The sequence below is a fragment of the Carassius gibelio genome, chromosome A13 (assembly GCF_023724105.1).
Source record: "Carassius gibelio isolate Cgi1373 ecotype wild population from Czech Republic chromosome A13, carGib1.2-hapl.c, whole genome shotgun sequence".
NCBI lineage: Eukaryota > Metazoa > Chordata > Actinopteri > Cypriniformes > Cyprinidae > Carassius > Carassius gibelio.
In genome coordinates, this window is record NC_068383.1 from 5,487,378 (window position 1) to 5,539,680 (window position 52,303).

Sequence of the window (52,303 nt, forward strand, 5' to 3'; positions counted from 1 at the left end):
TCTCAATTAAATATTACAATGTAACTCTTAATTGTGACAGTCAGAATCTATAAAAAGAGTTGCAGAAGCTGACCTTAATGCTGTGGTTGCATATCTATCATCTTTCAAAACCACCACGAGAGATTCTAGTTATAAAAAATATCCTGGATGGCTTTATGCAAGAGAGCCTTTATCTAAAGTATCTATCAGCCTTCTATTCATGCCACAGGCGTCTGATGCTCAGATAGCTGTTGATCTTTATATAGCACTTGAATACAGTCTCAGCATGTGTGTCTTTGAATAACATGTCGTGACTCTGAAGATGGCGATTAATCTGGCAGTTTTGGCCTGATCAGAATGAGGTGTTGGTTGGATGACAACTATCATTCAATCTCATGTGAAGCAGTACTTTCCTTTGCTTTGGGTTGGTACGTGTGTTTATAGGCTGAGCAAATGCAGGTTAGTTTGGAACAATGCAGTGTTTTCATGAAAAGAAGCACGTCTGTGAAACTGCACGTAGCAATTGTAGCCATGCATGCAGGCTCCACCTCGCATGCCTTCATGTCACCGTACTATGTTTAAATTTGGAGGTACAGGCCGGGCTCATAGGTGACTGCATGTTTTTCCACAAATAGCCCATGTTACATAAAGAAATAAAATCTGAAATAGAACTGTGTTTGCACCCTAGATTGATTTCAGTTGGGAAACATGCATAAAAGATCACACAAAATGTAAAATTCTGTCATGATCTAATCACTCTCATGTCATATTGAACCCATAAGTTTTATATTTTAAGACACAAAAGGAGGAATTTTTATGCAGCTTTTCCAACTTCTCCACCTTACAAATGCTGCAAATCATATTTTGTGAGAAAATTTGACATGCTAGAGCAAAACAGTGATTTTTGTAAACAGAACCCCAAAATTAGTTTGAAACAATCATTGGATTTCAATCCACAAACATGATGCAGGTGGGTGTTATGAGTAAAAGGTTTATGGGTGAAAATGATACTCTTGCTTGTCTACAAAAAAAAAAAAAAAAACCTTTACAGAGCATTCCTGATTAGGAAAAGAAATCTTTCTGAGAACTGGCTGATTAAAATCAGTCACATTTAGAAATGGATTTTTATCATGCTTTTAAAACTGCTGTAGTTGAAGGTGCTCTATGATCATGAAGAACAGAGACAAAATTGTAGCAATGATATTGAACTATATCATAAATATAAGCAAAAGACAAATAAATATAGCCTAAGTAAAATAAATGGTAAAAGTAAAATTGGCACTGGCAAAATCTCTAATTATCTTTGCATAAAAAAAACAAAAACAAAATTGCATAACTGTTACTGTACATGGGTCTTCTCACCTGAAGCAAGTCTGATCAAGCAGTACAGATCATGGAAAGATCCTTTACTGTACATAAAAGAGCTTTTATATGTGCAACGATTCGTTTCATATTCAACCAGTCTGGGAAGCCAGCTGTCATCAGGGAGAGGCGTTTTTCACTGCTAAGGGTTTGGTCATCAGGATTTCAGAGGTGCCACAAAAATAGTCCATATGAGACAGACAAGTACAATAAGTGCAAAGTTGATTCAGTTTCTTTAAAGGCAAAACTGCAAATCTTTTCTTCCGAACTCTCTAACTCTTGGCAATCCTGTTGTCATCCATGCTCCTAGAATAAGACTGAGGGTGTGGGATGCAAGTTTCAAAAGGTGACCTCATCCCCAAAGATTTCCTCGGCTTCAGCATCTGCTTAAAACATTATAAATGTTACAAGGTGACATTGTATGTGGTTTCATTTTTTTTTTTTTTTTTTTTTTTTTGCAGTTTTGTGGGCATGGAGGTCAGTGGAGAATGGCCAGCATCTCACAGGAGCTGAAAGTGCACATTACAGCAAAGCATAGATGGGAATGGATAGGCTACAGCAGCAAATAACTAAGAGTATATAGTGAAAATATGCATAAAAAAAACTAGAATGTTAAAAATCGTGAAAATATTGCATGGTCTGACCAAGGGGTCAAAGTTTCATTACCCATGAGACGCCTGCTGGTAGATGCTGTTACTACACCATCTGGGTGCAAAAGCATCTTAAGAATATCAGTAAACCTTGTTTGTATAGAAAAAAAAAAAAAAAAAAAAAACTCATGGTTTCTTTAGAACAAGGATGCCCTTTCTTGCATGGCGTCCATTATAGTGAACAGACATGTGGAAGTCATCTTACATTTACATTATATGAAAAAAAAAGAAAATATTAAATGTGTGAAAGATGGAATGACGTAGGGGTGAGTAAATTTGCAATTGAGGCCTAATGGTTAGAGAGTTAGTCTTGTAACCCAAAGGTCAGTGGGTTCCAGTCTCAGTACTGACAGTAATTGTAGGTGGGAGGAGTGAATGTAGTGTTCTTCTGTCTTCAATGGTGAGCGTTATTTCTCCAAGTTCCTGGTGAACATGGTCCGAACAACATTCCAATCAACCAATCAGAATTGAGATATAACTTTTCAGGTAATATCTGTTTTAGGCTTATAATCAGGGTTAGGTGTTTCTACACCCTTGCTGCTCAGCTATTATTTCCCACTGATTTTAGGAATAAATTATGGGAAGGGTTAGGTTTGGGGTAGGGATTGTGTTAAGACTATATTTAGGACAATAATGTTGATCCAGGATCATCAAAAGATCCAGGAACATGTCTTACTTAGCAAAAAAAAAAAAAAAACTTACTTGGCCCTTATGACATTGAACCCCAAACTGTTCCCCTGGTGCTGCAATAATGTCTACTGTGTTATTACTCAGCGCTGTGTGTGCGCTGGTTGGATTAAATGCAGAGCACAAATTCATAGTATGGGACCCCATACTTGTAAATATTATATGTCATAAAATGATGACAGAACTTTCACTTTTGGGTGGACAGTCCCTTTAACATTTATTGAAATATAATCAAGAACAGAAATACACATACAAATTATTTTCAAAATTATGAATCTTCTCAAGAATGTTTATAAAATAACAAGGCTAATAGACATACAGTGAATTGTATACTTTATTTAAGTGAAGTGTCATTAAGTCTAGACAAAGATGTTGATAGACTAGAGAAAAGCATACCAAAGCACTGAGTATACTCATCAGTAGACTAGTTCATTCATCCACCACATTTTACTAAATAGTAATGTCTAAATTCTACTCAGTATTAAACATCATTCTTGTTTTTACAAATGGTTTTGAGCGTAAGCTTAAACAGAAGTGTATTGTAGCCCTGTATGGTTGGGTTATCAGGTCGGAACCTTCAGTATCAAGCACTGGAGCGATGCGGACTGTTTTTGCAGACGCACCTTCGCTCAGGAGAGTTTGAACAGGTAAAAGCTGCTATTTTTTCAGAATGTCACCGATTTATGAGATTGTTTTATGTTTTTACTGACGGGGCCGGCTCTGATGCTGTTTGAAGTACACATGTATTCCCCGCTACATGTGCGTATATAGGCATATAGCATAATTCTGTAATGCCCTTGACAACAGATTGGTATCTTTCTTTTATTTTCTTTCCACTGCTGCGGTTTAAAATGTTTTCTGAAGGTGAAGGTGAATTGAGAGCTTGTGATATAATATTTATATCCGTTTATTATTATTGCTGGTTTTCTTGCTGATCTTGTGACAATAAAGTGCCAATTTTATTAATGTATTTCTAATTAATATTCATTTTCATTCATATTCCAAAATATGGGTATATTTTTGCTATGTAAAACCTTGCAAACCTCATGGCTGTGTTGTAATCTACGACCTTATTATATCCTAATATTATTATTATTAATATTATTATTATTAATAGTTTGAACCTAAAGTTTTGATTTACTATATAGATTTTTGATGTGGCATTAACATTAGCATAACAATTCTGTGCGTTTGCTGTGAAGTGTTTAATCAGAGTATTCTTTCGCTCTTGTCTCTGCAGTTTAGGATGGCTCAAGCAGACAGCAGGGCTCTGGCTTTGGGAGTTCTGGCAGGAGCTGCTGGGATCACCTTGGCGATTGTCTGCTTCCGTAAAATAGGAGCGGGCAGTGGCAGAGTCCTACACCTGAGCAGAAGCGCAGGCAGTCTGGATCTGCAGATGAGGCAGGCGGAGGTGCTGGATCAGCTGGGTGCTCTGATACACTGTGTGTCTGAGCTCAGAGAGGAGGTAAAAGCCTTGAAGGATGCACTTCCACAGCTGCAGGACAGTGTCAGAGATCAACTGAGGGGCAGGAGGGGGGACGATATCAGTGCTCACAAAGCACGTCCCCTTCATCAAACTCCCAGTAGGAGAAAAAGAGCAGGAGGAGGAGGTAGAAGTGAAGGACAAAGCTCAGAAGAAGCAGAGAGTGAAGGAGGGTGAGTTCACTGAGATGCCTACTTGGCAGGTGTTTCTATTTTAATTTATAGAATGCAGAAAATGCTTCTTCCTGACAGATATTGATTAATTATATGTCACAAAATATCATATTTGTTTCTGTGACAGCCAGCTAGATTCTTTGTTTAGCTAATACACCTTCTGCCTGTCAATCATTTTGAACATCCATTATTTGGAAGCAGAATGAAGTGGAGAGAGTTTGGAAACCAGTTTTAAATCCACTTTCTGGATTTATTTATTTTTTAATTTTTTTAAAGAAGTCTCTTATGCTCACTAAGGCAGTATTTACTTGATCGAAAATGAAGTAAAAACAGTAATTCTTTGAAATATTAGAGTTTATAATAACTGTTGTATTTGAATGCATTTTAAAATGTAATATGTAATATATTTTACAAAGCTCAGTGTTCAGCAGCCGTTCCTGCAGTCTTTAGTGTCGCATCCTTCAGAAGGCATCGGTCAAATCAAGTTAAAGCATGAATATGATACAAATAATAAGATTATGAATGAAGTAATTGAAAATGATCATAAACATAACCAGAACTGTTCGTTTTCCTTCCTTATAATATGTAAGTATTAGAAATCAAATAATTATTTTTATTTTGATGCTTTTATTTATTTAATTTTTTTTTTTTTTTTTTTTTTACTGATAGCTATTCAGCAACTAAACTAATTCTGGTTATTGCTATAAAATAACAAAAATCAAGGTTTCAAATTGTCCCCTTAACTAATGTCATAGAAACCCAATTTTTATTTATTTCATTTTTGACGTCTCCTACTCTGGGCAAGTGTAACATAATTGAGTGTTTTAGAAGGATTAGAAGAGTGTGCATAGCTGAGGAGTGATTCAGCGAGAGAGCCGAGAGCGTTCCAAATCATGTGTCGTCTGAACTCTACTGCCTCCAGTCATTCATTTGAACAACTGCTCACTAAATTCAGCACTAAGCACTTTACAAGTCCATTCCAGTCTTAATAAATTCTCCTTCCAAAACCATTCAGAAATAATCTGCTTTGTTTTCCATAGCATTAAACTTTAGTTCTTGTTATGTTTGAGACATTATGTTCTTCAGCACCTTAAATGTCCAAAATGATTTGTTATTTTAAGCCACTTGGTCTGTGCATCTTCGCCTCCTAATATTCCAAGTGTAAAAATAAAGGAAACACTCGAGGCGTTCAAGTTTTCATAAGTTGTTTTTATATGTCTCTTTGGAGCGTTTCTAGACCATGACTGGCTTTTGTGTTGCTTGGTTTTTATGGTTTTACTTTGAGCAGGCAGGATGTGTTTTGACACAATATTCTAGCAAAGGACGTTGATTCAAGAGAGTGTGTGTAGTTTGATCCTGGAGCCTCTTGGGTTTCAAAGGACTGTTCATCTGTCAAAAACCGTTTCCTCCTTTCCGTCTCTCTTTAAAGCACCGGCTGATCAATCTGAATGAGTGACTGCTACGTTATCACAGCCTCATTTTTACTTTCTCATGCAGGAACTTGTAATTTCTGTCACCGTTCCTACATTGCTTGAGTACAGTCACGTCACAGCTTGCCTTAGTTGCTAAAGAATGTAAATACATGAACATTTAAAATGATATCATTTATTATGTTTGATTGCTGTAGATTTAGAAAAAAAGTTGTTGTTTACATAGAAGCAGACAGGTCAGATCACAGATGCGTAAGGACGGAATGAGTCTATAAAGGATGCATTTCTTTAATCAAAATAATAACAGTAAAAAAAGCAGTACTGTGCTTTTTTTTTTTTTTTACAATTATATACATTTTTACAATATAAAATAGTTCTCCATTGTAAATTATAAAAAAATGTAATTCAAAGCTGAATGTTTTGCATCATTACTCCAGTCTTCATAACTCATTCCAATATGATTTGCTGCTCAAGAAACATTTCTTATTATTGGCAATGTTGAAAACATTTGTATTGCTTAATACTTTTGCGGAATCCATGATACATTTTTTTTTTAATTCAAGATTGTTTGATGATTAGAAAGTTGTCTTGTCACTTTTGATTAATTTAATGTATCTTTGCTGAATAAAAGTATTAATTTCTTTGATTCTTTCTGTCTGACCCCAACTTGTAGCTTTTTGTCCAAAGGTCTTTGTGTCCAAACTCAAGGGGCTACGTCTCAATGTGTGCAAAGCCATTTACTGGTGGGATGGTAACCTTGTTCCCCCTGAACAGCTCTCCTTTACAAAGTGTTTGTGCTTTGCTTTGCATATTATAGGCTTGAGACATGAGAGTTTTATTCAGTTCTCTTTGGACATTTAAGGTGTATTAACCATAACAAGAACACAAACCTTCACTCTTTCACTGTAGGGTCTATAAAAACCATTTTTAAAGGCCTAGTGTAATTTTGTGCACACTAACACACTTAGTGTCAGATTTATTTATTTATCTTTTTAAGGGGTGATATAAGTCCCTGGAGAATTTGTGGAACATTTGTTAACTTTTATAATAGATTTTTTTTAACTGTAAATATTGTGTGCCATCCAAAACTACTACTGCTACTATTAATATTGTGTAACTATAACTACTACAAAACTATTGTGAAAAATGATTATAATTTACAAGAACTGTTTTCCATTTCAAAATTAGAATTAAATGTAAACAATCAAAAACACACAGGCAGAGTACTGAATAAAGATTAGAACGAAGCTCAATCCCTGGCGTTCATATCACCAAGCGTTTCTTTGATTCCTGGGCTGTGGGTTATTTCCTTTGACTGTCACGAGCGGCCGTCTTGTATGTAACTTTGAAGTGCCCTGAGAGGTTCCAGCTCCAGCACATCCCTGCAGAACTATCGCTCGAAGTCTCAAATGTTCTCATGAACCGCCAATGACGCAAATGCTTTAGGTGCCGGCTCTTAATGGAAGCCTTTTATGTTTTCACTTTTTCTCAGGTCTTTCATTTGTCCATGAACCTGTAATTAATGTTTTTACACTCATCTCGGCTGCTGAGAGTGTAAGTGAACGCCTACAGTCATTGAAAAGGGACGTTTTTCTAAGGCTGTGTAAGGTCCAGACACTCGGCCCAAGGAAGGTATCCGGTGCTGGATGAAGGTTTCCTGCGTGTTCGGTCTTTCAGCGCGTAGAGTTATTCATTTTAGGTTAAACTCAAATCTGACTCCATTTTATTATTTAATCTGACTCCATTTTAGTATGACCTCGAATTTAGGTTGAAATGCAAATTGGTTGTATGCCTTTTTAATTAATATTCTTCTGACATTTGATTATTCTAGTTAACTCTATTTTTATATTAACTCATTCATTCGGGTGCTCATGTTGCTAACAAGGATACAATGTAATCTACTAGTCAATAATTACAGAGTAAGACAGAATAGAATCAAAATGTAACAATTTATTTACAGTCAGGTAGATATGTATTTTGCCAATTACATATCCAATTGAAACACATCAAATCATATCAATATAAAACATCAAATTCTCAAAGATGAATCTACAAGTAAAATATGCATACCTGACCTTAGAAAATACATAGTATGAAGTGAAGAGACACACAACACACTATGGGCTTTCTGGCTACAGAAATCCCCTGATCCTTTTGCTGCAATCCTTTAAATACCTCAGACCAAGACAAACATCCCCCGAGATGAAGACAGAAACTAACAATTGGAATTTGCATTACCTCAGGTCCCAAGCCTGGCTGATTTTACACCTCAATGGGAATAGCGGGTAATTTACATGGAGGGCCCTAGGTAAGGGCGCTCCCATCACAGTAATCAAGATATCTCTTGACTCTTCAGATCTGTATTATCTTCTAATCTACTTTTGTAAGAGTGAGACCATTGTACCAGTTGCACTGAGACATTTCCAATGATACTAGACATGAGTGTTAGTTCACTTGCATTGACATTTTCATGTAATCATTTTGAGCAGACTGAGTAGAAGGAAGAATGGGTGAAGGGATTTAAAATGAAACAAATGGCCAGAAGGGGAGGAGGTCTCCTGCTCCTCCACTCTGTGGGGTGTCTCGAAGATGCTCGTGTATGTTTGTATTGTCTGTTTCTCAGGAAATCAAAGTATCTCAGGTTCTTTCGTCCTTACAGTTCCTCCGTTTGACCCCCAATGGGTCACATTCAGATGAATCCAATGGGGTCACCGTTAGATGATTGTTTATCTTCGAGATGTTATCTCAAAATTGTCTTTGTGATGTAAGCAGCTTTAGAAACCTTCTGAGGGCTGTAAACATCTGCAGAACACTCAGTCTCAGCATGTGTGTGTCGCTTGAGTTTGGCAGGTGGATGAATGTCTCCAGGGTTTCTACCTGTGGTTGAGCTCAGCATGTGAGCACAGTTCAGTGGGTCAATCTGAGCCTTTACGACTTGTTCAGTTTACGTGTCATTCCTTTGTGGAGAAACCTCTGCTCCTTATGGCATCTTCTCTAGGACGGTAGTCTGACCCATCTTCGTGAATCCTCTCACCTCCAGCGGTGTAGTTTTTTTTAAGCAGACTTCAGTAGGTGAAGGTGTTCTCCTTGCTTACACACTGATTTGTGTGGGACACCTGAAAAGCATCTTAGTGGCCATTCAATGACTGAATTCTGATCAGCTTAATGTCATCACCCATGGAGTAAGAAAGAAAAGTCATAAGTTAACATAAGAGCAATAAAACAAAAAAGAAACCTGATGAATTCATGTCAGCTAGTGCAAGTGGTACATCTGATGTTAAAAGTGGTCCCATGTAAACATACATTTTGGTATGAATGTCTCAAAGGAAATGCAGCAAGAGGTCAGTATAATTTGAGCATTAATTTAGAGGTATGCAAACAATAAACAAGTCATATAATGAAAATAAGAACATTCAATCACAATTATGAAGGTATATACAATAATCACACTGTTAATTCAGGAATTTTCTATTGAAAGTCACTTTAGAAGATGTAAGGTTTTTAAGAAGTGACTTAGAAACTCGATTAAAACATTTTTCTACAATGTAAATCCTAAATTCCTTGTAACGTGTGTGTGTGTGTGTGTGTGTGTGTGTGTGTGTGTGTGTGAGAGAGAGAGAGAGAATGGGTATCTGATATAAAGGTTAAGTCACAGTTGATGGTTTGGTAAAGTTTAAAATTTTATGATTGATTGATAGAGAGTCCAGGCACTTCATATTTGATCATTTTAATAATGCTTATTGTCATTAGTGATGTGTTGGGAAACCAGGGGCCCTCTGGCTTGTCAACCATCCTAATAACAATCAGAAAGATTCAATATTTTAAATTGTAAAGGCTTGTTTGCCTCTGTGTTCAAAAATTTTGCACCATCAATCTGTGACTTGTTGTGCAAATGTGTGTTACAGTGTTGTTCCATGCGTTTTTTTTAGACAGTTGCAGATAGTAGATATGTTGTATCTTTTGGGAATGTAATCAATTCTATTGTCCTGTGTGTGTGAGGCTATCTGGTTCTGTCAGTGTGATGATGGACAATAGATATTTAGTGGAGTACCACGTTTGTGATCTAAGCCATCATTGTCTTCTGATTGTAGTGTACAGACTGGATAGTCTAGATGAGGTGATGATGCAATGGGTGAAATGTGTGTGCTATGGTCATGTCTGGGAGATGAATGGAGTCTAATCTATAGCAATCCGTGTTGCAAAAATTTAGTTCCGGTTCTAATCCGGGAGGCCATGTAGATATTTGTGTGGTGATGTTCTCCTGTGAGGTGTGAATGGCCCCTTCAAGTGTCTTCACATTCATCTCCCACATTTCAGGTTATGTAACAATTCTGTTGTCCTGGCTTGGTGCAGAGGGGACAAGACACCCTCCTGGTATCTGTCCTCTAAAGAATTGCAGTGGTCAACCTGAGACAAAAACAGATACAAAGATAACCACAGTTAATTTTGAACTTGTCATCAGTTTCATGTGGCATGTGGAATTATTTTAACTACATTCATCCTCATGTACTGCAGTTTTAATCCAGATGTCACATGAAACGGAGTTCGGTTGGTCAGATGTGAATCACTGCTCCTGTTTCAGTGCAGTCTGAGTGTGTAACACCTGATGCTGCTCTTGCAGTAGAGCCCTCACAGTCTGCTGTGTCATGAGCATTAGAGACCCCAGTTCTACTGGGGACATTTTCTAGATTAATTGGTGTTTTTATCACCCATGTCATCATGAATTCCAATGGACCAGTGTCCATGACTTTAGTTGCTGTTGCTCTCATTACAGTCAGATCTGTGGGCAGAAATGTGTTCACCTGTTTTGGTGTTGTCTGTTTGACAATTGTTGTTTTATGGTGTTGTTCACACATGCAGATCTCTGTGGCACATAAAAACTTCTTGTATTTTACACCCCCCTCTCATTATTTTTCAAGTCAATTTAAAAGATTAAAAGATCAAATGGTGTTTTGTGGCTGTATACGACTGTGGCTTTGTGTAAATGCTGTCATGCTCCAAACAAAGGAAAGGAAGTTTTACAATTGTTATGTAAATTTGGTCCTGTTGCTGTAACAGGTAATAGCCTCTAAGAGCGAGTGTGAGGTGAGATCTGGCTCAAAATACTTCCATAAAATGTTTTTATTATTGCAAGATTAGTAACAAAATCAGAGTTTCCATTTCCAAATAATGTTAGCCATTCTCTCTGATCAGATCAAATTTTTAGTTGGTGCTCCTCAGTGAAGGATGACTTGGTTTGCTATCGCTTGTGCCACACTATTGAAATGAAATCACACTTCCTCCCTTTTGGCACTGTGAAGCAAATCAATCTGCCACACGGTTTAAGTTCTCACATGTCACACTGTGGCCACATGGCTATTCTATGCTCCTCTACATGGTTTAACTGCAGCTATACAGAAAATAGCAGAGTGTACCACTCAGGAGACAAACAAATTCAACACAGACACACATGCAACTTGAAATTGCGATGCAATTCCAGTATTAAAGTTATTCCAATTTTACACAAGACACATGGTCTAGAATGCATGTAGCATCTACAACCTTAAACCTAAGTGTTTACACACTTACAGTAAAGCAGTCATGTGTTTTTTTAAGAATAAACTAAACTAAGCTATGTGTACATTTAGTAGCACCAACAACCATAATGTGTTTTCTATGCTCACAATGTTCAGCACAATTATAAATTTGAAAATGCAAGCAGGATTATTGAAATTTGGATGTTTCCATATTAAACTCATTGCTATTAAACTGCTAACCCACTAGTAAGTGAAGTCAGTAGCTGAAGGCCTTGCATAATTAATGCAGTCAACTCACTAATAGTGTTACCAGAGGTAGACTTGTTACATGTCAACCCCTGATCTTTTCCTTTAGAAAGTGATATCTTACTTTTCAGAAAATAAGGTGGAGGTCTACCCCTTCCCAGTGACCAGCATTTTTCCTCTGTATGGCCTATTTTCTGACAGGAAGAACAAAACCTGCTATCTTTGCCACAGGTTTGTTTGCTGTGTTCTCCTGAAGTTTGAGGATTTTTATGAATCTCTAATGCTTTTTTTACACCTTGCGCACTGGTCCACGACTCTACGCTATTATGGTGCTGCATCTCCTTAAGAACTGAAATCGGCACACTATCTTGACCAGTGGCACAGGCTTCCTCTGAACTAAAAGTTCTAGATTCATCACAGCAAGTCACCTCCTCTAAGAAGTGGACATGCTTTTCAGCCCCATTGCTTTTAGAATAATTCCCTTCTGTCATCCACTGTGCAGATGCAATACTGTGGGGCTTTGATTTCCATCTGTTTTCTATCCTTGAACCCCAATCTACAATCGCTCTGAATGTGTTTTCGGCTGAATCTGCTCCGTTTAACAATGCATTTTGGACTGGAGTGCCAGCATTGTTCTTTATGAGTTGTAACAATGGTTCGTGATCACGGCTTGCATTTTCTAGACCGGAATATTCTTTGTATGTCGTCCACAGACGTTCGGCGAATGTTTCAAACGGTTCATTGCTTTCCTGCTTAATTTGTAGTATCCTGCTCCAATCTGCGCTTGTTGGACCCCTTATATCTAGCAATGCCTGTTTTAATCGTTCAAAGATACTTTCATCAGTTTCGTTATTGTTTCGCTTGATTATGTCTCCAGATTTCATTTGAGGGGTTAATTTAGATCGGAGTTCTTCAGGAATGGTTAAGAGTGCGATTTGCCATACATCTCTAGTTTCCAATTTATACACTGTGGCTTGTAGCATCAGTGTTTCCCAATAGGGTTGGAATGGCCCTCTTCTGGGCATCATTCCCACGATCTGTTTGTGTGTTGTACACTCTTCGCATGTTAATGGGCGGCTAATCGTGGTTATTTCATCGTTTGTATTTGTTATGGTTTTGAGTACAGCAATTTTAACTGATTTGGAGGGTTTTTCGCTGGATTTTGCTCTGGTTTTAATCGGACTTCGCTGATTTTGTTCTCCGTGTCTCTGAACGGGATCTCGGTTTCTCTGAGAATCTAATGCGGCAACATCATCATCGTCACTATCGCTGTTTCTATCATAATCAAAGGTTTCATGCAGTGCCGCTTGCTTAACTGCAGCCACTGGGAAGCCTGCATTATTACAGCAGTCTTCAAGAGCTGATATATAATTATTGCCGGTTTGGAGTTTCTTTTGAAGCTCTTCGAGTTTTCTTGACATCATCTCACTCTGTCTTGCCCAACCTTGTCTTTCGAATGTAAATGCCTCTATCTGTGCTCTTAGTTTTTGCAATTCTTCAGAGCGCCCTTTTTCAATTTCTTTGATGCTTGTTATTGTTCGTTTGTTTTCAGCTATTGTCTCGAGGTCATTTTTACGAAGCAGGTAGACGATAGCAGTTGGGATATTCTTATATTTAGATTTAGATGCCAATTTTTTGCCCTCGGCCAAAAACCAAGCTACAATTTCGTTGTTTTTCCATTTAAGATTGAATCCTTTATCGTTTAAACTAAGAAGTGTGTCTTTTATTTGTAATGCCTGAATTTCCATGATCTCCTGATCTACACTGTCACTGTATTGTCCCTGAAAAGCCATGTTTCCCGGTTAATTCTCCCCCCACCGGATTTCTACGGTCTCCGGTCTAACAATGGGTATGTCGACCCGTTCTAAAAATGTGTCTATATGTGAAATGCAAAAAGCTTTCCCTCAACACTTCTAATAAGAAAAAGGAATGAACTTACCGCAGCAGTTGTAGACAGGGAAGAAGCTCAAACCTCATATTCTCTGTGAGAATCAATCTGAATTTCGCGCTGGAAAGACGTCACTCGCCTAAGTAGGGAGATCACGGAGGCTGGTCACCACTGTAAGGTCCAGACACTCGGCCCAAGGAAGGTATCCGGTGCTGGATGAAGGTTTCCTGCGTGTTCGGTCTTTCAGCGCGTAGAGTTATTCATTTTAGGTTAAACTCAAATCTGACTCCATTTTATTATTTAATCTGACTCCATTTTAGTATGACCTCGAATTTAGGTTGAAATGCAAATTGGTTGTATGCCTTTTTAATTAATATTCTTCTGACATTTGATTATTCTAGTTAACTCTATTTTTATATTAACTCATTCATTCGGGTGCTCATGTTGCTAACAAGGATACAATGTAATCTACTAGTCAATAATTACAGAGTAAGACAGAATAGAATCAAAATGTAACAATTTATTTACAGTCAGGTAGATATGTATTTTGCCAATTACATATCCAATTGAAACACATCAAATCATATCAATATAAAACATCAAATTCTCAAAGATGAATCTACAAGTAAAATATGCATACCTGACCTTAGAAAATACATAGTATGAAGTGAAGAGACACACAACACACTATGGGCTTTCTGGCTACAGAAATCCCCTGATCCTTTTGCTGCAATCCTTTAAATACCTCAGACCAAGACAAACATCCCCCGAGATGAAGACAGAAACTAACAATTGGAATTTGCATTACCTCAGGTCCCAAGCCTGGCTGATTTTACACCTCAATGGGAATAGCGGGTAATTTACATGGAGGGCCCTAGGTAAGGGCGCTCCCATCACAGTAATCAAGATATCTCTTGACTCTTCAGATCTGTATTATCTTCTAATCTACTTTTGTAAGAGTGAGACCATTGTACCAGTTGCACTGAGACATTTCCAATGATACTAGACATGAGTGTTAGTTCACTTGCATTGACATTTTCATGTAATCATTTTGAGCAGACTGAGTAGAAGGAAGAATGGGTGAAGGGATTTAAAATGAAACAAATGGCCAGAAGGGGAGGAGGTCTCCTGCTCCTCCACTCTGTGGGGTGTCTCGAAGATGCTCGTGTATGTTTGTATTGTCTGTTTCTCAGGAAATCAAAGTATCTCAGGTTCTTTCGTCCTTACAGCTGTAAAAGTTAGGCAGGTATTGCCATTGCGTGCCTTGTAAGGAAAGTAAACAACCCTCACAAGTGTTTTTACATGAAAGCCTTCAGGTGTCAGTCTGAAACAGGCAATCCCAATAAACAATTAATTCGCTTGCTACACATGCGCACAGATTCTGTGGATATTTTGCCTGTAAGCACTTTATGAATGCATATCCATTACTGACTGCACAAGTGACAATTTTTGAAAACACCCATAGGTTTGTACATTCATTACCAAATTTGTGCTCTGCCTCCAAAGGGAATTCCTTCATCTTCTGTCTCTTGTGTGTGAAAAAAAAAATCACTCATTTTATGCAGGTTATTTTGGCCTGAGCTTCCAGATAGGTATCGTTTAGGTAGAATATGACGTAAAGCATTATAAAATCCACTTTGCCTCTGCAAATTTACTGAAAATGATTCACTCTCAGGCAATCCAAGATGTAGATGAGTTTGTTTCTTAATGGGATAAAAACATCACAATAACCCACACGACTCTAGTTCATAAAATGGGAGTCCATAAAAACACCTCCATCAACAAGTCCATCCTCTGTTGTCCTCTCCCATCAAAACCAATGTTTTTTTTTATTATTATTATTAAATTGGGACTGGTTTTGCTTAAAGCAATACTTAATCTCTGCATATGTCTCTCCTGATTCAGACAAGACAAAAAATATGATGATGGATTTTTTTCTTACAAACACCGCTTTTTGCTTCACAAGATGTTAATTTATGGACTGTGTGATGGAGGCTCTCATTCTGATGGCACCCATTTACTGAGGATCTATTGATGAGCGATAAAATGTACAATTTCTTCAAATCTGTTCTGATGAAGAAACAAACTCATCTACATCTTGGATAGCCTTATGGTGAATCATTTCTGGGCTAATTATTCCTTTAACCCCTTAACTGTCACTCACATTTTTGAACATTGACTTTGTAGTGCACAATCCAAACTTAAATTTCCATTCATTCCATTCACTTTCATTCATTGCAAAGACACTTGAGCGAGCTGTGTTCAACCAGCTTTCTATGTTCCTTGGACAGAACAACCTCCTGGACAGCAACCAATCTGGCTTCAAAAGTGGCCACTCAACTGAGACTGCTCTGCTCTCGGTTACTGAAGCCCTGCGACTAGCAAGAGCAGCTTCCAAATCCTTGGTACTTATCTTACTGGACCTGTCTGCTGCTTTTGACACTGTTAATCACCAGATTCTCCTGTCCACCCTCAGAAAGATGGGCATCTCTGGAACTGCTCTCCTGTGGGTTAAGTCCTACCTCTCTGACAGATCCTTCAGTGTGTCTTGGAGGGGTGATGTTTCAAAGTCACACCACCTTGCTACTGGGGTTCCTCAAGGCTCAGTACTTGGACCACTTCTCTTCTCCATCTACATGACATCTTTAGGATCTGTCATTCAGAAGCATGGCTTTTCTTATCACTGCTACGCTGATGACACCCAACTCTACTTCTCATTCCAGCCAGATGACCCGATGGTAGCTGCTCGCATTTCAGCCTGTCTGAGTGACAGTTCTAGCTGGATGAATAACCATCACCTTCAGCTTAACCTTACAAAGACTGAACTACTGGTGATTCCAGCTAACCCACTGATTCATCACAACTTCTCTATACAGCTGGGCTCATCAACCATAACTCCTTCGAGGACAGCCAGAAACCTAGGAGTTGTGATGGATCATCAGTTAAGCTTCACAGACCACATTGCCACAAAGACCTGGTCCTGCAGGTTTCCTTTATACAACATTAGGAAGATTAGACCCTTCCTGTCAGAGCAAGCAACCCAACTTCTTGTCCAAGCTCTTGTTCTCTCCAGACTGGACTATTGTAATGCTCTCCTGGCGGGCCTTCCTGAATGTACTGTCAAGCCTCTGCAAATGATCCAGAATGCAGCAGCGAGGGTTGTCTTCAATGAGCCAAAAAAAGCACATGTTACTCCTCTCCTCATCAGGTTACACTGGCTACCAGTAGCTGCTCGCATCAAATTCAAGGTACTGATGCTTGCCTACAAGACGACCACTGGCACGGCACCAACTTACCTAAACTCACTGGTTAAATCCTATTTGCCCTCCAGAAGTTTGCACTCTGCAAGTGAACAACGCCTTGTGGTGCCATCCCAAAGAAATTCAAAATCACTCTCACGGACCTTTTCCTGGACTGTGCCCAGCTGGTGTAATGACCTCCCAATCTCAATTCGTACAGCTGAGTCTTTACTCATTTTCAAGAAACATCTAAAGACTCATCTTTTTCGCCTGCACTTAACCTACAACACCAGTACCTTTCCTTTTCTTGTCTTTTTCATTTAATAAAAAAAAAAAAAAAATACCTGGCTATGCATTCTATACTAGACTAACTGAGACTTGTCATGGCACTTGTATACTGTTGTTGTTCTCTTGTTGACCTGACTGCTTCTATTGTTCTCAATTGTAAGTCGCTTTGGATAAAAGCGTCTGCTAAATGAGTAAATGTAAATGTAAATGTAAATTTGTATAATTCATGAATGAAAATATTTTGTAACATGATATTGATGTACCATTTACATGGTAATGCAATGTCTGATTTTAAAATGGGTGTTAAAGGATGAATTTTGAGATTTTAAGTTTTCAGTCGATATATAATTTCTGATGATTTCTAAAATGTGATAGAGAAAAAGGCAACAAAGAAGTCTCTTTTTTTTTAACAAAGGTCAAAACTCCAGTTATAATTTAGATTTTTGAGGGTGCACTCTTGTCATAAATTAATAGATTACTTTTCCTAGATAATTTTTAACAAAAAACATTGGCAAAATATATATTTGGGAGTCTTATCCCTTTCCAACGATATATAGTTTGTCAAGATTAGATTAGATTTAATTGTAATATAGTGAAGTATATGTAGGCGTCCCACAGGGGGGACGGGGTGACAGTTAACAGGTTAAAGAGTCACTTAAGTTTTCCAAAATACTTTTAATACAATAAACTTGTAAATTACATCCTTGTTTTCAGGAATTGATATTCCAAAAGCAGAAACTTGCTCACTGTCTTCTCTACTGTGTGCTACAGGTATATAACCGCACTGACAGATTCTGAGGAAGAGGAAAGTGGCGATGACCAAAAACCACTGCAGGAACCAGTGGATGAACTCACAGCTCTGCTGCGGAAAGCAGACCGACTGCACAGCTGTAACGGGGCAGAAAAAGCACAAGGCCTGAATGCTCTGCTGGAGAGGAAAGCAGAGGTATGTAAATTACTGCTCAAAACCTTGGGGTCAGTATGATTTTCTTAATGTTTTTGAAAGAAAATAATACTTTTGGTCAACAAGAATGAATTAAATTGATTAAAAGTGACATTTATAATCTTATGTATTATAATAACACGCGTCATTTATGTGCTTACAGTTCGATCAGAAGTGCCAGTACCTTTGGCGGTTGTCCAGAGCCTATGCAGATGCACATGATTTTGCTCTAGACCGTGCAGAGAAGAAGAGCTGTGCTGAGAATGGTAATCACAGCTTTTCGTAATACAGGTTGACGTATTTATACAGTGCAGACTTTTGTGTCAGAATTGAAAAATTTGACATAATGGTTCAAATGTAATCCTTGCTTTCGATTACCATGAAATGTCAATTAATTGTAAGCATTTGGTTGCTTTTCTCTGCAAATAATTTGTTCATAAAATTAAGTGTGATTTATTAAATTAATTAATTGCCATTTAATTTGATTTATACAAAAAAATGACTGACAAGCCTATTGAATTTATAACCTATCTTGACTTATTCATGAAAACACAACTACCTCTAATCTGTAAGTGTATGCTGTCTTTAGGTTGTGTCCTGTATTTTACTCTTAATCTGTTTGCACTCTCTATTCTTTTTTTTTTTTTTTTCTCTCACTGCCAAATTAAACACAATAGCCACTCAGTCCTTGAGTACATGGGGGGGACAGGATCAACTAGTTTGGTTTCCGAACTGTCTTTACTATTATGTCTTTAATAGCTTATCTAAAGTCACTTTCTTTGTATGAAGGTTTTAGAGTCAAAGACTTCGGAAGCAGACCAACTATCACTTCTAACGAAATCTTTAGAGGAAGTATGTCTTATTAGTCCAGTGGTGAATAGGTGTGTGATCATCTGCTGAAAAATAAATGTTTTAATTCTCTTTTTATTTTGGTGTGAAAACAGATTGGATGCTACTGGTCTGTCACATATTGTTTAGTTTGTTTGCGTTTTTTTTTTTTCGTTTTAGGAAAAACAGTTGGTGAAAAGGTGATTTCCATCAATCCACTGTGTGCTGAAGGTCATCAGTGGTGAGTTAGTTTCATATTTAAAAATGTCCATTTAATATTTTTTATTTCATATTAGTATTTTATTTTATGTCAGCTTTATTTCAGTTAACAACAAATAGTTTTAGTAGTTTTGATTTTATTTTTAGTTTGCAATAACTATTGAGTACTAGGGTCCAGATTTACTAAACAAGGCAAATAAGAGTTGGACTGCAGTCCCATGAAATTTCAGATGAGAGTTCTGTTGTTAATCTCACTGCACAAATTAAAAAACACTGATACATCTATAATGTTGGAGTTTTTGACTAATGTTGGACAATTTGACTGAGAAACTTTAAACTTATATACAATATAATCTAAGTCCCAGCCTTTCACGTACCTCTTACTGAAAACTTTTTAACATAGCTTATACTTTACTGTGATATTGTGGGGCCCATTTATTCAACAAATCCAATGTGCTCAATTTAGTTTCAAGAGTTTTTGCATTATTCAAGATCATTTTGAGAAATCTGGCCTTCATACGTAGAGAAATACATTTGCATACTTGGTTGTAGCACCTGGGCTCCTGTGTGTTTCTGTGGATGTCTGAATGTATATGTGGGTGTGCGTGTATGTGGGTGTCCTGCACCGGAGGTGTTTTAAAGGCTTGCAAGCTCACTCATCTTGCAAAACCCTCTAGATAGCATCACAACACCCTAGGAATGTAAACACATGCAAAGACAGCCCCAAGCTAACATATAAATATGCACGCACACACACACACACACATGCACGCACGCACACTCACACATACACCTACTTAATTGCTTGAAATTTCTATGTTTACTATGTTGCAGTATTAATGTATATACACTCCCGTTTAAATGTTCGGGGTCACAAAGTTCTTTTTTTTTTTTTTTGAGAATGAATATAATATTTACCAGCGTTAAATTGATCCAAAGCGGTAGTAATGACATTAACATAGTTTCAAAATAGTTCTACATTTGAAATAAATATATAAATATTAACACTGATAATAATTATTTATAATAATAATTATATAGATTTACATTAAAATGAAGGATAATATGTCACTGGAGACTGGAGTAATGGCGGCTGAAAAATTCAGATTTGCACCACAATAATACATTTTAAAACACATGAAAATATACTATATTTAACATTATAATATTAAATGGTAAAAAAAATGGTTTTAAATGGTTTTCATCAATTTATTCATACTCTATTCATTAATTCATCATGCTTATCAACCGTGAGCATATAAGAGGCTTTTTTTTTTTCAATTCAGATGGTAGAGGCTTATTTTGGCACATGGCATAATTTAGATGACTGACTAAATGTGTGAATGCTTTGGTGCTTGTCCATCTGATATTGTTTATAATGGTTTTTGAAATGCGAGAAACAAACATTGCCTTACATTGAAAGACACATGATAACACGTGCTTCATAGCTTCATGTATTGCATAATGATAATTATCACTCGACACTTTTTAAGTTTATATCATATCATAACAAACTGCTTCATTTGCATTCTCACAGAGACTTAGCAACTGCATAGCAGTGGCCTTATAACCACACAGCACTTTAGTGTTTTCTGTAAATGCAGTTTTTTAAATCTTTTCTGAATAAACTTGTATTAGAAAGTCCTGATACAATGCCCATCTTCAGCTCTTCTTTTGGCATGTAATTTGTTCAGTTATTGGAGTTTGACGTTTATTTTGTCAGATTCCCTGAGCTGAAGTTTTTTTTGTCATTGTCTCATGGTTAATTCTGATGATTTATTCTTCTGTTTTGCATCATAACTGGTTTTGCTTGCTAACCGAGCGTCAGTCTGACCTTCAATGGCAATGGCATCTCTTTTCATAGAGACTTTATTGAATATTCAGCCCAAGGTAATGAGAGAGAACTTTCTATTTTGAGCCGAGAGGTGAAATGAATCTGTTCTTTCTGTCGATCAGTTTGACTCTTAGACCTCTTTGTTTGTGGCCAGTTGCTCAAGGGTTTTCTCTGCCCATAAGGAAATAACTGATTAAAATCCTCTGGCAGCCACAAATCTTAGTGTTCAGGGGATTTTTTTTTTCATTTGTTTCTGTGTGGTTTGTGCATGAGTGTGTATGAGTCTATATAATATTTCAACTCACCAAAAGGTCTCTAAGCACCTGCCAGAAACAACCCTTGGCCAAACCACACTATTGCTTGTACAGTCCCTTCTCTCCCTCTTCTGGTGTCATTTTCATTCTGTACTTGCTCTCTGTTTCTTTTTCTCCCCCACACACACATTTCAAGATCGAATAAACTTTACAGAAGTTTCACTCCAGAACACTGGAAACTGCCTGAAGCTCACAAAACCTCTCCGACCTGTTCTGAGAATGAAGAATTACACTAATAGAGTAACAAACATCTGCTTGTTTTTTTTTAACACACTTGGATTTCAAGGCCACTGAACTTGACAGCCTTTGCTTCAATTCAGCTTTTTAATTATAAACTAGATGTGCATTTCCCACAGGAAATATCAGTGGATGCAGGGCAGCAAATGACTAAATTTGTAGGTAAAACTAGGATTTAGACTTTTTTCTGCATAAATAATATGCTGCATCACTCACCTTATTTATACATGGTTGTAGTCATTGTATAAAGTGAGCATGCAATTTATTTTTTGTCAGTTGTGCTCGAAAGTCAACACATTGACATCTTTGAAGTGTAAAGGAGGTTATTGATGGTTAAATAGATGCATGAAAGACTAGTAACAAGTTAATATTCAAATAAGGCTAAAAAAAAATATGTTTGAAAATGCACAACGTTTTGCACACTTTGCACTTTTTTGCAGTTTTGCACTTTATTTGTGGCCTCTGGATAATAAATTAGTATGAGCTTTGTTGGCCATTTTCTTGTGTGTGGATCTTATTTGTTTTTGTTTTTTTATGAAAATGCATATGCAAATATTACATTTACATGTTAATTTTGTAATTTAGCAGACACTTTTCTCCAAAGCGACAAATTATGAACATCTCAAACAATTTATGATGCAGTTTGATCTAAAACAGTAAAATTCAACTTTACCATCACAGAAATATAACTGTTTTCTATTAGAATATGTTTTTAAATGTACATTATTCCTGTGATGGTAAAGTTACATTTTCGGCATCAAGTCAAGCCACCTTTATTTATTTAATGCTTTATACAGTTCAGATTATGTCAAAGCAACTTTACAGTGTTAAACATGAAAAATAGGAAGCCAGCTAATATGATCATACTTCCTGGTTCTAGTAAAATCTCACATGTAATGCATGAACAGCAACGGTCCTAGAACTGAGCCTTGGGACACTCCATTTGTAACTCTGATTAGAGCAGTCTCAGTGGTATGGTCTAAAAATTTCAATTAAAATAAAATAAAAAAATAAAATTGAACTGAATTTGTTGCAGGTTCAATTTTTTAAATTGATCAAATGAATTTCGATATTTTCAATCTGTTGCTGGCGTATTGCTTTGAAACAGTATTTCCACATTTTTGTTCACAAAGTATCCACACGTGGTAAACCGTTTTTATTTTTGGGGATGTTTACCCATAATGCCCCTGTGGAGGGAAACCCCAGATTTCTAGAATGAGGAGATGTTTTCAGGTGTGTGACATGCTCATTCAGCCAACAAAACTTCTGCCACTGGCTTCCATCACTTTGCTGTGGTTCAATGTTTAGGCCTCCAGGCATTGCCAGAACATGACAGCAATGAATAAAAACGCTTCACAAAACAATCTGTGAAAGGAGGGGGGAAGGAATTATCCCCTGGAACATTGAGCAACATTCTCCCCACCTGCACTGTCTCTGCCAGCAGTTGTTATTAGTAATCACTTCTGGTATGTATTCATGTTGCTTCAGTTAAAATCTATTTGCAGGTCATCGAGGTTTAGACACACTACAAGCTAATTTGGCTGTTTTCACTTTGTTAGCTCTGTTCAAAAACCAGTGTGTATTGTCTACATAGGCAGCATGACTGAAATGGACCCTTATAAGTGACTGATTTGGAACGCTATGCACAGGCAGAAAAAATTGCAATCAAATAGTTTCAGACCATGCAGACAGCACACTTAGTTTTGTAACAGAGCTGTTGATATTAAGGCATCTGTCATCTTTGCCCCTCAGAGATCTCATCTCAAACCTCTGTGATCTTCTGTTTTGGTTGGTCATCCTATTTTTGGTGTAGAGTGTTCAATGTAATTGTCCTCCTCTGCACCATTTAGTCACAGTAGCCAGACAGAGAAATTGTCAAAACTTGCCCAAGTGTTTGTTTGCTTTAGGAGAAAGTAGATGAAATATGTTTCTAAACTGTCTGTCCTGAATGCCAAGCTTAAAGAGCCAGCTTCTCAACATAGTGACGCAATGATCATTCTCAATTATTCTCTATGAAAAACAAAAACTGCCATTATTCAGTTCAAAGTCAGACTTCTTACAAACAGCATAAAGTCCACATTTCAGCTTTTTCTGTTCACCTTGACAGGAACAGACTGTTTGGGCAACACATAAAGTTAGCCATTTAGCAGAAACTGTGCAGAATTTCTATAATAGGCTATGGTTCTTATTTGGATGACATAATTTTCATTCACACAGACAACACACAGAAAAAAAGAGGAGTATGCTGTTCAATTTGTGAAAATATAGTTTAATTGTGAAAAAAAAATTGGCCTTTGCATTACTGCAGAAATTAAGCAACCATAAGAAGTTTATGATTCTTATACATTTTCTTCATTATGATACTGTTCACAAATTATTACATTATTATTATTTTTTTGGAATAGTTTGCAAGAGCATGATTAGGGACAGAATTAAGATGCAAAAAATGATGAGTTTACCTTTTTGCTTTGATGCAAAAAATGTCCATTGTAGTCCTTTTAAACAGCTGTAGTAAAGGCTTTAAAAATGTTACAAGTGGATATTACTGACAGGTATCTTATATTTTGATCTTGTGTTAACCACAAACCTTTCAGACATTTAATCAAAAACCCATTAAAAAATAATAATAATAAAAACCCATTGACTTAAGGATGATGGAACTGGAAATGCTAAATGGGACTCTTTTCTGGGTTTGGCTTACAAAGATATGTCATCCCTGCAGTACTATTTATTTAGCGTTGTAAATGCAGTTCGGTTTCCAAGTTTCTTAAAACTCTGTCCTTAATCTCCAAGGTTGCACAAACTCAGCCAATCAGATTAGATCTTGCTAGATTGATAAGTTCAGCTGGTCAGTGAACAGACTGTGGGTGGTCCATGGACATGCAGCTTTTTGTTACTTGAATCTCTCTCCGGCATGCATTTAATTTTTCTAGCCAGTAAAAAAGCTTCATTCCCACAGCACAACTACCCCCCCCCCCCCCCCCCCACACACACACCAGTGTGACTGAGTACAGTAAGTCTATCCATTAAGGTGCGTCTGTGCTAGTTTTGTGTTTTTCCTCTGGTGAACTCAGTCTTTTGGCTACAGAGTCTGTCACCCAATCAGACAAATGGAGCCCCTCTCACCTCCTGTGACATTTGACCTCCTCACTCCTTGATTGTAAACATAAAAGGTGTTTATGCCCGGCTCCATTGTTTGACTGCGAGTACCAGCAAGATTTACATCTCAATGGTGGAACAGCTTTGATCACCTCTCAGCTGGCGCCTCAAAACACTATAAACACACAACACATGCACACGCACATCAGTCCTACACCTAAAATCACTTTATTCAGTCAGTAATTGGAGTCAGATTTTGTAATAAGAAATTACTTGTAGCTCTTATTAGATCAAATGTTTATGGTTTGAAGAGCTGATGTTACTTTTGTCCAATGGTGCTTAGATAGATCATCAGTTCATTTATTACTACTTATGGTTTAATTTCTCTCTCTCTGTTTTTGTTTATCTTTGCACAGGTATGCTATACATTGTGGGCTCCTGTCAGAGTATGAGTCTATTCAGAATAAAATAAAAAATGCTTATCTTTTTAAGGTGAGTGTGCATATTTGTTCTTTTGGGATGGAAAATGTGTAGACAAATAGCTTAATTGCTCCATTGTAGAACATGGCACTTAAATATAATTAAATAAAATATATATCTCAAATTCATATTAAATCCAGACTTTCTTAAGCTTAAATGCAGACAGCAGAATATTGGAACAGTTCAGATGTACTGTTTACAGCTGAGTTCATGTTAACAGGAAGTAGTTACTTCCAGTTACTTCCTCTTTTGATTACTTCCAGATGCTTCCAGTTACAAATCTGACCCTTAATTATTTTCACATTTATAACTGTCCTGTGCTTTATGTAGAGAATATTTTAAGGGCAGTAAATGACACGGTGATCTCAGCACAAGGTCGTTTCGGTTGATTTCACTGGTTGGATGTGTTGATGGGAGCATAGCATCAGCTTCTGTTAGAGTTAGTGTTCATAATCTTATCTGAGACGAGAGGAAATGGAATGAGGGTACCACACGCAAACACGTATTTCATAAGAGCAGATCAGTCTCTGATACACGTAGCATTTTATCTTAGCTGTCAGCTAGATTTCCAAACACCACACACCTGCAGAGCCCTGGCAGGTGAGCTAGCAGAGAGAGAGAGGAGCTGAATGACAGATGCGTGTGGTGGGTTTTTCTATGTTCGTGCGAGACAGTTCAGCAAAAATATTTGCGGTATCTCAGCTGTAGAGATCAGACAAGTCTTGCCACATAGAAAGAAACGTCTCACTCTCTTCCTCTCTCTCTTTCTCTCTGTCTCAAGGATCATCTGGATAAGGCAATAGAGTTGAAACCTGAAGATCCTCTGTCGTATTACTTGCTGGGCCGCTGGTGTTATGCTGTGAGTGACAGAGCATTTGTGATTAGTGTGTTTGGGGAAATTCATGACATTTGTGTTAATTAAAGCCTAAATCAGGGTTCCCACACTCAAAAAAAGCCTGGCGAAATCAGGGAAATTTATTAATTTTTTTTCTATTTCAAAACATACATTTTAATTAATGGAACTGGATATAGTGAATATATACTGCCCTTCAAAAGTTTAGTTTTGAAAAGATTTTTTAAATCTCTTATGATCAGCAAGGCTGCAATTATTTGATCATATGGACAGAAAAAACAAATTATTGTGAAATGTTATTTCAATTTAAAATAACTTTTCTATTTCAATATATTTTAAAATGTAATTCATTTGGAAAAAAGAAACTTTACTCCAGTCTTCGGTGTCACATGATCCTTCAGAAAACATTCTTCTAATATGCTGAATTGCTGCTCAATGAACATCATCGATGTTGAAAATAGTTAAACTTCTTATTAGTATTCTTTGGTGAAAAGAAAGCTCAAAAGAATGGCATTATTTAAAATATTTTGTAACATTATAAATGTCTTTACTGCCAGTCATTTAATGTATCCTTGCTAAATAAAAGTACAGATGGCTTTAAAAAAAAAAACTTTTGAACAATAGCATGCATATAATTATTACAAGTGCAGTCTGTTTACATAAATAAAATAAACTAAAATTACAATTAAATTAATTCAAGTCTTGGAAATTCATTGATCAGAAATGCATAAATCATGACTAAATGAGTGTTGCAATTTTTATTTTATTTTTTATTACATATACATATACATAAATGCCTATCTGCACATTGATAAAGGCCGTTCTTAGTCATGATTCTTTATAAACCTATTGTATATGCAGGTGTCACAATGTACCTGGATTGAGAGGAAAATTGCTGCTACTCTGTTTGGAGAGCCACCCAATGCAACAGTCCAGGACGCCCTGCACAACTTCCTCAAGGTGGGGATCTGATCACTCGGACACATTGGTGATTGATTGTGTAAAGAGCCTCTTTATTTAGTGTTAGTATTAAATGTATGTTATAGATATTTGGGAGGCTGACATGATAGTTAACTTATTTTACTGTGCTGAGAAAAAAAAGAGATTTGTCTTAGAGGTCTCAGTTTAAATAAACCCTGTTCAATTATGAACGCGCTTGACATTTGTTCCTACATTCAGTGTTTTACATAAGGTGCTCTCTCCTCTGATGTTCTCCTGTCCTTTGTATCTCACCCATCACTACTTATTTAAAGGGTCTGTGTTTAGACTTGTTGCACCCTGCCAAGACAACACAACATTCTGTAGAGTTATACAACACAATGTCTGATTAAAGGAGAGAAATAGGGAATCGTTGTTCATCATAAATCATTAATAGTCTAATTTTGGGTAAAAAATTGACACCAAGCAACTATGCCAACAGCTTATGACCAAATAACATGATGTCCCTTCATCTACACACCTTCATACAGAATCCAGCTTTATTTGCTACATGACAAAAACTATGTGGAAACCCCCTTCAATGTAATGGGTTTCAGCTACGCCTGTTATTAGTAAAGTACCGTAGGTTCTTAAAATCAAGCATCAATACAGCCATGCATCTCTTTGGACAAACATTTTTAGTTGAATGTAACATACATGGTACTGCATGATAATTAACAAATCTTGGTGGAAAGGCTTCGTAGGAAGAGCAGAATGCATTTGGTTTTAAATTGAGATGCTCAGGATGCACACTTCTGTTCAAATGTTTGGAGTCAGTAAGATTGATTGATTTAAATGAATGCTTTTATTCAGCAAGGATGCATTAAATCGGTCAGATATGACCGCAAACAAAATTAACATAGTTACAAAAAAAGTCAAATAAATCAATAAAAAAAAATGCAATGCAAAAATGCTTTTACTTTATATTAATCAAAAATACTTGTTAACATTGATAAAAATTAATTTAAAAAATATTTTTATGTAGAAAGTGGTTATTTAAATTGTTATACAATTTAAAACAAAAATCTGTTTGGAATGTGTTTTAAGCCAATACATTCAGCTTTGGTGAGCGTAAGAGTCTTCTTAAAAAAACAAAAAAAGTAAATCTTACCGATCCCAAACTTCCTAATGGTAGTATATGAGTAGGGTTTTAGGCTGGCAGACATTTGGCAACATATTTAATTTCAAATTATCTCACCACTAAATATGCTTTCATGAATAATAGATTTCTTCCAAATGTTTAGCTGTTGGTTTTTGTTTGGAAAATCAGGATTTGAGATTTTGAGAAAATGTGTTTTAATATTTTTTCCTTTCACCCTAGAGGATCAAATATTAATGTACATGTATTAATGTAAAGATCATTCAAACTCAATTTATCAAAACGTGGAGAAAAGCTATGTTTTTTTCTTTGTTGAAAACATAAGCTCAAATATATGTGGCTACTGCAGCGTTTATATTTTGTGTGATTGTGTAAGTCATAAATGTTGACAGTGTTATTTATTGCTCTGATTATAGAGTGGAGGTGTACAGCCTGCCATTGGTAATTGTTTAATATCTAATTTAACACGTTGGAGAATGTACCCTAGACATTTGCCTGCCAGCAGTTCAGTCATATGTTCAAGAGAGAGCTGTTTTTCATGATCTCATTTAATTAACTACACATGCAATGCGAAAAATATGTTACATAAACAGTCTGTGTTTATATATCAATAGTAGTGCTGTCAAACGATTAATCACGATTAATCACATCCAAAATAGGATTGTTTACATAATGTGTGTATATGGTGTATATTTATTTATTATATATAAATACAAACGCATGCATAGATTTAAGAAAAATATTTTACATTTATGAAATATATTTATAATATGTAATAGAAAATATAAGAATATCATTATATTAATGCATATACATTCAGGGCTCCAAACAAAAAGATCGAGTAAAGAGCCATTTGTTCATAATTTTTTTAGGTGCCACAGAATAAATGTGTTTTATTTGTTTATTGGTTTTATTATTTATTTGCATTTTATTTTTACATTTTTACATTTCAATCATACTGTTATGTGTTTATATCTCATCTTTTCTTGACTTTATCAGTATTTTAATCCATCTTGTCTAAATGTTTTTTTACAACTTGAAATATGCAGTCATAAAGAAATGTTCATTATTTGTACCAATATCATGGATCATAAGCATCATGAGTCATCGTGAATCATCATGAGTGTAGTTTGGGCTCCACCTTAACGCATCCTGTAAATGTTGTCATACACTCTTAAAAAAAAAGGTGCTTCACAAAGCCATAGAAGGACCTTTTTTTGTCTAAATGGTTTCACAAAGAACTTTTAACAACTTGAAGAACCATTGCATTTCACAAATGGTTCTTCAGATTATAAAAAGGTCAGAAAGAGATGGTGCTTTAAAGAACCTTCTTTGTGGAACCAAAAATGGTTCTGTAAAAAAACTTTATTTTTACTGTCTTTCACACTTTCAGTCTGTTTCTCTTAATTAGTAAAATGCAATTTTATAGTTGAGTTGAATCATAGACGACAAGTTAAGTATTAAAATGGAATAGTGCATGAATATAGCAAAATGCACCTCTTTATGGTTATTTTTCTAGCTGACTGATGAGCTTATAGACACCAAAATGGTAATTCAGAGGTAAATGTTTATTACTTTGCAATGTTTACAAGCTTTACATGTTTTCCGCAGTTTGCAACTGTTGTACTGTAGGCTCTCTTATATAATAGCATACCTTTTGATGTTAATTCATGTTCATTATGTACTATAGTCAGTAGCGAGCCGTGGGGTTTCAGTCAGGGCCTTCAGTAAGCAACTGTAAACTACATACAGATCTATCTTACACATCTCTGTAACAGCTTACGCAGCCATATGCATATAATTTGCATATAATTCACATATTATGCCGCACACAGGCTCTTAACGACAGTTACAGCTGATCAACAACTCAACAGTAGGCTATATGGGGGTTGGTTGAATTCAGAGTAAATTTCCCTACATGGATCAGTAAAAGTAATCCACCAATACACGATTAATTTATAACACTCTAAAATGATGACGTGCCCACAGCAGCAGAACTGTACAAATGCTGGACATCCATCACAGTATTTTCAGACAACACGTACACCTCCATAACAATGTGCATGAATTAATACTCGTCAAATAATAAAGCACTCCATGCGTCTGTCATTCCATGTCTCTTTACTCGTATTAAAAAAATAAAATAAACATGGCCAAATAACTTGTTGTCCTCAGTGCTAGCTGTTAGCCACTCATAGATGCAGTCTTTGGAATGGCGCACAAAACCGTTGTTAACAAATTCAGTTTAAAGCTGCAGTATGTAACTTTTGTAAATATATATTTTTTACATATTTGTTAAACCTGTCATTATGTCCTGACAGTAGAATATGAGACAGATAATCTGTGAAAAAAATCAAGCTCTTCTGGCTCCTCCCAGTGGTCCTATTGCCATTTGCAGAAACTCCATCGCTCCCGGTAAAAAATAACCAATCAGAGCTGCGGTCTGTAACTTTGTTTGTGTTCAAAATGTAGAAAAGTTTACATAATAAGCGAGTACACCATAAATCCATTTTCCAAACTGTGTTTTTAGCTTGTCCTGAATCACTAGGGTACACCTATAATAAGTGTTTATATTCGGACTATTTTAGATTGCTTCGTGAGTACCGCGGCGGAGTAACCCAGTACCTTTGTCATTCTTCATAGACATAAACAGAGAGAAGTAGTTCTGGCTACGATGTTCTGTTTATTAACCGCTAGAGCGTCAAAAGTTCCCTACCGCAGCTTTAAGTAGTTTATCTTTCAGTCATTCCTCTTATGCCTGCAAAAGTTGAAAAAAGGCAGATCGGCAACAAGATCTGGTGTAGAGGCGCCGGCGACAGCGACAGCGGCTTGGAAATTCCCAACTAAACGATGGACACAGTGTTGCCAAATTGGGCTACATTAACAATGTTGCCATGGGTTGTTTTTCATGTCTGCTGGTTGAAGCGACCTCAGTGATGTGATACTTAGCCCCTGAAATGTGAATTCTACCCAAAAATTTGTATTTAACTCCTGGAATGCGATTTCTTAACAGGGGACACCTCGAAATGCGATTGGGTGGGTTTTGTCAATAAAACCTGGCAACCCTGGCTGGGGTTCATAATTTCAGTCTGACTATGGATAACAGATTGCATTTGCTAACTTTGTCTTTTGTTTAATTCTACAGGCAGAAGAGATCAGTCCCCAGTATTCAAAATTCAACTATGTGTTTTTAGCCAAGGTAATGACTCTTTTGCTTGAGGGCTTGACTATTTTATAAAGGAGCTTAATATTGATAATAATAATAAAAAAATTATAATCTTGACTGGGTATTTTGCTGGCTTTGTTCCAATCCAAGTGAGTTGCCTTGCTGACTACCATCTACATAGCTATCTTCCAAAGCAGCATACATTAAGTATTAACATTACTAATATGGAATGTTCTACTTATATATATATATATATATATGCTCTTGCAAACTATTCTAACTCACACTTCCAGGGAAAAAAATATTTTTTAAATAAAGGCTGAAAGAAGGTTTTGTGGTGGTGGTGTTGAAGTGACCCTGCGTAATTTATTTATAGACTGCCTTTATCTTTTTACTTAGCAATTGTATTTAGGCCAAATCCATGTTCATTTGTGAACAGTATCATAATGAAGGAAAAGTATAAGAATCATAAACTTTTTCTTTTTTTTTGACAATTAAACTGCATACTTCGCTTTGTTTTCTAAGTTGTCTGTGTGAATGAAAATGATGTCATCCAAATAAGAACCATAGACTATTATAGAAATTCTGCACAGTTTCTGCTAAATGGCATGTAAAATGTAATAAATGCACTTTATGTGTTGCTCAAACAGTCTGTTCCTGTCAAGGTGAACAGAAAAAGCAGCTCATGAGATATTGAAAATGAGCCAGTAAAGGAACATTGAGAACATTGTAAGGGTTTACAGTAACTGCACCTATATCATGTTTCTCTTGTCAGTGTTACAAAGACTTGGGTCAGAGGATTCAAGCCCAACAGATGTGTGACGCGGCCTCTGCAATGAGCATTGAGACTTACGAGGTGTTTTTCTTTTCTGTTGAATCTGATTTATTGTAATTTGAGTATCATGTCATTGTAATTCTTTTTTTTTTTTGAAGGATGAGGAAGCACAGAAGGAATTGGAGGCTCTTGTCGCATCACTTTAAATCTCCAACAAAAGGCAACAAAAGCTGTCTGTCTTTGTGTTCCGTCTCTTTGAACTGGACTGTAGCTGTACACATGAACTAGTAATGTTGGCCAGGATTTACTGCACCTCTATTCAAGGGGAGCCCAGCAGCAATGTTTTGTTTATTTAAATTTTATGCACAAAATACTGTATATGTTTTGCAGGACAATTTCTTTTAATTCTTTTTGACTGTTTGTCCCCCAGAACATTTTAGACATTAACAATAACAGTTGCAATGCACAATGTGGCCCCATGACCATCAGTGGCTGCTGTTAGATTGAATTTAGAATGAATTTCAGTTTCGTTAAGGAATAGTTTGTCCAAAAATGAAACTTTGCAGAAAATGTACTCACCCTCAGGCCATCCAAGATGTAGATACGTTTTCATCAGAACAGATTTAGAAATGGAGCATTACATCACTTGCTCATCAATGGATCCTCTGCAGTGAATGGGTGCCGTCAGAATGAAAGTTTTTCACAGGTTTTCACTTCACAAGATGTTACAGTAAATGATGGATTGGAGTTGTGTGGATTATTGTGATGTTTTTAATCAGCTGCTTGGACTCTCATTCTGACGGCACCCATTCACTGCAGATGATCCATTGATGACCAAGTGATTTAATGCTACATTTCTCTCTCTCTACATTTCAAATGTCTGAAGCAAAGGTTTGATGAACTTTGGCACATTTGATGAGTTCTTCCAGAAAAAAAAAGAAGAGCTGCTGATATGAAACGGTGTCCAAAGTTGTAATTCTGTCAAATATTTGTAACTTTTCATAGCATGGTGCTCCCCCTAGAAATGCAGTCTTTTGCAGGTTTTAGTGACAACCAAAGAACTGCCATCTGGATTGAATCTTGTTAATCACATTCTCTTTGATGAATCTGTTTTGTTGTATTTCAGTTAAATATAGTGAGCAGACAACTTGAATGACTTTAGATGTAGATTTTAATCGAATATGCATTATTTTTTGACCCAGAGATGATTGCTAAATCCCTGACCAGCACAACATCAGAGAAATTATGGGGACCAAGTGGACCTCATGTTATTAATAATATTGTTTTAATATAATTTGTTGGTGTTTAGCATTATGAATGTAAGCATTTTTTATGTTGAAATGATGGCAATTGTATAGGACATTTATTTATTGGTGATCACTGAGATTAGGTGATTGTAATGGTGCTTATGACGATTATCACTTCACCTCTGCTGCTCAGTGCAATACACAATAAGGTGAATTCAGTCTGTATTGTATGTTGATCATAGTTTGTTTCTTATGCCATTGGTGTGGCATAATTGATAACTGTTATATATCTCGTCTTTCTCACGTTTCTTTCTTTCAGTGTTAAAGGAGAAGTGCTCATTTCCACAGCATTAGTGACAGTGAACAGAACTGCAAAACCTCTGAATGGCAACTATTATAATTGTCATTATTTTTAATTGTGCAATTCTGTTTAGTGGCACAGACATTATACAGTTCACTTTTAACTTCATAAATGTAGGTCAGGTTTTCAGTCAGTATTATGCCTGTACACTCTTGTCCAGAAAGAATTCAACCATAGGGAATGCCAGGAAGACATGGAAGAAAAAGGGCTGATTTTCAGGTGTCGGGCAATGATATTACAGGGCACTCATACTGACTCAACACTCATCAGTTGTAAACAGAAATAACCTTTTCATGTCTGGACGTCTATCTTTCCTTACATCAGAACCACAGCATGTCTTCAGGAGCAAACGGCTTCTGATCCAGAGACTCTTCTGTACTGACATGTTTTATGTGGACTGACATCATGTTACTAAAGGTACCTGAGGTGGTCATAATGTCTTTGGTTATTAGCCATTTTATTGTTTCTTACATTTTGCAATAACAGTACATTTAGTAACACTTCCATTTAGAATTTTGGAGTCAGATTTGTAAATGTTTTTGAAAGAAGTCTGCATTAATTTATTTATAAAGCTGCATTTATTTTATCAGAAATGCAGTCATATTGTGAAAATATTCTTGCAAGTTAAAACAACTGATGTCTATTTTAATATACTTTCAAATGTAATTTATTCCTCTGATATTAAAGCTGAATTTCCAGCATCATTTCTCTAGTGTCACATGATCCTTCAGAAATCATTCTAATATGCTGATTTGATGCTCCAGAAACATGTATTATTATTATCAATGTTGAAAACAGTTGTGTAAACATTTTTCAGCATTATTTGATGAATAGGAAGTTAAGAAAAACAGCATTTGTTTGAAATATTATTTTATATTATTATATAAATATTAAATATATTATTATTATGTATTATTTTTGTAACATTGTCTTTACTGTCAATTTAATTGCTAAATTTAATTAATCTTTGCTGAATAAAAGTATGCATTAAAAAAGTCCCAAACTTTTGAAAGGTGGAAAGGCAACCAAGAATGCAGATAAAGAGGGTGAAGATTAAATATGGTATTCTTTCTTTCATTTCATTGTAATTTCTCTGTGCATTTTACACCCCTGTGTGTAGAAGTATCTTATAACAGGACAGCCATTCATCCTCAAGAACTGAAAAACATCTTATAGTCTCCCATTACCTCGTGTATGCAAGTCTGTTCTCTGACATACAGTACAGAAATAATGTCTGCAGGTGTGACCTGTATTCCTGGAGGTCTCTTAGATCTGATGTTAATGAATACTTATACAACTGAGAGCAGAGCAGAGATGAGACTGTAAGAAACTTGAATGAAATGAAATGAAAATGTGTCCATCTTCTACTCACCCTTGAAGCATCCTAGGTGAATGTGACTTTCTTCTTTTGGAATAATCAAATCGGAGTGATATTAAAGATTGCCCTTGCTCTTCCAGTGGGGGTAAGCGGGTGTTTGTTGTCAACAGTTCAGAAGATGTATGCATCGCACGCACCTTTGGGAAATGTAGGAGCAAAGGAAACCAAGTTTCCTCTTGGCTTATTTCGAAATCCTCTGATGTTTTTCTTTACAAATCCTCATTTTGTGTTTCTAATTCATGACCAATGTTTTGTTTTGTTTTCTCTCCACTTGTCACTAACCACGCAGCACTGACGAACTACAAAAAAAGTGTTTATTATGTTTGAAATCTGGATATTTATCTTCCAAAAACGCATGGAATCGCTACAGGGGACCTTTATTCACCCCCCCGGGGCTGTGTAAGGGACGTTTTAATACAGATACTTGATTTCACATCTTCTGAACTGTTGACAACAAAAAAGCATTTCATATCTTAGTTTTTAGTTATTTTGCTTTATTTTATTACTGATTATTTTGTCCTCTGACTTAAAGTATGCACTGTATGACTCAAGTATGCACTGACTCCTGCGTCTCCTTGGTGAAAATGCTTCTTGCCACAATTCCACAGTTTTAGGGAAAAAAGTAATTTAAAAAAGTATACAAAACTGTAGACTACCCTTTCAAAAGGTACTTATATTTTCCATTTAGGGCTAAATAAGGTACAGACATGTATCTTTTAACTTCTGTACCTGAGTGACAGCACTGTAGCTTTTTCCAAAGAGTGTACTGTTAATCCAGCAACAGTGAAGCGTGTTTTCTTTTCTTCAGCAGGGCCTGGAAGGGGAGCAGGCAGCTGCTGGTGTATCACTAATCAGTTGGCTTTATCTAGACTTGTCACGCACTCAAAGCTGGGCTGGCTACAAACCTCAGACTTGATCAGAACAGGATGTGCTGGGTAAGCAAGATAAAGCACTTCACAGGGACGAGTGTGTCCTGCATATTTTCCTTCTATTTTAAATGCCCAATCTAGGGGCTGAATGCAGATATGATGTGTGTAATAAAGTTAGAATGTTATTTTTACTTGCCACTATTTTAAGGGCAACTTATTTGAATACAACTTTAAAAGAAATGTTTTGTGTTACAGACTCACATTGTATAGGTGTCCCTAGGGCGGTGAATTCAATGCCAAAACTAATTTGATTAAAGATGACTGCTATAATATTGTACTGCATATATTATCATAAAAGCTTTAATAATTAGATTCGAATTTTATTGACTTATACATTTATTTAGTGTCATATATATATATATATATATATATATATATATATATATATATATATATATATATATATATATATATATATATATATATATTATAAACCACTACAATTAATCACAAACTATAGAATTTACAGAGCAGCCGAATGTCAGAGCTTATATGAAGTAGAAAAATATATTATATGTTGGTATCGCACAATAGGAATACATATCAAACTTACATATCAATCTTTTGCATATAAAATATAGTAGATCTAATACAGATCAGCAGTATGTTAACAAGTGCATTTTACAGCAGATCAAACATTGTTATTACAGTACACAAATATATTGCATAAAGAAACGAGCAAACATTTGTAGTCATAACATCTATTTTACATGTTAGTTAACAAACCCTGAATTTCCCCTTCGGGATTTCCCTAACTCAGGGACCTGAGGGGGGCACAATGTATTTCCTTTCGCCTACACAACATCACGTGCCAGATATGAAATATCACATTCAACTTATAATAGATATAGATGTCCAGAATAGTTTTACTGGAGACTTCCTGTGACCCACTGTGAGGATCTCCAGACAATATTTGATTGGGAAGGATGTTGCTGGAACACAATGGAAGTGAACTTCTTTCAACCCGTCTATATTTATTTTAATTATAGATTAATGCTAAGAAGTCTATATTAATAAGGCACAGACTTCGACAATGCTTTAGTGGGAATCAGGAAATATTATCAAGAATGACAATAAAGTGCTGTAAGATTATACTGTACAAGTTTCTCATTTTATGAGCTTTATATAGAGAGGTTAACAATGCAGCATAGGGCTAGTTTGAGCTAAAGTAGCCTAAGAAACAACTAAACAAAAAACAAACAAACAACAACAACAAAACTGTAAGCTCAATGCAGTCATTTAAAATAAGAACAAAATATATTGAAGTCAGCATGAAAATCAATCCTGTCTTTTTTTGAATGCATGATTTAGTGTTGCATATTAGTCCAGCTTAATTAGTTTTGCCTGTGATCTTTTATCAAAATATAATGACTTTTCATGATTCAGGCAATTTCAAATAGATGAAAAAAGCAACTGCACCACATTTTTTTCTCATCAAATATCTTGTTTCGTTCAGAAATGCTTCATGGAAGTAAAATGGGTTGCAAACAGCTTTTCACCTTGGCACTTAATAAAACACTTGATAAAAATGTTGCCATTAAAGACCGAAGTATGATGAGAGCAAATCTTCTATAACTAAGACAAAATGTATATATTTTATAGAAGAACTAGAATTAGTAAAAAAAAAAAAAACTTCTTGACTGAGTAATGCTATTCATGTAAATGTCTCAGCACTCTTAGAAACCAGCTTATATTTCTCTGAATAAACCATGCAATGTCTTTTTTGTTTAGATTCTGGTTTGCTACTCTTGCATAATATACCATAAATCAGTGCATCCTTTTGTATTTATTTCTGTAGCTCCTTCTGAGCCCCAAAAAGAAAGATTTTTTTTTTTTGCCTGAGTATGATGTCTATAAATATATTGATATAATGCATAAATGAAAGATTCTTCAGTGTTTGTTTTCTTGCCGCCTTCATTTGGCAAAGTATTTAAGTTGCATGCTTTGATTACACTTCAAACTTGAGGTCTCTGTCTCTTCTCCGTTGGAGTTTGAGATGTTCCTACCAAGCTTTCCAGCAGTTCTGTGCTGTCACGGGGTGTGACAGACACTTTAAAAGCTTTGGGTTTAAGCGTGAGCCCATACTGAAAGTCCAGGCTGGGAGTCCTTTCTGCTTTGAAGCTACACTGATGGACCAGCAAGGAGGTGAAGAGGAATAGCTGTATCTTGGACAGGTCTTCTCCGATGCATCTACGCTTCCCCACGGAGAAGGCCACCACGTTGCTGGTTAAGTCTTTGTTGAGAGCTCCATCCTCATCCAGGAAGCGCTGTGGGTTAAATTCCTCTGGTTGGTCCCATTTGGTCGGGTCATGGTTCAAAGACCACTGGTTGACGAAGACGACGGTATCTTTAGGGATGGGATAACCATTGATGGATGTGTCTGTCGTTGTGCTGTGAGGAATCGTTAGAGGGATGAGCGAGGTGAATCGTAAGACTTCGTAGATGAAAGCCATGACATAAGGAAGATGAGGCTGGTCTGCAATGGTTGGAAGGCGACTGCGATCCACTACTTTGTCAACATCCTCCTGAAGACGTTTCTGGACTTCTGGATACCTGCAATGTAAGTGAAGACCAACACTTTCAACTCCACCCTATCACCAAGGATTGAATTGAATATGGATATTGAAAATACTTCTGTTGCAAATTACATTTGGTTGGTCATTTAAATGACATATTTCTTCTACATCCCTTCTATTTAAAAATAAAACAGGCCTATCATCTCATCTGTACTAGTATCCTGCATGAAGCAGTCATTGTGTTTGAGTGGCCTACATGTTTAAAAGTGTTAGTGGGTCAGATTTCATTTTGTGTTGCTGTAACCTGCCCTCATTATTTGCTTCCAATACCTGCACGGAAGAGTTACATAACACTGTTTGGTGTTATTGAAATCTTTTTGTCTCTTGAACAATCTGTTGAGTTGTTGAAGTGCAAAAAAATTACAATGCTGTCATCATTTGCTTATTTTTTTAATGTCATTCCAAACCCTTACATAAAATACGTATTGCAGCCGCTGTTGATTTCTGGTGTCAAAAAAGCAAAACTGTTCAGTTACACTGTAAATTTGATAGGCTTAAATCTGCTAAGGGGGACTTTTGTTTACTTTTAGGAGTACACTAGATATAGATGACCTCAAAGTCAACAGATTTGAGATAAAAGTCACAAAAATCCTATTATGATTTTCTAAGCAGCTTTAACTTCCTGCAGTAAAAAAAGTGTGGCAGCCCGAGTTATGTGTGTGTGTGTCTGTGTTTTGTTATATATTATTTAAAGTAGATTTTTGTATAATCTTTTTGTATATAATTTTTTACTTAATTTTATAATTTTACATATTAGAAATCACTTAATATATAAAAATTAGACGTATGTGTGTGATCGAAAATCACGCTAAAAATGATTCGTTTTTCAAACGTCTTGAAGATGAGTTAATGTCGTCTTTACGCATTTGTGGTAGACAATACATTAGGCCTACCTGACTAGTAGCAGAATGATCCACTGTAGAGCCGTAGATAGGGTGTCTTGACTGGCCCCAAAAATATCTGTGATGGTCGATGGCACGTACTCTTTGTCCAGAAAGACCCCCGGCCCCCCTGAGATCCCCTTATCCAGAGCAACGATGAACGCATCAGTCAAGTCCCGGACGAGGCTCGGTGAAATAGTCTTGCGGTGCTCCACTACTTTGGACAGAATGAACTCGTTAAACTCCTTGTTGAGTTCTTTAAACTGGTCATAGAGAGTTTTGATTGGGTTTGGGAAGTGCTGCAGCCAGGGCATCACGTCCACCATGCTTCCAGCTCCCACTGTCTTAGTGAATTGATCATTTCTGCCCACCACCTGCAGGAACTCCTCATCATCAAACTCGTATCGGCTCCCGAAACACACGGCGCTCATGGTGTTCGCCACCGACACCACCAAATACCGGTGAGGCTCGAAGTACTGCTGCTCGCGGGTTATATTCAGAAACAAACGGATGAGCACTCTGATCTCGCTGACGATGTGCTTCTCAAACGTCTGCTTGGTGTGGATGTTGGCTGTGAAGAAGGTTCTCACGGTGCGGAGTGCGATCTTCCGATGCAGTTTCCACCACTGGCTGTAGCCACCGAACGCCAGGCTTTTCCCATGGGACACGAACCGGAAAGAAGCGAAATCGGGTCTTCCTGCGAAATCGACACCCTTTTTGATGAGCGCCTCTTTAATTGCGTCTCCGTTAAGAACCACCACGTCTCGACTGCCCAGTTTGATCTGAAACACGTCGCCGTACTTCTGAGCCATCCGACTGAAGTAAAAGTGAGGTGAGTTACCGAGCTGAGCTGCGTTACCGATGACCGGCCACGGGAACGGACCCGGTAACCTTCGTGATCCGGATCGAGGCCAGAACATGAGCATTAAACACACCAGCAACGATAGTAAAACGCTCCGCGCTGACAGTTGAATGAAGTCACCCAGAACCGCCTGGAAATCCATCATCGATGTATTTGCAAGGCTCTAAATCACTGCAGATTCACCCCGAAATGATCAAACACCCGTTGAGTATCAGATCAGTGTTGAAGTTTCCAGCGCTCGCGGCGTGTCTGAGTGACTCGTGTGAAATCAGAGAGTATAAAGTCTCAGAGTGTTTTGATGCTCGGTCTAAGGTCAAATGAGTTTATTCAAGAATGTATCCACAATTAAATAGCATCACTGGAAGTCTCCTCCTTTACACACTCCTCTCTCTCTCTCTCTCTCTCTCTCTCTCTCTCTCTCATACACACACGCTCTCTCTCTCTGCGTGACTGAATGTTTTTCAAAACTTCAGAAATGTGCGTGAGAACAGATCATGTAGAGAACGATGCTATGTGCTGACAATAGATCAAACCTTACCTTTTATAAGGAACTAATGTTTGACAGGACAATGGTATAATAGTCTATAGGTCCTTTATGCTTCATCACTGTGGAAAATAAAATAGATAAGCTAACGTGATGGGAAATTATGCAATGATGGAGATTTTTTTTTTTATAGTATTTTCCTCTTTCTCTGTTTCCACCTGTTGCCGCTAGGAGGACCACATTCTCAATTATTTGACACTCAAATTAAATATGAAAAGGAAAATAAAGAACTACATGTATTCGTTTGTTATTCTGTATTTGGTTTTTCGTATTTTGTTATTGCAGTCATACTTGGGATACCGGAATATTACATGGCGTTGGATATGAAACCATACCATGATGGTCACTATCCACTGATTTCACAAAGAAGATTCACAATTTCAAATTGTGCTTAAACAGGCAAACAACACCGAGTGAGCCATCTTTAGAATTCGCTTCATAATTGATATATTTTTCAAAACTCAGTTTAAATTACATAAGACTATTTGGATATAAAAATATATATATATATATTTTAAAAGAAATATAAAATATCAATATAGTTAATGTAACTAGCAAATGTAAAAAAATATATATATAATAAAAAAACGGTAAATGAATAAAATCACTACAGTAAAATATATTATTAAAAACGAAAAAGTAGGTCTTAGTGTGCCGAATGAGAGCAGAGTCATCTCGTGTGTTCAGTACCACGGACAGCGCGCGAGCGCTTCTGCGAGGATTTCGTCACGTCAAATCACTTACCAGGCGTTGATCCCCAGAGAAAGACTTTTACAGCCACCAACACTTCAAAACTAGAGTTAAAATTAGATAATATATAGATTAAAAAAAACAATAAGTTATTAATAAGACAGCAGTTAGATTTAGCGTTTAGAAGTACTGATTTACATATATAATATAATTTATTATTGCCCACACTCTAAAATGTTAGTACAGTCATCTAATAATGAGTTCACATGTATACATGACATCTGTTAGCTCCTTTTAATTCGCTATCCGGCCAAATATAGCCTATGCTTTAAAATGAAAAAAAAAAAAAAAATCATACATATACAATTTTTAAATAGGCCTATTATAGTTTTATAATGTTGAATTATTATTATTATTTGTATTATTAAAATATTGCGTATATGACGCTCTGTCCATTTTTGTTTGAAATTTCTGCTAATAGACAAAAACAGGACTTGTTAACTCATATCAATAAATCGAATAATTCGGCTAAGTTTTGGGACCTGGCGGACACACACACCTCCCTATAGGTGCCAAAACAAGCTCCAACAATAATTTGTTCTGGGGGAATTAAGTTTAATTAATTTAGTTGATTTGCATTAATATTTATATTTATACCCTTATCAATGTTCCCTCTATATATATATATATATTTTTTTTTTTTTTCTAGATGAGAAAAACCTTTCTCTATTGGGTGTTGTTAAAAAAACTTTCTCTATTGGGTTGTTACCCCAAATTTATATAATATAATATAAAAACCAAACTGAAGCAATTAAACTGATGTAGCAGAGTTTGCAGACTACTTAGTCCACAGCCATTAAATGATTCGATTTCTACAGCGACTCATTCGGCACACATCCTTCTCTTTTCATGAAGCATTTAAACCGCATTCGCCGGTTCTAGCTCTATAGTGACACAAACTCTACAGTCGTGTGCCCGAGCATTGCATTGATTTCGTATTTACTAGAATTAAATCAAATGGCTTTCCGTTGCGCAGCATATTATTTCTTCTGCGAGGCCGAAATGTATTATTTTAAATATGCTTGTTGTAAAACAAATTAATTTCATAGCCTTGTCCTTAAAACCATACCTTATATAATAAATATAAATATAAATAGACATTAAAATAGACCAATACATAGACCTTATAGAACTTTCTAAACTGTTTTATGAAGCTACCCAGACTTCTATTAAAAAATCTGGCTGATTTTGCTTAATGTGCTCAAAATCTATGAATATGTATTTATTTGTTCTTAATTTGTTTCTTTCTTCTCTGCTCTCTCATGTTTGGAACAACAAAATTCCATGTATAGATGGATTTCTTTGATGCTTGTTTTTTTTTTTTTTTTTTTTAGGAAAACTGTAAAGTGTGGACTTGTGGTCTCCCTGTGAACAGACTCCTGACCCCCAGGCATCCTTGTTACATCAAAGAGCCAGACCATGCTGAGGCAGGCCCTGACACACACATGCAACACTTTGCTGTGGTCCAGGTGTTTCCAGGTAATTTTAAAGGGGTGTGTTGTTATTTTTGTGTTTGATATAAAGCTAGTGCTAGTGACTCCATTCTGTGAAACTCTGTGCACATTACATAGATCCTACAGTGGAAGATATAAATGACATTATTAAAAACAAACAATTTCTTTTTTTTTAAATGAAAATGATTCAAAACATGCGATTTAAAGCATACATTCATTTCTAATTGATATTTTTGTTTTAGCATGTTTTGTTTTATTTTTGCTGTGAAATAAAAAAAAACAATATAAGCAAATTTGATTCAAATTAATTAAAAATATAAAATACACTTGTTTTTGTTTATATTTTTAGTTTAATATTAATATAGTCAGATATGATGCAGCATAATCAAGTTAGATTTTTTTTAATCTTCATATTTAAATGTATTGGCTCTGAAGATGCTTAGACATTTGATTTGACGGCGATTATATATATTTATATGTGTGTGTGTACAGTACGTGTGTGTGTGTGTACAGTACAGACCAAAAGTTTGGACACACCTTCTCATTCAAAGAGTTTTCTTTATTTTCATGACTATGAAAATTGTAGATTCACACTGAAGGCATCAAGGGCTATTTGAGCAAGAAGGAGAGTGATGTGGTGCTGCACCAGATGACCTGGCCTCCACAGTCACCGGACCTGAACCCAATCGAGATGGTTTAGGGGTGAGCTGGACCGCAGACAGAAGGCAAAAGAGCCAACAAGTGCTAAGCATCTCTCGGGGAACTCCTTCAAGACTGTTGGAAGACCATTTCAGGTGACTACCTCTTGAAGCTCATCAAGAGAATGCCAAGAGTGTGCAAAGCAGTAATCAAAGCAAAAGGTGGCTACTTTGAAGAACCTACAATATGACATATATAATATGTGGAATTAATCATAATATATATATATATATATATATATATATATATATATATATATATATATATATATATATATATATATATATATATATAGATAGATAGATAGATATAGATATACATACATACATACATACATACATACACACCCACATATATATATATAGTTAAAGTCCTAAATGTGACTGACTTTTAAGGCATTTTGCATGACAGTGTCTTGTTATTGAAGTCAATTTGATTGGTTCCACATGTTTGAGTTTTTGAGTGAAGTAATGATGACTTAATCCTCTAACCAGTAGAAACAGGAAAAACCTGACATCCTGCACATCTGATTGAACAAAAATAGTATAGTGTGTGTGTGTGTGTGTGTATGTATGTATATATATATATATATATATATATATATATATATATATATATATATATATATATATATATATATATATATATATATATATTGACAACTCTCTTGTAGCACAACTAGGGCAGACCATTGACTTTCCATTGACTCTCTCTCTCTCTCTCTCTCTCTCTCTCTCTATATATATATATATATATGTATCCATGAAGAAACAGCTCAGGAAAATGTGCAATACTTTATTGAGTAATTGCAATGACTGCAGTAGTTTGTCACAGCTGTGCTTACACTGGAAAAAAAAAGTTGTGTGCTTGAGACTGGCTTATCTTCTGCTCTCAGTCAGAGCAGTCAACTTCTGGAGGAAACAGACTACAGGAGAAATGGCCATGGGGCGTTGAGTTGAGTGCTGCAGTCACGCACAGGCACTTTATCACAAGAGGTGACATTAGACACTACTTGAGCTGCCTGCTTAAAGCTTTGCCTTTTTCCATTGCTGCTGCTTGCCTGATTAAGATTTTACATACAATATTACCTTTATTACTTTCAAGGTAAATAAACATGAAGGGTCTAAGTATGCTAAAACTTTCAAATATTCAAGTTCCATATAAAAAACTAAGAGAAAAGTCTTCCATTTTGTGCACTTCAGTTTAATGCACATTTGAAGACTTTAAATGCAAAACCCTTTTAAGACCTCTTGGATTTTTCTTTCAAATTATAATTTTAATCAGGCTTCTTTATTCTGCACTATACAGAAGTCAACATTTGAAGTGGACCAGAAAAGGTCATCAAATGTTGAATGGTGTACTATGGAACTCAATAGCTACAAGCAGATGTTTTGTTGCTTGCATTCTTCAAGATATTTTTTTAACATTAAACAGTAAAAATAAGTGAATACAGAGTTGAAACAATTTGAGGGTGAGTAAATGATGACAGAACAAACATTTTTGGTTGCACTATTGGTTTAAGTAAAAACTTGCATATTAATTTCAAATGTTTTTCTTAAATCACTTTACAGTGTTAATATAAATTGGGAACAGCAATAAAGCAAAATATTAAAGCTAACATTAATCATTAAAAACAAAATACATTTCAGCTGCAAGTGAAAAGGTTTTTCCCTGTCGCCATCTAACTTTAAACACAGTTGTGAAATGTGATATTGTAGCTGTGTTGTTGAATAGGAGGTCACAGAAGTTCACAGAAGAAATACTTTGCTTCCTCCCCCATGTTAACAGCACTTTATGTGGATTTGCACCATGAGAAAATTACAATTGGTGATCTCTTTAGAACTTTAGAACACTCATAAAAATGCAAAATAAATACCTATTCTATTCTATTCTATTCTATTCTATTCTATTCTATTCTATTCTATTCTGTGTCCCAAACCTTTGACTTTCTTATCAGGGAACACAAGAGATGTTTGCAGAATTAATGCGTCTATTCTATTCTATTCTATTCTATTCTATTCTATCCTGTGTCCCAAACCTATGACTTTCTTTCCAGGGAACACAAGATATATTTGTAGAATGTTGCAGAATTAATTAATTTATTTAAAACTTGAAGGATTTTTATTTGGTTTTGTTCAGTGTCTCAGCGTTTTTTATTTCATTGAACAAAAGAGATGTTTGCAGAATGTTGCAGAATTAATGAATTTATTTGAGATTCTATTCTATTCTATTCTATTCTATTCTATTCTATTCTATCTTGTCTCCCAAACCTATGACTTTCTTTCCAGGGAACACAAGAGATGTTTTTAGAATGTTGCAGAATTTGTTTATTTATTGAAGACTTTAAGGATTTTTATTTTGTTTTGTTTTGTTCATTGTCATTGTTTTTTATTCCATGGAACACAAGAGATGTTTGCAGAATGTTGTTTGTTAGTCATTTAGTTTACTTTAGTTTACTTTTAGTTTACTTTCTTACCATGTCAAATATTCATGCTGAAATGGAAGAAAAATGTTAAGATCTTCAGATCTACACATGGGCTCCACCATGTGTGACTTTTAACTTTTTATAGTAATATTTGCTGAATTTACCCAGTCTGCATCATTTGATACCATTCTGCAGTCAGACTATCTGATTTCCCTTCTTTGTTTGTCAATGTTACACTCACACTTCTACAGACACATCTGCAAATGCATGCAAGCAGGATATTTATATTTATCCCAGGCAGCCTCACTTGGTGTCAGATGATGTAGATGGTGTCCGAGAGTGTAATCCAGAGCATCACCCTGCCAGTATGTACGGCCTGGTTCCCTCATTACAACACAATAACCTTCATGACGCCACACTCTCCTCAACTTTTAGTTTCCCAGAAAAATGATAAAACCCCTCACCCAACAGCTCAAAAACATACTAAAACAATTGAAAAGACAAACAATGCTAATGAGTCTTTCAAAGTATTCTAATGACCCTGCAAATTAACAACCAATTGAGGTGCAGCCTCCATCAGGCTACGCAGCTTTTATAGCCTACTGTTGCGGAGGCCCTTGCCAAAGCGTAGTCACAAGTCCGTGAAGGCGTCTCCTCTTCCTGACACTAAAAGTGCATTTCAAAGGGCATGTTTTACATTCTTTTTGTGTCTTTTCTCTCCTTTCTCTTTTTGTGGCAGGACCGTTTGTGGCAAACGTCTAAGATTGAGCTTTTTGGGGAAAATATGCAGGAAGCCACATGATGGTACGTGATCAACAGCATGACTGCATTTCAGCCCACAATGGATTTCTTCCCCACGGTGTGATTGCCTAACACTGTTTTTAAAGGGGAACTTGAGAACAATTCATTAAAAAAATCATTAAGTTACAGTAAATGAGTGTAAATGCCAAGCTAGCTGTGACTTTACTTTATTGCTACTAAATATGTAATTGTCTGGTTTTTAGAAAACATTGTTAAGAGTATTGCACAACCAGTATCATGTATGCTAAACAGGGATTTAGTGGGTCTGAATATATACAAAAAATATATAATTATCATGTAAATCTGGTGAGTTTGTGATGTTGAGATTGTTTTAATTTTCTGTATTTTGATGTTTCAAAGGTCCCACAAATATGCCGGGCTGTAAACACCATCTGCCCGTAGTATTTAGACTGGTTGACCTTTACAGGGTTTTCAATTGATTGATTACTAAAATATCAGCTTTTTTGTTTTGATTTGATTTGATGTGATGTGTTACAAACCTATGAATTTCTTACCATGGAACACAAAAGATGTTTCAAGAATGTTGCAGAGACTGACACCCTTAGTCACATGCAATGGAAACTGCGACTCATTTTGTGTTCAGTAGAAGAAAGAAAGTCAAGACAGCTTTGGAATATGTGGGAGTGAGTAAATAATGACAAGACTTTAATGTTTGAGCAGAATATCCCTTTAATGCTGTTGTCTAACAAACAGTTTCTTGCACCTGTTTAGACATCCATATCAAGCTGTGTTGAGTTGCTAAATGCTTATCCAACTGAGATCCGGCATGAACAAACCAATATTTTACGTGTCAGTGGACTTACTCTTTTCTACCTCCTTTATTTATCCAGCCTCCTTGGAAGAGGTCAGAGGTCAGCCAGTCCTCAAAGAGAAGTTCTGTTCCCCCACCATGAGACATGACGGCAGTGTTTTCATTAGCAGTTAATGATGACAGACGGTCATGCATGAGAGATACCAGCCTGCAGAGTCACGGAAGGCTTCTGATTTGGAGGAAACATCATGAACGTTTTTATTTTTATTTTTGGCACGAAGAGCACAGACCTTCTGAAAACATAATTCTAGGAAATCAAGTCACCATGATATAGGGGAAGCAACCAACTGTATCCTCCACATATTCTTGGCATAGAAGTTTATTTCTGGCTACTTTTCTTAAATCTAATATTTGTAATATTAGTTTTGAGAATTAATTGACAAATTACAGATCAGACAGCCCACTGCAATTTTGTTCCCAGTATGCTCTGTGGAATTAATTACATTTTTAATTATTGAATTTTAATTATTATTTTCCATTTTATTTTATTTTATTTATATGATCATTTTATTAATATGTAGCATTTAGAGGTAAATAATATAATAATAATATTATATTTTATTATATTTATATGTTATTATATTCATATTATATTTAATAATATTGTAGTTAACTGAAATTAAAGCAATAAAAAAATCTACTTGAAATAAAATAAATGTTAAATGAAATAAACAAAAAACATTTCAGCTAGTTCCCAATCAACATTTATCTTTTTTGTTTAGTTCAAATTGAAGAAATAAAATAACAAATTAATTACACTTAATTTTTAATAATAATAGTAATAATAATAATAATAATAATAATAATAATAATAATAATAATAATAATAACAACAACAACTATGTAGATATTAAAAAATAATACATTTCAAAAAAGTAAAACTTTAACTAAAATTAAAATGAAAATTTAGCATTTTGCACATAATATTCATAAGAAGTATGTATAACATCCACAAATACACAAACTGTTCTTTGGAAAATAATTCAACAGATCTTATGAAGGATCTGCATAATAATCTCATTCATCAGATTTATGTCCATCGCGTGCAGAGAGGGCAGAGATATGACTTATCAACATAGTAATTATTTCTGCACTGGCATGAATTCTGTTTTTCTTGCGTTTCTTCTCTCGTTATTTCTGTCTAGCTTTTGTTTAAAGGAACTTGCGTGACATTGAGCAGAGAGAGGAGGAGGAAGAAAAATCCCCTTTTGGCAAGATGCTGCTACATGCTGAATTTTCCCTGCTGCTAGTTATATCTGAAGTTCTGCCTGCCCTCATAGTATTGTTTCAGGGAAGAATTTGTATAATTTCCTCTGGACTTCTGGTTGTCATCATTAATATATCATTCTTTTATGGTGGTACGTTTTAGAAGTTTCATCACTTTTTATGCATACTAAGAACACTGAGCTTTGTGTGCAACACAGTTCCTATCATCGCTGTTGTTGCTGATGCTGTTGTGTTTGTATGTCCAGGTTTATGGTACTGTCATGCGCTGGGATTATGAGTGTGGTACCACACCAACAGCCTGTAAGAACAATGCTAGGTGAGTGCTGATATTGCACGTACACATGCACGCTATGACCAGTTGGCACGAGTCCACTCCATCCCAAACTTCCAGAGTTCCCAGTGAAAACAAGCCACTTCCTCTCCACCCATACCCCCCCTTCACCGGAATGATAAATTCAGAGTCTTGCAGCAATGGGAAATCTGGCTTCAAGATAAAGATTGTAGGTTTTATGGGAGGACCAGGTCATTGATATCAGAAAAGACAAAAGCATATACAGGTACTGTAGCAACAAACTGCAAGGCTAGTATTTCCAGATTCTGTCCAGTTTAAGATTAGATGATACTGCTGGTGACAGATTCCCAAAATGCCTCACAAATCAAACCTCAAAAAACACAAAAAAATTAATGACAAAATGCACAACAAAAACCTACACTAAACTAACCCTAACCCAACAACTAAAAATGAACTAAAAAAAAAAAGATAAGTAAAATAACATTAAATATATATCTTTTTTTTTTTTTATAAAAACAAAAACTAAAAGTATATAACTAAAATAACACTGATCACGACAGCAGGCATTGCATGGCATCTACACACGCAGAATTCTGAACTGAAAATTGGAACTTCTGTCATTTATGAAATTCTGTAGATGACATGTGCCGTGTGTTCAATTATTAAATATTCTAGCTAATAAGATTATATTTTGGCTGCTCAAATTGTAGTCTGCTAAGCTCCATTTAAAAACATGATGAAACTGAAGTCACGACCAGTGTTGGGCAGTAACGCGTTATTAGTAACTAGTTACTGTAACGCAGTTCCTTTTGACAGTAACTAATACTGTAATGCATTACACTCTAAAAACTGCTGGGTTGAAAACAACCCAATTTGGGTTATTTTGACAACCCAGCGCTGGGTCAAAAAGGGACGAACCCAGCGCTGGGTTATTTTAACCCAACCAGTTGGGTTATCATATTTAACCCAGCCTGCTGGGTTGCCTTTTTTTATGGTTTAAAATGACTATATTGCAGGGTTTCAAAAACCAGAGCGGGTGTTTTTTATCACTGTATTTCAGAAGGAAAACTACTGTATTTAGAAAATGTTCGATATCATTTCGCATGTGCTTGATAAGGCAGCGTTTGTGAGCTCAGCACCGCTCTGCAGCCGTTACCGGAGAAACCTACCTCTCCCGCTCTTAGCGCCTCCTGCTGGCAGAAAATAAACTCGCAGAGTGCAGCCATGTGGGGAAACAATGCATTTCTACGTTAAAATTAACCCAAATTGAGCTAGGCATTAAACCTACAAATGTTGTTCATTTTAAATATCACTTTTACACACAAATAATAATTATCAAAAGGAAAATATTTATTAAAAACAAGAGAAAAGTCAAAAAGTAACATGTTAGAAGAATTGCAGAAAAGGATGGCATTAACAGCTACAGAGTTCATAAACAAAGCATTGAACATTTGATGAATATAACTTAAGATCAAATTGGACTTTGTTCAATTGTATAAAAATATACGAAAACACATACAATAAATTTACAATTAGTTAAGTTTTTTTCCAACTATTCTGGCATGACAGTACACAAATAAATCACAACATTAACTTTGATATTATAACATTTAACAGACGCATGTGTGTGTGTGTGTGTGTGTGTGTGTGAAAGAATGTGAGCAGGTGTATGAATGACAGAGTGTAAACTCTTCTACTAAACAACACAGAAAAAGCATTTAACTTTTTTTTTTTTTAACAAATGATACACTTACAGTTTGTTTCATAGTCCATGAATACAGATCATGCATCACGGTCAATTTTCATGATCTCTTTAGCATAACTGATGTTATCATGAAGAAACCCCATCAGCACAGCATCTGACTTCTTCTACATCATCCAGGGCAGCGTCCTTCTTTAAAACCACCGCTGCATCAGTTTAGGGGAAAGAAGATTCTCCTCTCTGACCAGCATTCATCCCAGTCACCGCCTGTTCTTCATCAGTGGCCTAAGAGAAACACATTTGAAAAAATTAAACATTTAATTAAACTATCCATTTTCAGGTAGAGGTGTATTCACATCCGTAAGGATAGGTAAATAATCTTTTTTAAAGTTTCAACACTTTGTGTGGTTGTTTAATGTCTGTCTATCACAGCTCTCATGAAGTCTATAATGGCAGCACTAGTGTGAGGACAGGTGATATTGTTTGAATAAATATCACTTTCAGAAAGCTTCTTTACTGAAACATTAAAACAGACATGACATTCACATACCTCACAATATTCACGTACATGGAGGGCTGCTCTTCAAACCGTTAGTTCAACAAATAATTAAAATGTTCATAATTTACTCTCCCCATGTTTTTCCAGACTCATACAAACTCTGCTCATTTTTTGGAAAGCATACGAATATATTTAATATTCTCTGTTTGTGTCCTCCATTGCTGGTCTGGGAGACCAGTATTTTATTTTGAACATACATGTTTGCTATCATATCATTTAAGATGTATTCATATATAAATATCAGAATTTACTTCTACAATAACTCTATATTTATGAAGCTTGAAAATACTGATTATCTAAACTATAAATGGATTAACAAATATTATGAGAAAACTAAAAATATATTAAATTATGTTGTAAAGACAGACAAAAGTCTTATAGGTTTGGAATGACTTGAGGGCAAGTAAATGATTTTTTGTGTGAACTTTACCTCTAAGAGCGAAGACCAAGAATAATGACTCTCCAAATCAGACAAGACAACTCCAAACTTGGTTTGATTTCTGCAATAAAAAACACAGACATCAATGGTCTTAATGAAATGAGCACGTAATCGCACTGTTGATGCATCAAAATGTGAAGTAAACTGGCAGGAGACAACAGAAAAATTTATTTTCTAAAAATAACTTACATAAAATCTCAAAGGAATGATGCTCTCCCATGTCTCTTGCTTTTAACATCTACAAAAACAAAAAACAAACATTATTTTACTCTTAGTAAAACACAACAACAACTGATAACATGAAATTATGAAGTTTACTTGCCTTAAACGATCTTTCCCTCTCTTCAGAAGAAGCTGAGTAAACCTCCTCCTCACACAAGCAGACTTGTGTGTCCTTAACTCCAGTTAGTTTGAGTTCTGCAAAGAGGGACATCAATGGTTTCAATAAAATATAAACATATACATACATATATATACATACATATATACACACACACATACAGACATATATATATATATATATATATATATATATATATATATATATATATATATATATAAAATCACACTGTTTTTGCA

General features: G+C 35.9%; 2 protein-coding genes and 2 long non-coding RNA genes across 4 annotated transcripts in view; 1 reads left to right on the forward strand and 3 right to left on the reverse strand.

The window, feature by feature from the left end:
- Window positions 1-3,241: 3,241 nt before the first annotated feature.
- LOC128025951 (regulator of microtubule dynamics protein 2) lies at window positions 3,242-34,129 on the forward strand. The gene is made up of 11 exons (XM_052612593.1): window positions 3,242-3,325; window positions 3,919-4,334; window positions 17,713-17,887; window positions 18,048-18,150; window positions 18,893-18,953; window positions 24,832-24,907; window positions 25,677-25,754; window positions 26,610-26,708; window positions 30,971-31,024; window positions 31,767-31,847; window positions 31,925-34,129. Exons 2-11 carry the CDS (start codon window positions 3,925-3,927, stop codon window positions 31,970-31,972), a joined length of 1,185 nt encoding a protein of 394 aa, XP_052468553.1. The 5' UTR covers window positions 3,242-3,325; window positions 3,919-3,924; the 3' UTR covers window positions 31,973-34,129.
- Window positions 34,130-36,103: 1,974 nt separating this feature from the next.
- On the reverse strand, window positions 36,104-40,326 carry LOC128025950 (cytochrome P450 1B1). Its single transcript, XM_052612592.1, has 2 exons — window positions 39,151-40,326; window positions 36,104-38,234 (listed from the first exon to the last, which is right to left on the reverse strand). Exons 1-2 carry the CDS (start codon window positions 40,143-40,145, stop codon window positions 37,637-37,639), a joined length of 1,593 nt encoding a protein of 530 aa, XP_052468552.1. The 5' UTR covers window positions 40,146-40,326; the 3' UTR covers window positions 36,104-37,636.
- A 10,027-nt stretch (window positions 40,327-50,353) lies between these two features.
- On the reverse strand, window positions 50,354-51,968 carry LOC128025957 (uncharacterized). Its single transcript, XR_008186300.1, has 3 exons — window positions 51,914-51,968; window positions 51,716-51,785; window positions 50,354-51,011 (listed from the first exon to the last, which is right to left on the reverse strand). It is a non-coding gene; the product is annotated as an uncharacterized LOC128025957 (long non-coding RNA).
- Window positions 51,969-52,046: 78 nt separating this feature from the next.
- Window positions 52,047-52,303, reverse strand: part of LOC128025958 (uncharacterized) — a 1,245-nt gene continuing 988 nt past the window's right edge. The window contains exon 3 of the long non-coding RNA XR_008186301.1: window positions 52,047-52,141. This is a non-coding gene — a long non-coding RNA (uncharacterized LOC128025958). The remainder of the gene's footprint in view (window positions 52,142-52,303) is intronic.

Bases quoted from the DNA above. Each gene is read 5' to 3' on its own strand.
- LOC128025951 (XM_052612593.1), top strand. From the start codon at position 3,925: ATGGCTCAAGCAGACAGCAGGGCTCTGGCTTTGGGAGTTCTGGCAGGA. The intron at 4,335-17,712 runs GTGAGTTCACTG...TGTGTGCTACAG, and splicing joins GAAGCAGAGAGTGAAGGAGG to GTATATAACCGCACTGACAG. The intron at 26,709-30,970 runs GTGGGGATCTGA...TTAATTCTACAG, and splicing joins CCCTGCACAACTTCCTCAAG to GCAGAAGAGATCAGTCCCCA.
- LOC128025950 (XM_052612592.1), bottom strand. From the start codon at position 40,145: ATGATGGATTTCCAGGCGGTTCTGGGTGACTTCATTCAACTGTCAGCG. The intron at 38,235-39,150 runs GTAGGCCTAATG...CTTACATTGCAG, and splicing joins ATCATTCTGCTACTAGTCAG to GTATCCAGAAGTCCAGAAAC.